The sequence below is a fragment of the Pinus tabuliformis genome, chromosome 1_2 (assembly GCF_031772625.1).
Source record: "Pinus tabuliformis cultivar Carrire ecotype Pingquan chromosome 1_2, CPIR1, whole genome shotgun sequence".
In the NCBI taxonomy this organism is placed as follows: Eukaryota; Viridiplantae; Streptophyta; class Pinopsida; order Pinales; family Pinaceae; genus Pinus; species Pinus tabuliformis.
The window spans coordinates 504,090,748-504,162,836 of NC_142298.1; the positions used below are offsets into that span (position 1 = coordinate 504,090,748).

At 36.0% G+C, this 72,089-nt stretch overlaps 1 protein-coding gene and 1 non-coding gene across 2 annotated transcripts; both read left to right on the forward strand.

The window, feature by feature from the left end:
- Window positions 1-31,696: 31,696 nt before the first annotated feature.
- On the forward strand, window positions 31,697-37,098 carry LOC149206549 (uncharacterized). Its single transcript, XM_089397724.1, has 2 exons — window positions 31,697-32,794; window positions 33,070-37,098. The coding sequence occupies exons 1-2, from the start codon at window positions 31,697-31,699 to the stop codon at window positions 37,096-37,098; spliced, it is 5,127 nt and encodes a 1,708-aa protein (XP_089253850.1).
- An 8,042-nt stretch (window positions 37,099-45,140) lies between these two features.
- On the forward strand, window positions 45,141-45,223 carry TRNAY-GUA (transfer RNA tyrosine (anticodon GUA)). Its single transcript has one exon. It is a non-coding gene; the product is annotated as a tRNA-Tyr (tRNA).
- The last annotated feature ends 26,866 nt before the right edge of the window (window positions 45,224-72,089 follow it).

The following is a 72,089-nucleotide window of genomic DNA, read 5'->3' on the forward strand; positions in this document are numbered from 1 at the left end:
CTCTGGGATTATGGTATAAGTCTTTTTACAAGCTCTTTGGCTCAACTCCTGTTGTTCTACACATAAACAGTGGGTTTAGACCCCATGTTATCCCCTTGGCTCTTGAAGCTCTGGCTCTTGGCTCTCTGGCTCTTGGTTCTGGCTCTTGGCTCTGACTCTAGCTCTTTGGCTCTTGGTTCTGGCTCTTAGCTCTGACTCTTTGGCTCTTGGCTCATCAACTCTGGCTTCTTTGGCCCTCTATCAGTTCACAACCATCTTTCCTTTTCACTTGGCTTCCAAGTGACCCCGTAGGCTGCTCTTTTGCTTCTGTGCTGCCTCCTTCGCCTTAGCTTCCTGCTTTGGCTTCCTTTCAGCAACAAGCAACAGCTCGGCCACCATCAATAACTCATCAACCCTCTGTCTTTGATATTCATGGATTTTAAGCCAAATCATGCTGCCTATTCATTTTCCCTCTCGGGCTCTTCATCTTCCTATTTTGTCTGCTCAAATCCCTTCTCTGAGTGTTAGTAATCATTTCTAAATGCCCTCAGGGATGAATGCCACCTATTCCACAATGGATGAGCACATCAAGATTTCGAAATCCTTGAAACAATCGTTTTCTATTAACACATGAAAACACTGCAAAAACACGGAAAATCCTCCAAAACACAGTTCATCCGAACATGAAACATTCATAACTGTGCCTTTTTTACCTATCGGGTTTCCCTGTGGGTCGCTCTCACAAGTCGCAAGTGCCCTGTCCCTTTGTATTTCGAAATACACGAAAATACATTAAAAATGCGATCGAACGGATTTCAAAATATATTAAATCTGGCTTATCTCCCCATCAGGTCCATCCACCGCATCACGTGTGTATATCTATCTATCTATATATATATATATATATATATTGCCCTGCTCCGTTGTATAGCTCCGAATGCGATCCGCCGATTTCGGCGATCACACCATCGCATCGCGCGTATATGTGTGTGTGTGTGTGTGTGTGTGTAAGCCCTTCTCCATTGTGTTCGCCAATTGTGATCCGCCGATATCGGTGATTGCGGTATCGCATCAGCCCATCACATGTTATGCTTCTGACTGCCCTTGACTATTGTGATTGCCGATCGGATCTGGACCGTTGATTGGCCAGATCCAACGGCCCCTGTGCATTCACTGTTAAAGCCTCCTATAGGCCTCATTTCAGCCATTTCTTCATATTTTTAAGGCCTGATAATGTAATACGAATTGTTAAGAGGTCCTCCTTTTGCGATGGTTTTTCCCTTTTGGGAGATTTGGAAGACTTAGAGGGTTTTTATGTCCCATTATCAAGGGATTTTTTCCTCTTTTTCCTTTGAGAAAGGGCAACTTCATTTTATGATAGCTTCTACATCTGAAGTCCGTTTTCACCCATTCAAGTTGCGTTGGATTCAAAATGAAGGGATCTCTGCAATTATACTATTTCTGAGACCAGCCAACAACTTTCATTTTCTTCTGATTTACAAAGGATTTGTGTCATTTGGCACCTTTTACCTTTTATATGAAGTCTTTTAGACTTAGAGGTTTATCCAGGATCCATTTTTGGATCACACCTTCCCACTAAATAACTTTTGGTCTCCAAAAGATTGATATACTAATCTGAATAGTAAATGAGAGTGACTTACCCTCTTCTTCCAGCCTCCCTACACTTGCCTTTGCATAGTGCCTCTGAACCAAGGTTTTTGACCACTTCCCTTCTTGGATGGGCTGGTCTTCCTAGGAAGAACTATCTTCCTCCTTGCTTTCTTGTAGAACTTCTGTTGAAATGGTTATAGAAGGTAGTTTTGAGCTTCTTTGCCTTGATCATCGATTTATGGTGGCTCAACAAATGTGAAGTACATCTGCTCCACAAACTTCATTTGTACCTGTTTGAAAGGTTGTCAACAACAACTATTAACAACAACAGAAACATAGCCAACAACTGGATGGCCTAAATTCCTACTTCAGCAAAAGAAATAGATTTCACAGCTTGTGAATACCTCCGTGTCTTACATCTGCATGCAAATGATGGAATAGAAAACAAGCCCACAAAACATGCCTTTAAACAAATGATGCTTCAATTCAAGCATGTAGAAAAAGACCATTAGGACTCTTTTTCCAAAAAGATGAAACTTTCATCATTATCTCCATTTGGAGACCAAGTTAACTTCTCCCAAGTCAATCATGGCATCACATGCATGTCAAAGCAATCAACCCTGCAATTTAATTACACATACATGTTAAAAAAAAATGAAATCATTAGCATCCCCATGTTCATGCATATCAAACTTATGCATTCATTTCATCCTTCAACTTTCGCTTAAGCACACTGTACTTTCGAAGCTGGAATGAAATATAATGTAGATGCATCAATAGACATGCTATCTCAATCGAATAAGAACTATAACTGTTCCTTACCAATCCCTTTCAAAGGTACTACCTTTGTCTGCACATTAGCATCATCATGTGAATCATTCTGAGACACATCAGTCACGAAATCTTCACTTCCATTTCTGCCATCTTCTCTTTCCACTTTCTTTCTCTTTCCACTTTTGTGGAAGCATTGCTGGATTCAATGTCCAACATTTTGCAGCAAGATGTCCTTGCTTATGGCAGTAAGTGGACTGCATGTGCATCCTCTTGATAGCATGATTTTCCTTGTCCAATGGACCTTCAGCTTCTTGCTTCTTTTCCTTCTTCTTCTTCGTATATGTGGCCATTCTCTTCCAACATCTAGAAACATCATGGTTATCCAAACCACAAAAGGAACATGCAATTCTTTTCCCATACTTATATGGAAATTTATCATGCTTTGCACAATCAAAAGGAAAATGTTTAGAACCAGATTTATACTTGCCTCTTTCACCTTTATTGCCTTCATAAGGAGGTGAAGCCAATGAAGAAGTGGCTCCCTTTGGAACACCATCAATCTCTTCAAGGCTATCAAAGTCTCCCCATCTCTTTGGTTCAAGTTTGTGCTTTTGAATACCTGCATCCTGCAATTGATGTTTCAAGCTATTGTATTCCTCCTGAATACAAGCTTCACACTTCTGAGGTAGAGGACATGAAATGAAACTCCTTCTTGTGACTGTTTCAATGGCCTTCATGGTAGCTTTGGAACTCTGTCTAAAAGACTGTCCATAGCTAAGACCTAAATACTTAGGCCTTTCCTCAACCATTATTGGTTCAACAATACCTTGTGCATGCTTTCCCAAGCCCTTTCCTTCATAGCCCATCTTGGACATTAGCCTTGAACCTATGCCTTTAGTATGTTTTTCAAAAGAACCAATATAAGCATTCTCATAAGAATTTGAAGACAAACTAGAATGGTTTACCTCTTCTTCAAGTTGATACTTGACTAAGGCTTCTTGGGCAACAAAGAGCTATGTTTCCAACTCATGCATCCTTTTCAGGTTCATATTTGCAATATGAAGTTGCCTCTCCATTTCCTGCAATTTGTCAGCAAGCAACTGCTTCTCTTCCTTCATGGAATTCAGCTACTTTCTAAGCATGCTGCTCTTCCTTCCATCCTCATACATTTCTTTCACCATATCCATCATGGTGGACAATTCTTGCTTCATGTCTTCATCAAGGAATCTTGTGAAGAACGTAGAATTTGAGGACCCACTTGTAGAAGTTGTCATTATGCCAATGAACAAAAAAACTTCAACAAGATAAATAAAGAGCTTATTTAAGCAAGCTCTTGTTACAAACCTCTTGTGCTTTGGATTGCCTTGAGGTCCTTGGGATAGAAGAATGCCTTCATCCCTTCTTCCTATTTGTCCTTCCTGGACTGAGCTATCAATAGATTTCCCTTTACATATGCAAACTTAGAAAATAGTTAGTTTGCAAAACAAGAATACAATTAGCCTATTGCTATTCAAACACCTTTCAGACAAGTAGTCTTTGATTTTTCAATCAAGAATTCTGATATAACCTTATTTGAAGGTGGGGTTCATCAAACCTCAGGCTCTGATACCACCTGATCTGAAAATGGGGCACTTAAGGCTTCTTGTTTAACTTACAAGAACCTCTCCCACTTCCAAAGCTTTAAATTTTCCCAAGTCTTATTGATTAACCAATGTGGAAATAAGAAATGCTTGAAAATATAGGTGTATGCTTGTATTTGTTTTAAACTGATTATGTGTTGTAAATTAATGTGTTGAAACTGATATATAAATGCTTATAACAGTAAATAAAGCAGCAGAGACAATGCAACAGTAATACAAACACATGAACAACAATATTAATTTGGAGTTCACCCACAACTCTTGGGCTACATCTCCGTGAGCTCTAGTCAATTCAACTAGGCTCTCTGGGATTATGGTATAAGTCTTTTTACAAGATCTTTGGCTCAACTCATGTTGTTCTACACATAAACAATGGGTTCAGACCCCATGTTATCACCTTGGCTCTTGAAGCTTTGGCTCTTGGCTCTCTGGCTCTTGGTTCTGGCTCTTGGCTTTGACTTTGTCTCTTTGGCTCTTGGTTCTGGCTCTTGGATCTTCAGCTCTGGCTTCTTTGGCCCTCTATCAGTTCACAACCCTCTTGGCTTTTCACTTGGCTTCCAAGTGACCCGTAGGCTGCTCTTTTGCTTCTGCGCTGCCTCCTTTGCCTTAGCTTCCTGCTTTGGCCTCCTTTCAGCAACAAACAACAACTCAGCCACCATCAATAACTCAGTAGCCCTATGTCTTTGATATTCATGGCTTTTAGGCCAAATCGCGTTGCCTGTTCATTTTCCCTCTCGACTCTTCGTATTCCTATTTTATCTACTCGAATCCCTTCTCTGAGCATTAGGAATAATTTCTAAATGTCCTCGAGGATGAATGCCACCTATTCCACAATGGATGAGCACATCGAGCTTTCGAAATCCTTGAAACAGTGGTTTTCTGTTAACACAGGAAAACCCTGCAAAAACACGGAAAATCCTCTAAAACATAGTTCATCCGGACTTGAAACATTCATAATTGTGCCTTATTTTCCTATCGGGTCTACCTGTGAGTCGTTGTCACAAGTCGTAATTGGCATGTCACTTTGTATTTCGAATACATGAAAATACGTTAAAAATGCCATCGAACAGATTTCAAATATATATTAAATCTAGCTTATCGCCCCATCGGATCTGGCCATCGCATTGCATGTGTGTGTGTGTGTGTGTGTGTGTGTGTGTGTGTATCGCCCCGCTCCATTGTATAGCTCCGAATGTGATCTGCCGATTTCAGCGATCGCACCATCGCATCGCACGTATATATATGTGTGTGTGTGTGTGTGTGTGTAAGCCCTTCTCCATTGTGTTCATCGATTGCAATCCACCAATATCAATGATCACAGTATCGCATTGGCCCATCGCATGTTATTCTTCCGACTGCCCTCGACTGCCACCGTCGTTTGCGATTGCCGATCGGATCTGGACCGTTGAACGGCCAGATCTGATGGCCCCTATGCATTCACTATTAAAGCCTCCGATAGGCCTCATTTCCACCATTTCTTCATATTTTTAAGGCCCGATAGTGTAATCTGAATTGTTAAGAGGTCCTCCTTTTGCAATGGTTTCTCCCTTTTGGGAGATTTGGAAGACTAAGAGGGTTTTTAGGACCCATTATCAAGGGATTTTTGCCTCTTTTTCCTTTGAAAAAGGGCAGCTTCATTTTATGATAGCTTCTACATTTGAAGTCCTTTTTGCCCATTCAAGTTGCGTTGGATTCAGAATGAAGGGATCTCTGCAATGAGACTATTTCTGAGAGTAGATAGCGACTTTCATTTTCTTCTGATTTACAAAGGATTTGTGTCATTTGGCACCTTTTACCTCTTATATGAAGTCTTTTAGACTTAGAGGTTTATCCAGGATCCATTTTTTGATCATGACTTGAAATGAATATCATGAAATCAATCACTAGCCTAATTTCATAATGCAAAAATTGCATTGAAAAGGAAACCTAGTCTATGGAATGGAAATAATAGTGCTTGAAATAGAAATCCTAGCTTAAGAATAAAGAAAGTAAAATAATCTAACATGCATGAAGGAAATAGAATGTAATCAATCACTTTATTCCATAGAAGTTATATCCTTTGATAGAGTTCATTAGATACTTCATGAGGCAATCAAGGAAATCATTATTGTGTTATCCAATTCATAAATATGTCCATTAACCGAAATCATTGAGATGTGTTGCAGGGGTAAAAAGGAAAGTCCTAAGTGGTCTTTGGTCTTCCTCAATAATGTATTTAGAGCCTAGGTGTCATCATTCAAGTTTAAGATACATAAACCAAAATTTTGAAAAGTTCTGGTTAATTTTATACATGTTACAGGAGTGCTACAGGACTACTACAGGAGTGTTACAAGACTGCTATAGGCGTGGCAGGATTTCTTTGGTAGTGAGATAACTTGTCGAATGCCCAAGTAAATCAAATGAAATGATATGGTATTTATTAATATTATTAATTAAGATGTCCCGGGACTCCGTTCCAAGTGGAATCGCTCCAAAATACCCCTGTTAACACTTGCTAAAAAAACAGAAAATTACTACTCTAAAAACCAAAAATTCAAGAACTAGTGAGCTAGTTAACCTACCAAATGTCTAACCTAATCAAGTGAAAATTATATGGGGTAAATTTTTTTATTAACTTGAGATTTTTTATGACCCAATACAAGTGGAATCAACTCAAATTAATCTCCTTAACACATTCTAAAAAATAACAGAAATTACTACTATTTTGTTCAAGGGACTTCCAGAAATTCTAGATTTGTGAACTAGTAAACCAATCAAATTAGCTCAATGATGCATATGAATTTTCAAATCTTTTATAAGGATGCATCATTCTCGTAACTCTGTAAATAACCTACAAAACTGGTCCAATAATTTAACCAATATGACCTACAACAAAAAAAGCATGAATAGCAAATGCAGAAATAAGAGATGCAAGTGAAAAAGACATTCAAAGAAAACAAAGAGATTGTATACAAGGCCTCTAAGGCTCATGGGATGGCCAAGCCCAAGGATATTCAGATTCCTATGAAGGAAACCAAGCTTTAGAAGCCAAAAATTGCACCAAACTTCATTATTTGAATCAATCTAAGTACATCCCTGCTAGAAATGAAAGTGGAGCTACTAAATAACAAGTTTTTTCCACAAGAAGAATAACAAATACCTGCCCCTAGAGGAAAATTCGAATTGGTACTTATAAAAAGTGACGGGAAAGAATTTTCCTCGAAAGGAGGCAAGTCTCTCCTCCAAATTCCCTCAAAAAATGGATCTAGTTCCCAACGCTAGGAATTTGCATTAAATGACAGAGAATACATTCCTAGATTTTCTCAACCAGTGGAGCTCTAGAATTTGTCAATAATTTCATGATACTTTGTTCATTTATTATCCAATCTTGATCATTTTGTATCAAGGAGAAATTCCCTAGATTATCTCATCCTCCAAGTCTTCATAATATTCCCTATATTCTCACAATATTCTACAAAAATAAATAATATTAGGCATAAATATGCAATTATTTATAAACCTTCTTAATGAACACATTAAAGTTTAAAATATGTCATATAATGCAAAAATATAGATTTAATGTGTTGAATGATGGTCGTATGGGCCTTAATTTATGTCTAAATTGGAGGTCCATCAGGTTCCCAACAAGAGGAATCTTCATTTAATGACAGGGAACACATTCCTAGATTTTCTCAATTAGTGGAGCTCCAGAATATGTCAATAATTTCATGATAACCAATTTATTTATTATCCAATCTTGGTCCATCATGTAGTAGGGAGTAAGTCCCTATATTATCTCATTCATAATTTACTCAATATTCTGCAGAAATAAATAATATTAAGCACATAATATGCAATTATCTCTAAACCTTCCTAAGAACATATTAAAGCTAAAAAAACAGTGTTACATGTAGAAGGAGAGATTTAATACAACCTTTATGTGCATAAGAAAGGTTAGACAGACCTTAATTTGTGTCTAATTTGGAGGCCCCTCAGTTATTATCTTGTTACATGTTTTATTTTTTTTAAATATATGTTTTTAACTCATTTATTGGTTATTACGTAGAAAAAAAAGATCATTTATTAATCATATAATAATTAGCAATAATAATTTAAAGTAAAGCTATAATTTAATTAATTTTTATGTTTTTAGATGTTGACAATGTGAGATGTGTCATAAAATCAATGTTTTAATCCTTACGATGGATCGATGTATATCTACATTTACCAACCATTTACTTTATATGGCTATGCAATTTATCCAAATTTGAACATTAATTTATTCAACAAGGATTTCCATAAAAGTTAGTAGATTAATGACATATAAAACATAATATGATCTTATCAACATTAAATTGAATTAAATTTAAAATGGGTTTATTGAGAAATTAAATTTTGTTATAAAACAATCATAAACCTTGGAAATATTTTTTACATTAATTAGCAACGAACAACTTGAATACATAGTTTAAATTTTACAAGCCAACACTTAGATGTAAGTAAAATTATACATTATAAGTAAATATGTTCTTATAAGTTTTCATAAAATGTTAATTAAAAATATTTATAATCTTGCAATTTTTTATTTTATTTTTTATTTTATTTTTTTATTTTTTATTTATTTTTATTTTTTTATATTAATCAACAATAACCAATTTAAATTTTTAGTTTTAATTTACAAACTAACATATAGATGTCAATATAACTAGCACAATCACATTAAAAATGTGGTTGATATATTCAACGTCATTTTCCATTTGTTATTACTATGATGTCATTTGTTATTTGATAATTTGCATGGTAATTTCATATTTGTATTAAGTAAATGTGAAAAGGTAAACATGGATGTAAATATGCAAAGTAGTTAATAATTGAAATTATTTATATTGATGTAAGGAGAATAGGCCAACACCTTTCATTTATAACCATAAGATAAATATCTAGATTAAAAGAAAGATTAATCTAACAATGTTTAATAAGAAGGATGACTTCATGTAATTATAAAGTAAAGTAAATATGTCCTTATATTGCATTTTATATTTTCTCATAGTTTTAATTAAAAATATTTATAATTGCACAAAAATTAGAAATATGTGACACTTGAATGCACCATATTTATTCAAAAATATTATAACATTAACTATATGAAGTGTATATCAGTTGGTTTATGTGAGGTCTAGTTTCCGCTAGTTGTTAGGTTTAAATTTCATGGGGATACGTTGAGGGTAGAAGTTAACTCTAGGGAATAAAACCTGCCTCGAAAAATTTTCAAACTCAATCGAGTCTCACACAATCCTAATGATATCATCCCATAATTGAATAAATTATCTTCAAAAAATTTACTATACACATTTTTAATAAATAAAAAAATAAGTAAGAATACTAATAACAATAATTATAATTGAAAGTTAACAGGAATATAGCTCTTTTAAATTTACCAAAATTTATATTTTCTAATTTGTCAACATCTAAAGATGCATAGATCCACCCAAGTATTGGTTCCACTTGAACTTGACCCATGTATCTTTTCCCACAACCCACCACAAAATTTAGCGTGAAACAAATTCCAAGTATTGTAAGGTAATTTAAGAAATCCAAATTAACATTCAACCCAAAAACTAATCTCACATTAAAAGACCCTAGGATTAGTACATAACACTTCAAGAAATAAAATTATAATAATCAACACACATTAGAAATATCAATGTATGAATTGGATTGGATGTGTGAGTCTAAGTACTAGTAGAGCCTAACTAAAGCTTTTTCCTTATCCAATAGTTAAGTAACTTATAATCAATTTTGTAGAGAGAATTAGGAACTCTAAGGATCTAATGACACAAGGTTGGATATATGGTGTTTTGTATTATTGAATTATCTTAATGATAGTATCTCGTAGTTGAGTAAATTTTTTTCACAAAGCTTGCCACAAGCATATTGTTACATATAGAAGGTTAAACAAAAGTTCCAATAATAATATTTACATGATGTGGCTTTTTAATTTACAAAAATTTATATGTTCTACTTTGTGAGCAATCAAAGGATGCATAGATCCATTCTACTTGAACTCAACCCATGTTGGGTATTTTTTTCAACAACTAAGCACAAAATTCTATGTGAAACAAATTCCAAGTATCATGGGGTACTTTATACAATTCAAATTAACAACCAATCCAAAAACTAATCTCACAAATATCACATAAAAAACCATAGAATTGTATATAGAACCTCAACAAATAAACTCACAATAAACAACACATGTTAGAAATCTCAATAGATGAATTGAATTGGATGTGTGAGTCTAAGTACTAGTGGAGCCTAAATCATTAATTTTTTCCAAAAATCCCTTGATCAAATAAATAATTAACACAATTTAGGAAAATCTTCTTCTTTATCCAATAGTTAAGTAACTTATAATTAGTTTTGTAGAGAGAAGTAGGAGCTCCAAGGATCTAATGGTAGAAGGTTGGATATCTAGTGTCTTGTATTATCAAATTCATTGAAGACCTAGTTGGTTTTGATAGGAAACATCCCATGTCATAATATTATTGGGAAGCCTCTAATGGTTAACCTGTTGCCTAAAATATCCATAGGAAATTATGATGGTTCCACCAAAAGGCACTTCCAAAAAAAATTCCAAAATCTTACAATTGGGTAATTTTGATTTGACCCCGCTTTTAGTGTTGAATTTATCATTGAAAAATGTGATCCAACCTGTAATTTATACAATGTTGGAAACTTAATCCATTAGTATTATCGTATTTTGTATTATTCACTTGAAAAATAATATGAAAGTCAAAAGTGAATGGGATCAGTAATCAAGAATCCAATAGACCTTTTGAAATATGAATACAAATGTCATAGACCATGTATTTATATGTGCATCATATTAATTGAATGCATATCATGCTTATCTCCATTTTGGTGTGCTCTAGCAATGGTATTAGAGCCATGGTTTTGTGGTCGCGATACCCCAAATTTGTGGTCTTACTCAACCTTGACACTTCTACTAAGCCTGCAAAATCGACTTGTATCTAGTGCAAGCTCTCTCTTGTCAACTCTATCGTTGGATGCAACCCTATGCAAAGACTCAAATATTGCACTAGCTAACAAAGTAGATAATTTGTATAAACCAAAGTTAACACATTACAATTGCTATTGGGTGGATAACACTCTATGGTTTCTTTCCATTTTGGTTAGTGGCTCCATTGCTCTAATCTATTATATGTTTTATTACTTGCAAATCTCTGGAGCATTTCAATATAAATGAATCATACAATACTTGAGGCTACATTGATGGTCATTTTAAGAGTTTCTTAGGATGGTAGTGCCTAGTACAAGGAAATCCAAGTGATCATAGGAACTATCCTTGTTGGCAACAAGTAGGGAGTAGTAATTGAGGTTACATATAGAGTTTAGAGACAACCCATATATATTCCCAAAACAAATAATCTCATCACACTTGAAATATTTCATGCAAAACAAACTATTTTAACTTAGGATAACACCACAAGTAAGCCATTAAACATATTCAAGATAAGAGGATGATTGGCTTTGGTTGGCAGAATGATGGTAGAAGAATTTGATTTCATTTCCAAGGGGATTGCATTTGCAAACTCAATCCTAAGGGAGAAAAACAAGCTATTTCTATTGGAGTAATAAGAGACAAATATGCATCCTACACTAACTAGAAGGACTCAAATGAATCAAATCTTTAATGGCACACATGATCCTAAACATCAATTCAACTCTAGCATCAAGGATAATTGTTACTTACAAATGATATTTTTGTAACTCTACTTGCACTTTTTAGAAATTAAGTTGAATTGTGTTGCAAATGGGTGCATTTTCAGTGGAATCTAACACCCTTCATTTGTTGAGTTTGAAGTTATAGTTCAAGATAAAATTCCAAAATGTGAACATTGTCATCAAGTTGGCCACATTGAGGATCAATGTTTTGATATTCATCCTTATGAGGATTGTGGAAAGCATAATCATGCTTTAAACAAATGTTACAAATGTAAGAAACCTACAAGTGTAAAAATTCACTATGGGTCAATCACTTCTTGGAAATAGTCATCAACAACAAAGAATATACAAAAACCATATTGAAAAATTCATTCTTGATATTGACATATTTTTGTTTTCTCATATTTTGCTGACAATGGGGGATAATATTAGTGATTATCAGTCAAACTTGAAGTTTCAAAGTCTTATAAATCAAATAGGAACACATGAGCTAGATCTACAATTGCAACTTGAGCCTTGAGATAGAGTCAAATCTATAACCAAAGCTAGATTCAAAGCCAATAATTCTTGAGTGTGATTTGGTTAGGGCCTTCCTTAAAGTCATCATTTAGTAGAAGGCTTACAAATTTTACTAGAAATAACTTTGTGGTAATATTTAAACCACCATTTGAAGGAACTTCAATTTGGTATAAGATATAACTTCTAGCTAAACTATGAAATGTTTTAAGAACTCAGCTTTAGAGCCAAATTCTAGAGGGTGTGGTAATCTTAAATCACTATTTTCTAGAGGAAAGTTGTGAGCCTTAGAGGCATGTTCCATAGTTTGTGGTCACCCTTAAACCACCATTTGGTAGAATACATTAACTTCTACTAGCCATTTGGTTTGTGGTTGTCTCAAAACCACTAGATTTAGAGAGCACATTTAGCCATTGGTAGTTGGCCACTTCCATATTTTAGCCCTTTGCTTCAACACACATACACCCATTATAATTTTGGGTTGTGGGGGATTTTGTAAACCCAATTGATTAGGGTTGTAGTAATTTGTGTTATTGACTTGGGAAGGAATATGAAAAGTCACAAGTGAATACGAAAAATCATCGAGAATCGAAGAAACATCTTGGAAGATGAACCCAAAGGTCATAGATTATGTATTTATATGTGTATCATATTAATGAAATATATATCATGCTTATCTCCATTTGGGTTTGATTTAACATAAATAGTAAATCCCTTCCAAGTTATTTTATGGGGAAAGTGGTTCCTAAATCCATTACTTATATCTAGGTTAGGGATTCCTATGAGGCACATGGTTAGCATTTTCTACAGATACATGATTTTACTAAAGGATTGTTCTATTCCCAATTTACTAATAAGGCCCATATTGTGGAAATTTTATGATAAGTGTCTTGGATATGTAAAAATGCCCTTGTTGTACTCTTAACATGGTCTAATGTTTTCTTTCCAATCAAACCACCAAAGTATCTTACCTAACTTGGGTAGAATTCCTTGGCCCATTCATGGAAATATTATCATTCCTAGAATACTTATTAACCCTATTAGGGGCAATCATTTTCCATGATCTAGATAGTTCTTTAACATTTAGTCTGAATGTAGGTTTGAATCAAAGTCGACTTGTCAAAATATTTGAAGGAATATGCCCTCATTAAGGTGGGTGATGGAATCCATGACCAGGAAAAGTGGTATATCAAACTTCTAGCATGTGTTTTCATTGTTAAAATCTAAATCATAGGATCCATGATTGTCCCATGATGAATTAAATTTATGTCTAAGAGAACCTATCCAAGCCAAACACATAGAACCTTGTTAGTAGCTAGACTCAAGATACATATGCGGATGGAAGTATATTTGCAAAAGAATAAAAGAATTGAGCATCTGATTACCCAAGTGAAAAAGGTGGCCATGCTAGTCAAACCATCTTGATACTTAATTACAGTGGTGAAAAAGGTCACACATTGGTCCTTAGTCCACTTTAGTTGAGAGGGGTTTGCAAGCTTCATTCCCTTCCATCATTGAGTAAATCACAAATATGGGAAGAGTTCAAGAACTTGATGAAAAATACTCAACATATTACCATCCTTGATTCCTTGCATGATTCCCTACAATTTAAGACTAGCCCAAAATTTTGTAAACTCTTCTTGGTCTTGAAGGTACTGAGGTGGAGATGCATGAAATTGGAAGTTTGAAATGAAAGATATTTCATGAAATACCTGGGGTCTAAGTAACTTGTTGATGGTGTTGGATACTGCCAACATGCAAGGGTGTCTCCTCGACGAAAACTCCCAATTATACTTCGCACCGTTTGGTGTGGGAGCCCTTTTAGAAATAAGGGTCGACTGCCATATGTTCTTAGAGATTTTCCTTGGATACAGTGGTCAGCACGAGAGAGTAATGTACATGTAATTTCCTATGAACAAGTGAGTATGTCTTGTGGAATGTTTAGTTGCAAAATGCATCAGGGTTCTTCTACGAAAAGGGAGATAAAAATGAGCCTTTAAAATAAAAGTAATAGTATTGATCTAGTAAAGACACGTGAGCATATACATATGAAGGAATCATTTATTAACTGGCCAAATAGTTCACATAGAAGCAATGATTGTTAAAACACATATAACACATCTTCAACAAGATAAGTACCAAATCCATCGAATAGTTTAACTTCCTTAGTGCATATGAAAACAACATACATCACAAACATTCAAATAATAGTCTTAAATATTTATGACATACACATGAAATTGTTTTGGCTCAATGAACTTCGAAATTAGTAAAAGTTCCAAAATACATCAGTACAATGAACACCACTAGCGCCAATAGTGGAGTGTTAGAGAAACCACTTTCTCCTAAAAAAGAACTATCTTCCTCTATAATGCTTGGTAGGAGGAGCCAAGGTCAAAAGTCCTTTGCATGAGATATGAGGGTGTATATATAACAAATGGGCGACCATTCACCTTCCTTGTGACCCCTGCACTACCCTCATGATTGTTTGACTTCTCTATGACCTTCTGACTCCTTCATGACTTTTCACATTCTATACATGGCCCTTGGACTTCCAATTTACATTACATTTCTTATATATTGAAATTACATATTCCACAAATGATGTGGCCAATGATGACATGAAACTTTGACAAGACATGACAAGCCACTGATGACATGGAATGCATGATGATATGGAAATTTCAAGTCATTCTTCCTGTTGTTATATTTGTGTCCTCTTGAAATATGGTACATGTTCTTCTTCTTCCTACTCCATAAGGCTTGAAGGTAGGGATTCTTCAATATGATCTTGATCTCCAACTACTGTTGCACTCTGGTGTCCCTTTGTCTTTTCTTCATTGATTAACTTATCTTTGCAACTACAAATGTGTCTTCTAATAGGGTCTCCTTCATCATATCCTTCATCATCATCATGTCATAACATGATATAATACTTGCAACTGAAATCCTCTCATGAAAAGAAGGCATTAGTATGATAAACCCCTAGTATAACATGCTTCATGATAACCATTAACTGATCTAGAATTAGGTGCTAGGCTAAGATAATATCTCAAGGATTGTGTAGTTTCATAGTTGATGAGGTCAAGGGCTAGGACTAAGCCTTGAGACTGCACATTGCATAGTTCAGGAAGTCCAGGGTAATCCAACTGTGTAGTTGAAGGGATTAAGGAGGCAAGCTTGAGGCTTGAGGCTTGAGGTTGCCCACTACATGGTTCTAGAGAGACAGAGGCCTAGGTCCTGCATAGTTGGAGAGTTCAAGGATTCAGGCTAGAGGCTTGATGCTTGAGGTTGCACATTACACATATATGGAGGGATAGAGGCCTAGGGATTGCATATTTCAAGGAGTCAGGCTGGACGCTTGATGCTTGAGGCTGTACAATGTGCAGAAGAAGGTGACTGGAAGGTAGGGGTTGTGCAATTCTAGAGCTCAAGGTTCAAGGTTGAGCACTAAGACTACACAGTGTGCAGTTCTTGAAGGAAATAACTAAACATTGCATAGTTCCAAGAGGCAAGGTTTGAGATTGACAGCTAAGACTATGCAGTGCGCAGTTCAGGAAGGTTGAGTGAAGCCAAGTTGCTTGGGAAGGAACTTTTTCGGATTTGGCTAAGTGTGGGATCAGTAAAGCCAAAGTGAACAAGGAAAAAACCTAAGCATGATCACACACTTAGAATATTTGATGACACAATGTTGATCAATCAAAACATATGAACAACATAATTCCCCCAATGCAACGACAATGCGATAACTTCCCCCAAGTTTGACACTAAAGGTACACTTTGTGACAATAGTGAGGACACCTTTGCAACAATGCTTGAAACTTTGGGAATGAGTGTAATACATGTCTTCATGATAAGTTTGACTCATTAGCACTGATATTACCCCTTGAAACAAACCAAAACTACATTTTTTTGCAATATGCGATGCTTACCATGCTAAAAGATGAAACTTTGGTTTTCTTCCAAATAGGACTGGGACACTTAGAAATAACACATGTAATGAATCATAAGGATAGAAACAACAATAATAAAAGTGAAATTAGGCTCCAAGATTTTGGATGGTCTTGTAGCAACGACAACACTTGGCAACAAATTGGTTGAATTCCAACTTCTCTGCCTTGGTCAATTTTTTTGTGCAGGGTTTAGTTCTTCAAGAAGTATTGATTCATTGTGTAAATTAATTTGGCTTCCCACTTACCCCATGTATAAGCATATTCCCCTTCATCCTTTCTTGGTTGAACATAATCATAAGGCCAACCATGTCACAATGTTTGGATTTAGGAGAAGGGTAATGTAATTTGCGAGCTTAAGACATTCAGAGTATGAGTTTTCATCTCTAGTGTTTCCCCACTGCAAACAGGCCTGGACAGTACCTCGGAAGAGTGACTTCATGAACACAAGCATTCCTTCACTGCTAGCGAGCTTGGACAATACTCCGATGAAGTTACTTGTTTCACCTATCTACACAAGAAGCCTTTTTCATCTTTCACGCTTTATTTATTTATTTTAATAGAACTGTGATTTAGAACTTATTTATTTTATGGGTGGAAGAGGGATCCCAACTTATTGAGAGAAAAAGAGGCTTTTGCTTCATAGAATCATATATAAAACCTTTGATATTAGTATTCTTGTCAATATTTTACCCTTGTCCTTCTCTAATTAATTGGATCAACATGGAAAGCACTGAAACATAAAGAACCGAGTGTAGGCATGAGGTTTCTAGAATAGACACAGATATCATGGTTTGACACAAATATTTCCTTACACAAGGATCATATTTTCCATTAGAACATCATTGACCAAAAGGCATAAACCAAAACAAAGAACAAGGACTACAGGTTATCCAAATGCTACAATGTCACAAAGCCCTTTTTAATTTTTCCACATATATTAGATCCAAAAACACACTTACACACTACGCTTATTCACATGAACAAAAAGACAAACTAAAAATATTGAACATGAAAAACAAACAAAAACAAAAAACTATGTACATAGGATAGGGCACATCCCTATATTTTCATTGAAAATATCATTTCAAATCTTGGCCATTTATAAGAAGCGATTCATTCTTTTCATCCAAAGATTGGAGACGATAAGTGTGATGGCCAAGCTCCTCACAAACAAAAAATAGCCTAGTTCGTAGGGACTGGAACTTAGTGTGTTTCCCCTTCTCTTCACGAGCTTTGTCCCACTTCAATACCAAGTCACCTGCATTGAACTCCTTTTTTCCTGCAGACTTCCTAACAAACCATCTTTTGATACAGTTTTGGTGAAGATTAATTTTTTCTTTTGGTTTCTTTATTTCTTATTGTAACTTAAGGAGAGTGTTTATCCTACTCTGAACCAAGAGATAGGGCTTACCTTGAGATTCATGTGAGAGTTGAAGGGAAGGAAGGTAAATTTTCAGAGGTAGGATGGCTTCTTTTCCATACACTAGGAAGTAAGGAGAAGTATTCATAAAAGGTTTAGGCGTGACATGGTCAACCCATAGAGCATTCAAAGTATTGTGCGAGTTCCGTTATTAAGAGAAGACAATATTTTTAATGATGTGGATTAGGTTCTTATTAGTTTAATTAGCAAGGTTGTTTCCCTGTGGGTAGTAGTTAGATAAATGTTTCAATACGATGGCATTTTCCAATGCAAAATCATAAAGTTTAAGCTTTTATAAATACATTGCATTATCAAAAACAGGGGAATTCGAAATGTTGAACCTAGTGAAAATATTTTGCTTGAGGAAGTTGATGACTTTTTGATCATTCACTTTCTTGAGAGCAATCACTTCCATCCACTATGTAAAATAATTTGTAGCAGTGATAACATAGCGGTGCTACTTCGATGAGTGTGGAAAGGTATTACCGATAACATCTAAGCCCCATTTTTGGCATGGTTCTTCTACAAAGATGGGTTGCAATGGGGAAAATAATTTCTTATCTTGACCAGTGATTTTCTAACAAGCTAGACACTTGTGGGCATAAGCATGAGCATCTTTGAAAAGTGTGGGCTAATAGAAAATGGACTACATAACTTGGTGTGTCCTAATGTCACCCATGAAATTTCCTTCGGCTAGTCCATCATGGAGGTCATGCAATACCCATTCTAAATCTGTTGCTTCCAAGCATCTAATCAGGACCCCATTATGGTGCTTCCTGAAAATAACTTTGTGTACCAACTGACATTAAAAAGCTTTCAACCTAGTTTCCCTCTTCTATTGCACGGATAAATGAGAGGGAAGGGTATCATGCTCAAGAAACTATCGCACATATGCGTACAAGATGTCGGTACATCAGTGGGGGTAGCATTTTTCGATATTATACATTTCAATTTCCTGCTCCCATCCAGAAGAGTCATATGCTTGTGAATTTGTCACTTTTTCTGTTAGCTAGCATAGACCATGGCCCTTTATTGTATGAACTGGTTTAAACTCAAGATCGTACTCCTACAAGTTGGTCATCTAGTTCGATCTTCATTCACCCATTTCTTGTTGAACAAACAATGATCTGGCAACTGGGTGTGGCACAAAGATAATAACATGATTCTTCATAAGATAAGGCCTAAAGTGTTTTACAAGCTTGTAGATTGTGTAAGCCTATTTATCGATGGTGGGATAATTAAGTTTAGGTCCTTTCAAGCTAGCACTCACGAATGATATGGGTTGCTCGTTATCTCAATCATCCTTCTGTGTAAGAATGACAATGATATAAGTATGAGAAGCGAAGGCATAAAGAATGAAATATTTACTGAAATTTAGACCATATAGCATTGGTGCTTCTACGATTACTTGCTTTATATAGGTGAATGCATCCTTTTCCCTTTTATCCCACTTGTAAATTGCATTCTTCTTTATCATCTCTTGCAGTAGTTTCACTATCTGTGTGTAGTCAGAGATAAATTTATGGGGGAAATTGATTTTCGCCAAGAAGGACTTCATGGCTTTCTTGTTCATTGGGAAGGTGTCGAGCGATAAAAAGGTGTCTTTTCAACTCCTAATTACCTTCACATTAATTATCAACCCAGGGACGACTTTTTATTTCAAGAGTGTACTCAGTCTGAGGCGGCTATTTACTCAAGAGTAATGTTTTGCAGTATAGTGGTTAAAATCCAAAAGTAAATGAAAGCTGGAAACAAAATCTAATTGGAACAACAAGAAACTGAAATGTTCTAAACTAAATCATTCACTCAAACAACCATCAATTGAGGATACAGTAGTAATAACTCATTCCTCTAGATATTGATGCAATTGAAATCAAACCGGAACCAGACAATCAATCTGGGAATGAGGAAGCAATAACCAATGTTCTCTACAGTTGACAGTCCTGCTTTAAAGCAATTAAAAGGAAATCGAAATTGAACTAAAGCTGCCATTGACAGTAAACTAGGAAAACTCTTTTAAAAGCAAACTATTACAATTAATCAACAGAAATGAGCAACAAAGTAAATGGGTAGCAAACTGTAATTAAAGGAATCTGAACAACAAACTCTAATTAATGAAAATCAACAAAATACCTTGAAGCCTAAATCATTCATTCGGAAAAATAAGCAATGTATCAGTCAAGGGTCCAGTAACAATAACTCATCCCTTTGGAAACTGATGTAACCAAAAGTAATCAAGAAACAGATCATCAGCCTGGGGACTACACAACAAATGCCAATGCCCACTACAGTTTCGGACCGTTCTTCACACCAAAGCAAAGATAATGCGAATAATAGGAAATGGAACAGCGGATTAAATATGAATGTACAACAATCCAAATCAAGCACGCAAAACACTTATCATTAAAAGGGATAGTAATCCGAGCTTCGATACAATATGCATGAATCACAGTTATAAAGTAACAACAATTGTAACGGAACAGCAATCCCGAATAAACAACAGTCACAATTTAAGAATACATCATACAGTTGTACCGATTTAGGAACATACAGCGCGGTTAATCTTTAATCAAATGACAATATGTAAGTAACAGCAATGTTATATCAATTATCAAAAGGAACAACAATGCGATACAAAGTTAAAATGATAACATAACATTCCTGTTGCAGATAACGATAGTATCCAATCAAGTATATCTAATAGCGCTGATATGTAAAATAGTAAAGTGCGTTAGATTACTGAACAAAGTAAAAGAAAGAGATCAAACCACACATGAAGCATAAAGATATAATACAGCAGCAGCGTACTCCACTAGAGGCTGGGCCCTTAGCCGCCAGCGGATGCTGCTGGGTTACTTCAAGATCAAAGATGGAATGGCAACTAGATTTATATTAAAATATCAAAGCAGAGTTACAGTGGATTACAACAAGAAGTCTCTCAATCTCTCATCCATTATCCATTCTCTTTGCCATCCTCAATTCTGAATCTCTAATTCATCCTCAATTCCATCATTTGAATCCCTCCCCCTCTCTGATCTCTGTTTTCATTTAAATAGAGAGAGATCAGAGAGAAGTTTCAACAGAGATAATTACAACATGATTTCTATTACAAAATTAGATTGTTTCCAACCAATTGATCAACAAGAAGATATATTTCCATCTTTCAACAAGAGCAAGGCGAATTTGGCTTTTGCAGCTGAGATTTGGAAAACGGCCACACAACGAATCTGAGAAAATCGTGCTCAAATAACCCTGCGTTTCTCTCAGTACAAGCTGAATTTGGGTAAACCATTCTTTAATAAAGTTAATTCGATCCGTTCTAGACAAAACCCATGTTCCAGATTTTCCAGATTCGTCTTCATTTGCCCAGAATCCCAACCGCAAAACTGTTGCTTCTTATTCCAACGAATTGCTGAGTTGGCACTTTTAATGATCAAATCTTCAATCTCGAAATTATCTTGGAGGCTAAAAATGGTGAATAATGTTACAACCAATTTATTAAAACTATCATTGATAAAATCATGCATAATCATCACTTTATTATAAATAAAGGAGAATAAATAATATTTGTTCATAAGAGCATAAATCATCATAAAATGGATTTATATAATAAATTATGACAAATGACGTGATGAAGAATGGTAGAAATGGGTGGAATAAGTGTTCACAAGTGATAATAATAATGGCATATTAACGACCCAACATACCCCCACACTCAATATGTTGCATGTCCTCATGCAACGAAAACTGAATATATTGCATGTCCTCATGCAACCCAAAGACAAAAACCCATGTGTTAACCAAGCAATAAAAAATATGTTCATCTCAGCTCATGAAATGGATAGAACAAATGAATTCTTCCTTAATTAATGAATATTCACTTTTAGTAATCTTGATGAAGGCATAACAATTTTTACATTGACATTCAACTATATGTATATATGAAGTTGCAACAAAATATGATATAAGTAACAGCAAACTTCATTAACCATTTTCTCAAAAACTACAAACCAGCTTTTGTTGAAATTTGGCAAGTAAATTTATAATATATGAATGCCTTTATGATCCAAAAATCAGACTGTTTTGATGCACGGATCATGAGATATAAACAAAATGGTTGTAGGTGAGAGTGCATGATTTCCGAAATTTTATGAACCAATTTATCTTGAAATTGTCTGGGTTTGTATTAATGATACGTCTGTGTTTTCCAAAAATCACAAGAATTGAGTTCATAGCTTTAAAAATATTATGGAAATCAATTTCTACACTGAAATTGTATGCCTTAAATGAGAAAGAAAATAGAAAACATCCATCATGCGTAGCAATTCCTCCCCCTCTCTGAAAAATTAGCATGCCCTCATGCGATGCTAGAAAACAAATAGAGGTGGTTGCTACTATCTGTTGAAGTCTATGCTTGGTGTAAAACAACATGGAATAAGGGAGGTGTTGAGAATGAATAAGAATAACAATGGATGATAAAGAATATGAATGACATGGTCATAAGAAAGAAATGAATGAAAGCAACACTCCCCCAAACTGAAAGATGATACGCCGCTGAGAAAGGGGAAGTGGTAAAGATGTGGAATGAAGGATGATAAATAATGCTCAAAATGGATTTCATTAAATTCTCCTAAATTCGTAATAAATCAGAAAATTATGCTATTTTACCTCAAGTTTTACCTCCAAAAAGAAAAATGTGGAATGACATATATGTACTGACATTTGTTGAAACTGATGTAGGCAGAGTTGGCACTGAAAGTGATGCAAAAGGTGGAATCCAGGTAAGCACATCATATCTGAAGAATTGTTCATGTTCACGAGTTGCTCGAGCCTCTTCTGTTAGTTCCAATAGTGTGGTCATGCTGTGAATAGAATTCTGCCCATACTTATTGTTCTCCTGTAAACAAAGCACTATTTTTCATACAATGTTCTTGAATCCATAGTGTTAGCTTTGAATAGAAATAGATAAGATGCATGAAAAACTTTCAATCAGAATTTTTTTTGTCAAATCAACAAGTTATGGCAGGGTGTAGTAATCATAGCACATGCAATCCCATAATGCATACATTCCCCTCTCCAATTGAAAACGGGATTTCATGACCATAAAGCCTATGAAAGGTGTTATGTTGATGGCAAGGCAAGGGAATGAACAATACAGCAGTAGAGTACACATATCAATGATAGGACGGTGAGAGTTATGGTTATAATGAGAGCAGAGTGTGTAAAGATAGTTATGAATAAGAGATAGGACGTTTTGAATTGATGATAAGTGATGAAAAAGAGAAAAAGAACAACAATATGCCAAAAAGATGCTTTACTGATAGTATGCTAGCTGAAAATGATGCGATTGATCATAAAACAATTTCTCATGCATAAAGGTTCAAAACAGGGAAAAAGTTAAGGAAATAACTTCTCTGATAAAAAGAAAAAATAAGAAAAGGGTATTATAATAATAATTGACGATAAGATATAACTTCAATACCATAAGCAGAGCCGCTGCTACTAGCAGGCGTCCATAGCCTCGGCATGGTTGCTTTTTAACCCATATGAGCCAGGATCCTCAATTTATAAATGGAGAGTTACAGTGCTGTTCTACAGAAGAGATCAGTGCGCTAGCGTGGTAACCAGATAACCACACTGCCATTCACTGGGATGTAGAAAAAGTGACCAGGCCGGCTCGTGATGAGGCCTCCTGTTCCAAGGATAATTTGGCTATCCAATGGATCATAACCCTAGTGTGGTGGACATAATGGGAATGTCACTTTCTTACAACCTTATGAACATGGTAGGCTGGCTCGTAATGAGACCCCCTATCCTCCATCTGCGAACAAAATTTTGTTGTTATTACACATTTTTATGATAAAAAGAGGGAGGCTCAGTACTCCTTAAGAGCAGGGATGGTGGAAGAAGTTGAACATGTCAATAGAAAAAAAATATACCCATAATCTCATTTATTACAAGCAGAGAAGATTATAACCAAGGAGGATGGAACCAACATGGTATTAAGATGATCAATCAGTATCATGTACAGCAGAAAACAATGCAGTAAAGTAATATATAAATAATTGTGTCCCTTTTGAAAAGAATCTATCATCAAGGAGCTGTCCTGTTAAAGATCATAACGTGAATGATATTAACTCGCTTCAAAAGAATCCATAATTCTTGTCCTCATAAAAGTAGTGTACTTCATGCCATAAAATGGAATCAGTAAAATGTGGTTGAGATGAATTAGGAATAATCCCACAAGAGGAAGGAAGGGTTGCTCTCGAAAATAATCCCAAAGTGTTGCTCTTTTGAATGAACAGCAAAAACACTCAAAAAGTGGTGTTCCTTGTAGGGAACAACAAAGGAAATGCACACAAAAAAGCAAAAATACACACAAAAAAAAGTGTGAAAATGCAAATGTCGTTCCTTTGGAAAAATGAACAGCAAAAACTAAAAGTGTCGTTCCTTTAGAAAAGGGACAACAAAAATAAAAAGTGTCGTTCCTTTGGAAAAGGAACAGCAAAAACGCAAGTGCCGTTCCTTTGGAAAAGGAACAACAAAAATGAAAAGTGTCGTTCCTTTGGAAAAGGAACAACAAAAATGAAAAGCGTCGTTCTTTTGGAAAAGGAACAACAAAAATGAAAAGTGTCGTTCCTTTGGAAAAGGAACAGCAAAAACGCAAGTGTCGTTCCTTTGGAAAAGGAACAGCAAAAACACAAGTGCCGTTCCTTTGGAAAAGGAACAACAAAAATGAAAAGTGCAGAAGTGCTGTTCCATTCGGAAAGGAACAACAAATCGTGAAAGTGCAGAAGTGTTGTTCCATTTGGAAAGGAACAACAAAACGTAAAAGTGCAAAAGTGTTGTTCCATTCGAAAAGGAACAACAAAAAGTGAAAGTGCAGAAGTGTTGTTCCATTTGGAAAGGAACAGCAAAACGTAAAAGTGCAAAAGTGTGAAAGTGCAGAAGTGTTGTTCCATTTGGAAAGGAACAGCAAAACGTGAAAAAGGAACAACAAAATGAACCGTGGAAAAGGAACGGCAAAATGAACCGTGGAAAAGGAACAACAAAATGAACCGTGAAAAAGGAACAACAAAATAAACTGCTGCCCCAAAAGGTGTTGTTCCTTTGGAAAAGGAACAGCAAAACGTAAATGTTGTCCTTTTGGAAAAGGAACAGCAGAAACAAAAGTGCACACAAATGTTGTCTCTTCAAAAAAAGGAATAGCAAAAATGCACAAGCATAAAATGCAAGCACGCAAAGAATGAATTCGCTGTTCACTGTATTGATGCTGAGGATGAGTTACACTTTGAATGAAGCAACACCTGAAACACAAAATATAAGAGAAATTAGAAAAGAAACAACATTTTATTTAAAAACAATATGTAAATAAATTAAGTTACAACAGCTATGATATTATGTAAAAAAAATGATCTTTTTGAAAAATGTTTTGGCAGCAAAGACATGACATGAATCTTCAAATGGAAATCAATTCTTCATTTCTTCTATTATGAATCCGTTGGGTAATGAGTTGGATGAAATTCCTTTGTTTCATTTAAAATTTCTTTGAAGAATCACTCGTCCATAAATTGACATTCTTTTTCTCCTAGGACCTGCAAAAAAACGAGTGTCTACCTGCAATAAAACATTAAGTCATGGAGAAAGAGAGGTGCACGGCTCTCCTAATCCAAGAATTATGTAAAAAAACTAACAAGTAGTTACTCTGTAGAACAAATCCATGGAGAAAATAACAAAGTAAAATTTATTTGTCACCTGCGGGAGAGCAGTGGTCGACCATACTGACCTGCAGTGTTTTAATCACAACTTCTTTGTTTTTTGTCCAAATTGAGTGATTCCAAAGCTAAATGAGAGCTAATTCAAAGGCGTATCTCCAATAGAAACGGGTTTTAAAAATTCAATGATATTATATGTCAATTTTACTTAGAACAACCTGCATAACGGAGTCATTTTCGCTTACCCCACTTAGAACAACAGTGAATGTTTTAAGCATAGATTCTTCGTTTGATGTCGGATTCGAATGATTCAAATAGGAAATGAAAGTAGATTCATTTATTTATCTCCAATATAAACAGGTTTTGAACACAAGAAGAATTTATAGGTCAAATACTGCAAGGAACAGCCGGAAAGACAGAGTTTTAAGAGTGCTGATTTACGATAGACAGTCAGTATTTTGATCATAACTTTCCCATACGATATCAAAAATGAGTGATTCCAATTTAATTATAAACTAGATTCATAGGGGAATCTACCATAGAAACAGGTTTTAAAAATTCATTCATTTAGGCCTCCAAAAACTGACTTTCCCAACTCTGTTCCTAAGCTGCCTGCTAGACACCCTGTCAATGTTTTGGTTCGAAGTTTTTCGTTTCAAATCCAAATTGAGTGATTCAAATTGGGTTGGAAAGTAGATATTAGGGGCTACTTAGGATAGAAACAGGTTTTAAAAATATTGCATTTTGGTCCCTCAAAACATGACTGTCCCGACTGTTTTTTCAGAAATTTCATCAAGCCCGCAAGCCAAAAAAAATGTGATTTTCAAGCATTTTTTCAAATTGGTGATAAAAGTGAATATGAGTGTTTGTAGAACTATTATTTCCATTATAAGTCATCTACATACACAAATGAATTAAAAAATTATCACCGATGTTGATTTCCATAGCATGTTGCAACAAAAAACAACTAGCTTTACAAAAATAAAAATAAAAAAGATGTGTTTGTTTTATTTGTTTATTTATTTTATTTTCTCCACTATCCTACTCTTCTTTGAGAATCGAATATGTTTATGTATAATAGTATTTCCAGTGGAACCATTTTAGAATTAAGGCTTTACGTATGCACATACCCAAATTTGAAAAATGCATGTTGATAAAAATTAGGGTATGAGAAGTCAACTTCCCTTGAAAAGATGGTATCAAAAATTGTTGAAGTATGGAGTGATGATGCAAACACGTGATGGAGTGAAACCAATCTTCAATATATTCATTACTTTCTTGATTTCCCATCGTACCATGAAGTTCTTGAGCTTTTAAAATGGTTTGTTGGTGCAACCTAAAAGAAACCTCATTTTCTTCCATAGCTTCTACAATTTTTGAATTTGAAACATTCTGAATCTCATTGTAAGTTTTCTCTAATGGCACATGTGAGATAGAATGGGTGGGAAGGTTGGGTAAATTTGGCAGTCCAACACTGTAAGCATGTTGTACTGGTTTATTGTGGTGAGGGTGTGGAATTAGTTGAGCAGGAAATTCAAAAGTAGAAATGTTGGGCAGTTTCTTACCATAACAGAAGATGTTCTTCATGTGTTCCTTCGAAGCTCCTTCTTCCAATGTTCCTGTCAATTAGTTAGTGAAATGGGTGGTGCTTACATCACCACTTGAGTGAAATCATGTGATTCATTTTTCAAAATTTCTATTTTTTCCCTAGTCATTCACACAAAAATTCAAACATCTATTTCTACCCAACAAAAATTAACAAATCTGCCGGAAAGCGAGCGGGGGAGCAGGGCTGTTACATGCTCCGTACACAGGTTCTTACCTTCCGTTTTTAATACCCAATTCTCTCCTAACAAACACTCATCATATTCACACTACTCTTTAGAAATGGCTACACTCTCCCCGGTAACGACGCCAAAATGTCGAGTGATAAAAAGGTGTCTTTTCAACTCCTAATTACCTTCACATTAATTATCAACCCAGGGGCGACTTTTTATTTCAAGAGTGTACTCAGTCTGAGGCGGCTATTTACTCAAGAGTAATGTTTTGCAGTATAGTGCTTAAAATCCAAAAGTAAATGAAAGCTGGAAACAAAATCTAATTGGAACAGCAAGAAACTGAAATGTTCTAAACTAAATCATTCACTCAAACAACCATCAATCTAGGATACAGTAGCAATAACTCATTCCTCTAGATATTGATGCAATTGAAATCAAACCGGAACCAGACAATCAATCTGGGAACGAGGAAGCAATAACCAATGTTCTCTACAGTTGACAGTCCTGATTTAAAGCAATTAAAAGGAAATCGAAATTGAACTAAGCCTGCCATTGAAAGTAAACTATGAAAACTCTTTTAAAAGCAAACTATTGCAATTAATCAACAGAAATGAACAACAAAGTAAATGGGTAGCAAACTGTAATTAAAGGAATCTGAACAACAAACTCTAATTAATGGAAATCAACAACAAAATACCTTGAAGCCTAAATCATTCATTCGGAAAAATAAGCAATGTATCAGTCAAGGGTCCAGTAACAATAACTCATCCCTTTGGAAACTGATGTAACCAAAAGTAATCAAGGAACAGATCATCAGCCTGGGGACTAGACAACAAATGCCAATGCCCACTATAGTTTTGGACTGTTCTTCACACCAAAGCAAAGATAATGCGAATAACAGGAAATGGAACAACAGATTAAATATGAATGTACAACAATCTAAATCAAGCACGCAAAATACTTATCATTAAAAGGGACAGTAATGCGAGCTTCAATACAATATGCATGAATCACAGTTATAAAGTAACAGCAATTGTAACGGAACAACAATCCCGAATAAACAACAGTCACATTTAAGAATACATCATACAGTTGTACTGATTTAGGAACATACAGTGCGGTTAATCTGTAATCGAATGACAATCTGTAAGCGACATCAATGTTATATCAATTATCAAAAGGAACAACAATGCGATACACAGTTAAAATGATAACATAGCATTCCTGTTGCAGATAACGATAGTATCCAATCAAGTATATCTAATAGCGCTGATATGTAAAACAGTAAAATGCGTCAGATTACTGAACAAAGTAAAAGAAAGAGATCAAACCACACATGAAGCATAAAGATATAATACAGCAGCAGCGTACTCCACCAGAGGCTGGGCCCTTAGCCGCCAGCGGATGCTGCTGGGTTACTTCAGGATCAAAGATGGAATGGCAACTAGATTTATATTAAAATATCAAAGCAGAGTTACAGTGGATTACAACAAGAAGTCTCTCAATCTCTCATCCATTATCCATTCTCTCTGCCATCCTCAATTCTGAATCTCTAATTCATCCTCAATTCCATCATTCGAATCCCTCCCCCTCTCTGATCTCTGTTTTCATTTAAATAGAGAGAGATCAGAGAGAAGTTTCAACAGAGATAATTACAACATGATTTCTATTACAAAATTAGATTGTTTCCAACCAATTGATCAACAAGAAGATATATTTCCATCTTTCAACAAGAGCAAGGCGAATTTGGCTTTTGCAGCTGAGATTTGGAAAATGGCCACACAACGAATCTGAGAAAATCGTGCTCAAAGAACCCTGTGTTTCTCTTAGTACAAGCTGAATTTGGGCAAACCATTCTTTACAAAAGTTAATTCGATCCGTTCTGGACAAAACCCATGTTCCAGATTTTCCAGATTCTTCTTCATTTGCCCAAAATCCCAACCACAAAACTGCCGCTTCTTATTGCAGCGAATTGCTGAGTTGGCACTTTTAATGATCAAATCTTCAATCTAGAAATTATCTTGGAGGCTAAAAATGGTGAATAATGTTACAACCAATTTATTAAAACTATCATTGATAAAATCATGCATAATCATCACTTTATTATAAATAAAGGAGAATAAATAATATTTGTTCATAAGAGCATAAATCATCATAAAATGGATTTATATAATAAATTATGACAAATGGCGTGATGAAGAATGGTAGAAATGGGTGGAATAAGTGTTCACAAGTGATAATAATAATGTCATATTAACGACCCAACAGAAGGGAATTCAAATAATAGTTTTGACCTGTTCAAGATCCAACTTAATCCCACTCTTTGTGATGATATGGCCCAAGATATTTCCCGTTGACACTGTGAAAATTATCTTCCTCAGATTAAGAGATATTTCGTATTTGTGACATTTCTCGAAAATTTTCTTTAGATGGAATAAGTGGTTAGGTCTTGTTTTAAAAAGCATCGTCATGTCATATAGATAGACCACCACACTTTGTCCAATGAAATTGCGAAATGTGATGTCCATAGCATGCTAAATAGTTGCACCGAAATTAATAAGTACAAAAGGAATTCTTTTAAAAGAAAACATACCCCACTTGGTTCAAAATGTTTTCTTGTTCCTATTGGATTCTGACACCAAAACCTAGTTGTAGCCTAAAAATCCGTCCAACAATAAAAACATTTCAGACCCCAATATTGTTCGTAAAATCTGTTCCATCGATGACACTAGATAATTGTCTTTATCCGAGTCATGATTCAGATTATGAAAATCCACGCACGAGAATATTTTCCTGGACTTCTTCCTTACTAGAACGAAATTTGAGACCCATGTTGAATGACGAACTCCAAAAATGATCTGAGCATCCAACAACTTTCTCAATTGTTTTTGAATTAGGGGCTCAAGCGTCAGATGAAATTTTCATAGTTGCTGCCAAAAAGGCTTGGACCCTTCCTTAATTGGAATCATGTGTATGATTATTCATGTTTTGTAAGAATTGAGATCATCCTATGTCCATGAGAAAACGTTTTGGTACTGTTTGAAAAGGCGAATGAAATCTTGTTGTTATTGAGGTGTGCAACAAGTACCAATATTAGCAAACTTCAAATCTTCTTCTGTATCAATATTTATATATTCATGTGACAAGGTTGAGCTATGGGTCTTTACATTAACCAATCCCTTAAAGCGACTCTGCAAGTCATACATATTTTCCAGCGACACCAGGACTTTGGGAATGTGGTTTTCTTTGCTTGCTTGAGCTACATCCTGCAACACTTTATCATGCTCGTCTTCATTGATGGATGCATCTTTGAACACATCAACATTCACCATAAAATATAGTATCTGTTGGTCGTCATTGAAAATGAAAAAATTAGTAATGTTATCTGGAATGGGTGGCCTATAAATAATTTCAACGGAAAAGCCATCTATTAGCAGTGACTCCTATTAACAAAATTTTCAATGTACCGACAACAACATTATGGATTCTAGGAAGGAAAAAACAACGTGAGGAGGACAGGTGGGAGACCCGCCAGCTGGATCTTGCAAACGGAGTTAGGGACTGTCTCGAAACGGGGTTTTGAAGTACTCCGTAAAAGGTAGGGTTGAAATGGTGAAATCCCTTTGTCTTTGTAATTTTCATCTGTATTCCCGAAGACTTCGAAGAACTGGCTCATCGCGCTGTGCATACCCGATAACGGTTGGAAGGAGTTTTAAGTTTAACGGAGCCGGTTTTTACTATGGTAAACCCTAGAGATTCGGTTGATTTGGACCCTGCCCCGGAGGATATCCTTTCCGTCTGGGGAAAGGAGACCACAACGGAAAACATTGAGCATTTCTTCGGACAGTCGGTCAGTCAGGCGAATGCTCTGCACACGGGAGGCGGCTTTTGGCATGCAAACGCGACAAGTGGGCTGTTGGAGGAGAGCCTGGAGCTCTTAGGCGGAATCGGAGTTGGAGGTAGGGGCTCAGCAGGAACAAACAATGCCGGAGGAAGGGTTTTGGAAGGGACTCTCTCAGATGCATGGCCAGGTCTGTCCAAAGGCAAATCTGATGGCTTGCCAAGATTCAAGCCTATATCACCATCAAAAATCTTCCCTTCGTCGGGAGGACTGGAAGACATCATAAACTTCCCAAGCTTAAAAGGAGTGTGGAGGACTGTAGGAGGGGTTCAGAGGTCGGGGAAAGATTTGGGAGAAGGAAGCAATCAGCTGGCTTTCCACAAAACCCTGTTTCAATATGAACCAGTGCATAGCCTCTCGAAGGAGGCAGAAGATTTAGCGGGTGTCGGGAATTTCAACCCCGCGAGGGTTTCTGTCAACTCTCCTGAAACAGAGAAGGCATCCGTTGGAGGACATCCGGTTTCGAACGAAGCAGGGAGCCCGGTGGAAGGGTTAGTTGAAACCATAATTGATCAACAGGAATAGAGAGTGGAGAAAGATGGAAGCGGTCATACTGGGGAAACGGGTAACCCAAACCCAAGCACATAAGAAAGAGATCCAGATAGAGGGGTAGCGAAGGTAGGAGATAAAAGGAAGAAGGCGAAAGCGTGGAAATCAAAGAAGGTCTCCAACTTGGTACTCAGAATGGACGTTCAGGCGGAGGAGGCGTTGGAGGTGGCGGAAAGTACCCTTGTGGGCAGAGTAAGAGGAAGATTTGTCTCGGGCAATTTCCTAAGGCAGTGGGCCAAGAGTCAGTGGTCGCAGACGCCGGCGAACAACTTCACGACCGCCACGCTGTTGAACGGGTGGTTCATGGTGAAATTCGATTGTAAGAAGGCAATGGAATGGGTAGAGGAACGTATATGGGCATTTGGGAACAGACCCGTTCTCTTCAAACGGTGGACGCCTCTGTTTGATGCATCTAAGGAAAGGGTAGACGAACTACTAGTTTGGGTCAGAGCTCCAAATTTACCCCCTTATCTTTGGCTGGATTCTGTGTTTAAGTCTATTGGGAATCATCTGGGCACATTTCTGGACGCAAACAGATCCTTCCTGCACACGTATGAACGAGCGGTAGCAAGGATTCTTGTAAGGCTAAACCCGTTGGAGGGCCTTGCAAAATCAGTTACTCTGAACTACAAGGAATATGAGTATGAGCAGAAACTGGATTACGAATTATTCCCTTTCAGGTGTTACCACTGCCACGAATACGGTCACCTGGCTAGGGAATGCCCGAAGGGGAAACGAAGACGGAAGATGAAGAACAGAGAAGAGGATAAGGAGGGACATATGAAGAAAAATGAGGAGCTGGAGGAGGATTCTAATCCGGAAGCAGAGCACCAAAGAATGAATATTGAGGTCCAAACAGAAGCGGACATCCATCGTGAGGAAGCGACCCTTATGTGCAACGATGTAGACCTCTCCCTCAAAGGCAAAACAGTGGATGCTCCAGCCGACTCCCCTGCGGATGATCCTCCTGGTATGCAGAATTCCCCTCTAAATTTCACATCATTTTCAGCTTCTTTGAAAGATGTATTGCCTCTGGATTGTAATACGATTAATATCAGAGAAGACCCCATTCATAATATTGAAACTCTTTCGGAAGCTATCCCCTCCTTAAATCTGAACTGTGAGGACCATTCTAATCCGAGCCAGATCACAACCGGTGCATCCCCTGCCCGTCACTATAATCTCAGATCCCACTGTAAAAGGCCGGCAATCCAACAATCAGTGCCGGATCCTGTAGGTGGCCTTTGTCCCGAGTCGTCGAAGAGCCACCAAAAAAAGAGCAGAGGGAGGAAATCCCTTTTCTCCAAAGCTCAAGTCAAGGCAAAATTTGATGTAGAGGATGGAAAACAGATGTCGATCCCTGGGGCGCTTAGAGCAGCAAAACCCCCTGAGACGGTTATCAAATGATCTGTCTCTCCTGGAATTGTAGGGGGTTGGCTAGTAAACCCAAAAAACTAGCTCTAAAAGACCTTATTTCTCGACACAGCCCGGATATGGTCTTTCTTCAGGAAACTTTGGGTTCCAGTTCTGAAGTGGAATCCTCCCTATGCTCCCTTCTCCCGGGATGGGTTTTCATGGCCCTGGATGCCTCCAGTCATTCAGGCAGACTAGCTATTGGTTTCAAAAAAGGAAGGTTAAGAGTATTAAATTCCTGGGGGTTATCAAATGCACTTGGTTTGGAGATTCAGTCCACCGAATTTGATCAGACCTTCCTAGCCATAAATGTGTATGGCCCCTGTCAGGGTCGGGTCTCCTTCTGGAATGATCTTCTCTCCAAAGATCTGATTCAAAACCAAAAGCTCTTAATAGGGGGGGACTTAAACTTTTCTTTGGGGATAGCGGAAGCCTGGGGACCAAATGCAAGGGAGGACCCTCTGGCCGATTTCTTCTTAACAACTCTTCAGACACATAATCTGCTCGATGTCAACATTATCAAGGCAAAACCAACATGGAGAAATAGAAGAATAGGGGAGGAGAGAATTGCAAAAAGACTGGACCGGTTTCTTATTAACGAGGCGCTAGCCTCTCATATTCCTCTCTTCAGGCAGTGGGTGGGGGAAGGAGGAAATTCGGATCATTTTCCTATCTTCCTAGAACTCTCTAAGATCCCTCCCAAACCGGCTTCCCCTTTTAAGTTCAATGCTTCTTGGCTTCAGGAGGAATCTTTTATTCAGATGTTCAGAAACACTTGGAGGCATCCGGGCAGGACCCCTCCGGAAAACAAAGGAGCCCACCTCATGGAGAATCTAAAAAGGTTGAAGAAGGCTACCATAGAATGGGCTGCGGACAGAAGGAAGAAGACAGGTGAGGAATTGGTCAGCATTGATGAAGCCCTAAATGCTTTAGAAGATCCTGACTCTGATGCATATATCACACAGGAGTCAAAGGATAGAATTTTGGGGTTAGAAAAAAGAAGAGCTAAGATACTCCTAGATAAGGAAGATGAATGGAGATTAAAAAGTAGGGCAATATGGTTGAAAGCAGGGGATGAGAACACAAAATTCTTCCATAATTATGCAAAGGGGCGAAAAAATGCCAATACAATTTGGAAGATACAGGATGCAGAAGGCAGGGAACACTCCACCTTTGAAGCTGTTTCTAATTTGGGGAAGAGACACTTTCAATCACTCTTTGCTGACCCAGGGGAAATTTCTCTAGCTGAAATCATTAGAACTGCTCAAGCTTTCCCTCGTTTTGTGGAGGAGGAGGAAGCAGGAAATTTGTTTAGAGAGGTGACAAAAGAGGAGGTGGAAAATGTCATAAAATCAATGCCTAAAGACAAAAGTCCAAGTCCGGATGGCTGGACCATAGAGCTGTTTAACCATTTTTTTGAGCAGATTGGCGAAGAGTTGACAGATGTGGTGGAGGAGTCAAGGAGGAAAGGAGAAGTCTATGGGCCTTTCAATGCAACTTTTATAGCACTCATCCCGAAAAAGGAGGACCCGGTTTCCTTTGAAGATTTCAGACCTATATCCCTATGCAATGCCATTTACAAGATTATAGCAAAAATCATTGCGGTTCATTTGAAGCCCATTTTGTCTGCATGTATTTCAAGTGAACAATTTGGTTTTCTGGACGGTCGTCAAATACATGAAGCTATAGGGGTGGCCCAGGAGACCATTCATAGCCTTAGACAAGCAAGGAAGAAAGGGGCAGTGCTGAAAATTGATCTGTCCAAAGCATATGACAGGATTAGCTGGTCTTACCTCAGACTGTTACTGACACACCTCGGCTTCAAAGTGGAATTTATAAATTGGATAATGGGGTGTATTTCAAATGTAAGCTTTGCTGTTTTAATAAATGGGGCTGCATCTCAATTTTTCAAAAGTCAAAGAGGCCTGAGACAAGGTTGCCCTCTCTCTCCCCTTCTTTTTCTCCTGGCTGCTGAAGGCCTCAGCAGACTGATATCCAAAGCTAAGAGTGAAGGTTTGATAACAGGTTTGGAAGTAGCTGTAAATCTTTTCATTACACACCTGCTTTTTGTTGATGATATTCTATTATTTACAAATGGAAATTCTAATGAAATACAAGAGCTCAAAGCCATTCTTGATATATTTCTGAAAGCTACAGGGCTCCAAATAAATCCCAGGAAGTCTCACTTTATAATGGAAGCTTTCTCCAGGCAAGAGGAGATCCAGATCACATCATACTTGCCCTTTGAAATCTGCAGCATGGATCAGCCCTTTAAGTACCTGGGGTTTTGGCTAAAACCTACAGCATACAGAAAGCAGGATTGGAACTGGCTGGTGGCAAAAATTGAGCAAAGGATTTCCCACTGGAGCTTCAAATGGTTATCAAGGGCAGGCAGATTAACTTTGATTAACTCGGTCCTCCAGGCCATTCCGGTTTTTTGGGCTGCCTTGACTTGGATCCCAAAAGGTGTTCTTCACAAAATTAGGCAAATATGTAGCAGATTCTTGTGGTCAGGAGCAAAGGAAGACTCTGTTCTTCCATGGGTAGCATGGGACAAGATAGCTAGACCAAAGGATTGGGGAGGATGGGGCATCAAGCACCTTGTAGATTTCAGTCAGTCCCTGGCAGCAAAATCCGGTTGGAGAATTATTAAAGCAGAAAATCTTTGGACCAAAGTGGTCAAAAGGAAGTATATCGATCCAGTTCCTCTTGAGGAATGGATTAGGAGTCCAAACAAAAAAGGTAGGAACTGCTCGGTAGTCTGGAAGGCTACTACAGAAGCATTCATCATTATAGAACAAGGACTCGCCTGGCGGGTGGGGAATGGAGAAAACATTCGAATAGGTAGGGATCCGTGGGTAGGGTGCAGCGAGCAATTTGCACTATCCCCGGGTCTACTAGCACATTTAGATGAAAGGGGAATTCACAGCTTAAGCCAGGTTGCTAACATGGAGCTATATTCCATCTGGGGTCAGGAATGGAAATCTGTAGAGGATCTTGGTATTGAAAACATCTGGAGAAATGAATGGCAAACCTTCATCCACGAGCTTAAGCGAACAAGCATCAGAATAAAGGATCGTTCAGACTCCCTAGTGTGGGCTCATGCTGAGACAGGTCTATACTCCCCAAAGGCTGGATATAACTTTCTGATGAAGAGAAAAGGTTGGGATCCTCCTGATTGGTGGGCCAAATCTCTGTTCAAGTTAAAATGCCCCAAAAAAGCCAGAATTTTCCTATGGTGTGCTCTCAAAAGGAAGATACCTACCTGGGATGACCTACATGCTCGCTTCAAGGAGGGCCCGAGCAGATGTCCTTTATGCAAGGGAGATTCAGAATCCATAAACCACTTATTTGTGAAATGTTCTTTCACAAGGAAAGTGTGGGACGAATCGATAAAGATTCTGAACATAAATGCCAGATGGGAAGGGGAAGATCTTAATATAGCCTGGGATGGTTGGTGGACCAATCACCCTGAGAAGAACCTGAGGAACCTCCCTCCTATTATCTGCTGGGGCATTTGGATAGCCAGGAATCGTAGTATTTTCAATGACAAATCAGTTCCGGTGGAAGCAATAGCAATCCAATGTACAGCCATCCTATCCAGCATCCCCGAACCTGAGACCCCCATATCCTCAAATCGGCAGACAGAACTTCAGATCAAAGAAGGCATCCCTTGGGCTTTCTTCGACGGGGCAGCACAAAACAACTCTACAGGGGCAGGAATTATAATTCATCTTAGTCCTTCACATTCTCTAAAAGCCTCAGTGGGTCTTGGAACGGGCACAAATAATTTCGCCGAATTATCTGCTCTAAAACTCCTTCTTTGTTGGCTCATTCATAGACAAGTCCTCACAGTTCAGATTTTCGGAGATTCATCAAATGTGGTAAATTGGGTCAATGGGAAATTTAGATGCAGGAATTATTTGTTGATGCCTTTGTTAGAAGAAATACAGAATCTAAAATCATCTTTCACTGTTTTCTCTCTTGCACACATATACAGGGACAAAAATATTGAAGCAGACGAATATTCTAAAACAGGTTTACAACAGGCTGTGGGTACGTGGAGGATAAAGGAACAGGTTCAGGACCAGATCCGTGAGTCGGATTTGGCCCCATATTCATAACAGCTTTTTGGATTTCAAGTAGGGAAGGCGCCAGAAACAAAGCTCAAAACTACTGTTTTTGGCTGTTTATACATATCAAAACCTTTACTTTACTCTTCAGCTCCATTTCTTTGGAGTGTTTTCCGGAAAACTCTGTATTAGACTGATTCGACTCGGGTCGTTTTCCACTAATGGAGGCCCAGTTTCACCAGACAGCCTCTGATATTTTTTTTGTTGCGGCTGTAACAGGCCGAGTTCGTTTTAGAACTTGGTTTTCATTTGCTTATTTTGACAGTCTCCCCTGATGACAACATGGAGATGGATGGTTTACCTCTATGGTTCGGGCAGTTTTTCTTACTGCTGGATGTTAACTCATCTGCTTGTAGCTCTTTTATTTTCACTAATAGAAAAGCTCGGTTTTTTTTCCTTAGAAAAAAACATTATGGATTCTAGGAACATAAACAATATTAAAACTTGGAATTGTGAAATTAAATGGCACACCTCTTGTTGGCAACTTTTGAGATTAGGTGCACAGTGTATAGTATTATGTGCCTAGGATACAACGATTTCAGAGTCCCCTATTGCTTTGAGTACCTCAACTTTGAGATCGATTGATTTCCTCAAACCCAACATGAGTGCTTCGTATTCAACAACATTTTTGGTGCACTCAAACTCCAAGATGAAAGAGATCAAATGTTTTCTCTATTGCAGGTCTATTAAAATACAACCATTTCCAGAGCTCTCCTGCATTTTTGAACTGTTAAAATATAAAATCCAATTATTAGAAATACTAAAGCCACTTCCTATACTAGCACTATATACATCTACTTTACAAAATTCATTAGAACTAATTGGATTTCTAGGAAGTATTTCCAACTATGTATCAAGTGGGACAGGTGAAGGTTGTGCCAGATAACATCTGTGATCTAATTCCAGCAAACAATTCACAAAAATAAACTTTTTAAATCCCATTAGTTCATTTTTTACCTCAAGTTGTGTCACTATATGCTTCATGTAGGGCTCACTTTCAACTTGAATCTAGTTATTTCTCCCCTTGTATGGAAGCCATAAATGAGAAGAATCTGTCGCAAACTATCGTTGGAGTTTGTTGGACCAATCTCTGCTTAACAGTAAACTGTATGCTTCGGGAATGGAGTGGCAAACTCCGTGATTATATGACAAATGGATAATAACATTACTGAGTTCACCAATGACATGGACAAGTGATATTTCCAATTGTATATGATATGTGCATTAGTTTGATCCAATTTTGCATTTATTTTCTTGGAAATTGACAATGGCATAACATTTGCAGATGCATCGGAATCAACCAAATAGTTGTGAACATTATAATTAAAAATTTCAGAAGTTAACATAAACAGAGAGAAGATAGTATTAGAAATTAAATTTAAAGCATTTACAACAGATTTGATGATGTCACGAGAGTTATCAAACATTACCCAATAATCAAAAACTTATTTACCTACCGAAGTATGGGATGAGAGTGCCTGGAGAATCATTTCTTGTTGGCTTGTTATCTTTACAAGATCGAAGAGTGAAATTTTAGTTCAAGCTCTTTTCATATCTTCCACAATGTTATAATCAATGCTTTCTATCTTAACGGTTTGTGCTAATGAGTTAGGTGGTGTGACTTTATCTGTTTTAGCAAGAGTGATGGACTTGTTCTTGTTACTGTTGGAAGTGTTCTTGGAAGAAGGAGAACCTCCAAACTTTTTCTGTGAATTATGAGTTGGATTGGAAGGTGGTAGAATCCTTCGCAACAATTGCTTCTTAAATTCTTGCTCAGAAACAAGTCCCTTACTCCTCAAATTATAATGGTTAGTTGATTATTTGTGAGGAGCTTCACTCGCTAGTTTTTGACCAACATTCTATTTATTAGCATTGTATATGACACTAAACATATTCACTAAATATCCAAAACCCGAAATTTCTTCAGTCACAGCAAGTTCATTGGTTTCTTCATTTTTCTCAGCTTGTTTGTTAGGCCCCTATACTACTAGTGTAACCCCTTATTATTATTAGTACAACCCACTTATTATATTGATGTACCCATGTAGTGCCCATATTGTTACTCTTGTGCCCCATAGAAGCCCACTATTGTTATTATTGTGCCCTTACATTATTATTGTTATGTCGGCTCTGATTATGTTATAACCCCTTAGACTCCTATATATAGAAAGGAGGTATTTTCATTTGTATCATCCAAGAATTGTTCATTTATGTAATGTAAAGGAGGTTTCCCCCTCGAAGAGGCTGAATTCTAAGGCGTGGATCTCTCTTTTCTATCTTTTTGTGAGCTGGTTTCATAACATTTGGTATCAGAGCTTTGGATTCTAGGGTTTCGCTGCTCCAAATAGGTCATTGTGGCATTTTCGTTATAACTTTTTTTCTATGACGTTTCAGAAGTCGCAACAAAAACCCATTTGAGAAGAAATCGCGCTGAACCTTGGGTCCAAATTTCAGAGCTTTTCGCGCGATATTTGCGGAGATATGATCTGAGGAAGTTGGTCTTTTTGCAGACTCCTGAATTACATTCCAAACAGGTGACCTGGGGAAAATCGTCATAACTTTCTCTCTGAGCATTGGATTGAAATTTCATAAAAAAATACAGAAAGAGGACAGACTGTAGTTTCTTTTATACCTTTTCAGAGCCAAAGGTCGAAAAATTGACACGTGGCACTTCATACAAGTTCGCTCTTCTGGAAAGGTCTATAATCAGGTCATCTTGGGAGATTGTGCATAACTATTTCTTGGAGAATCCGATTTGGATCAGATTGGTGGCATTGGAAAGAGGACATAGAGGGCTACTACAGGTATCAGTTTCAGAACTTAAATATCCGAAAGTACAGAGTTATAGTCATTTGAAGATCGAGGTATTTTTACTGCTACATCTAAAGCAAGCTATTTATGAGAAGGAAATGTTGGGAATACTACATGCACTTAAAAAATGGCAACCTTTTCGAATGGGAAGACTCTTCAAGGATGAGGATGTGGAAGCATTGTTTTGTGCTATTTCTATTATCCAACCAGATTGGATAAACAAAGCAAGGGATGAATGGAAGAAGGACAAAGAAGTATGGCCACTTATTCAAAAGTTGCAAAAGATCCCAATTCAAACAATATTGCCAGAAATTGAAGAGGAAGGAAAAATCATATTGGAACCTGGAGCAGTCACAGAAACAAGAACCCAACAGCTACGAAATCGATCAATTTCAGTGTATCTCATCAAGTGGAAGAACTTACCTGCTGAAGATTCCACATGGGAGGACAAGAATTTTATACAGAAGCATCAAGAACTACTCAAGCATTGAGGACAACGCTTTTTGAAGGAGAGGGGCATGTTAGGCCCCTATACTACTAGTGTAACCCCTTATTGTTATTAGTACAACTCACTTATTATATTGATGTACCCATGTAGTGCCCATATTGTTACTCTTGTGCCCATAGAAGCCCACTATTGTTATTATTGTGCCCTTACATTATTATTGTTATGTCGGCTCTGATTATGTTATAACCCCTTAGACTCCTATATATAGAAAGGAGGTATTTTCATTTGTATCATCCAAGAATTGTTCATTTATGTAATGTAAAGGAGGTTTCCCCCTCGAAGAGGCTGAATTCTAAGGCGTGGATCTCTCTTTTTTATCTTTTTGTGAGCTGGTTTCATAACATTGTTCCTCCACTAATAGAGTATCAACAAGATTAGACATCATAGTGTTCATATCATGGTTCCATTATGAGCATGCCATTTCTAAATATTTTTCTTGATGAAAGGTGCCAAAATTATCAATGCCCAATATTTTGATATTGAGCACTACGATAAAAATATGAGCATATTTGGTCGGTTGTGAAGTAGTGTTATTTTTAAAGAACGACGACCTGAAATACTTGGTGATGGTAGTGGATGCCTCACTCAATTGTCTCTTTAACTATGATACTTTGTTCGTAAGCAGCTTCAGATATTTGGTCAAGATTTCCAAATTGACAAAATCTTTGTCTTTAGATATACTGGAAGAGACTTGGTTTTTCTTACTAGCTTCCTTGAAATCTTTGGGATCATTAGTGTCTTTGATGACTCCAATAGATTGCAAATATTTTTCAACAATAACTGCTTCTGCAAAGTTTAAGGCCAAATTTTTCTTCCCAACTCTTCTAAAAAATACAAAAATGTTAGTTGGCAAGGAAGATGTGTAATAATCCTTAGTGACAACATCATGACTTTGCACATCAGTGGGGGAATTTGTTCAACAAATAGTAAATATCTTATTAAAATCTTTAAGTATTTCTTTGTCCCCCACTTTCAAATTCCCAAGTTCTTTCAACAACATGGCAGGATTCTTATCATGAACAATTTTTTCAAGAAATATCTTCTTAAACTCCCTTCATCTATGGATTGAATTGGTTGGAAGATTGTGATACCATACAAACACTCTACCTTCTAAAGTGTATAGAAAGAGCTACTGAAAAGTTTAAGGCAAAAGTTTCCTTCGCAACTCTTTTAATAAATACAAAAATGCTGGTTGGCAAGGAGGATGTGTAATAATCCTTAGGGATATCATCACGACGTTGCACATCGGTGGGGAACTTGTTCAACAAATGAGTAAATATATGATTAAAATCCTTTATTATTTCTTTGTCCCCCACTTTCAAATTCCCAAGTTCTTTCAACAACATGGCATGATTCTTATCATCAACAATTTTTTCAAGAAATAGCTTCTTAAACTCCCTACAACTATGGATTGAATTGGTTGGAAGATTGTGATACCATACAAACACTCTACCTTATAAAGTGCACGGAAAGAGTATGTAATCAACATCTTCAAAACGTACCTCAAGAATTCGTAAATGCATGTAGAACTCATCTAGATGGTCTTCATCTTTGGTCTTCTTGTCCGGGTCAAACTTTGAGAACAACTTTTCCAAATTCTTAGGCATATTATGAAGATTGTATGGAAGAGAAAGTGGCCCTTGGGCCATCCAATCCAAGTCTACATCAACCATGTTTTTATTTTTTTTCTCCTCCTCTTCCCCTAAATCTGAAGAAGCTTTTCCTTCACCATTCAGATCTGCGTTGTAATCAAGGTGCTCCTCATCATAAACTAAAAATCTCCCCCTTCACTGTATGGATTCTCCTCAATAGGTGGGAGTTCCCATTTATTTTCTGTAGGTTTTAACCCCGTATATAAATTACCCGCATACGAATTCTAAAACACAGAAAATAAATAATGCGAGATCATAACACATAAAACACATATACATAGAGATTTTCCTCTGGATCCCAAAACCGGGACTACCAGCTTGATTTTTCATTATGTTCCTTTCAATGTTACAATACATATTTATACATGCCGAAGCATCCAATACCATGGACTGAAAACCATCACGTCCAATACCATGGACCGAAAACCATCACGTCCAATACCATGGACCGAAAACCATCGCGTCCAAAAAACATGTGCAAAAATCATGCACAAAACCACAGGTGGGTCCGCCCAACCTAACATAGGGTCCAAAACCAAAGTTTTCCAGGGCGCTACCCTGGACCCCATAAAGTGGGTTACGGGTGCCCTTCAAACCCCTTGTTAACTATGTGGAAAGAATATAACACAACCCAACATTTTCTGTAGGCTCAACCAACTATTCAAGGGTTACGATAACTAAATCTTCCACCGACAAAGCCAATATGCCACTAGGAGTTGTTTCTTTCTTTACATGCTTATGAGGTAGAATCGCAGCAACAGGGAGCAAAACAAGAGCTCCCACAAACTTATGAGTGATAGGTCAAATAGTAAGGAGTTGGTCCTAGATAACTTCAAAGGCTTGTCCCAGGATAGTCTGAACAGTTTCTTCATTTTCAGAAGTATGAGTAGGATTGGAAATGGGATGATACTGCCTTGCGTGGAAGTCTATTTGTTAGGATGTGGTGATTTTTCAGCCATAAAAATATGGTTTCCCTCCTTCTAGCACTGTAATGTTGACGGTGCTAGATACCACTAACATGCAAGAGGGTCTCCCCGATGAAAATTACTAATTAGACTTCGCATTGTTTGATGTAGGATCCCTTTTGGAAATAAGGCTCGACTTCCATATGTTCTTTGATATTTTGCTTGGATATGGTGGTTAGCATGAGAGAGTAATGTACATGCACTTTTGGATGAACAAGTGAGTATGTCTTGTTGAATGTTCAACTGCAAAATTTGTCAGGGTTCTTCTACCAAAAGAGAGAGAAAAGTGATCCTTTAAAAGAAAAGTAATAGTACTGAAATATTAAAGACACACGAGAAAATACATATGAATGAATTGTTAAACAACTAGAGAAATAGTTCACATAGAAGCAACGATTGTTAAAACACATACAACACACCTTCAACAAGATAAGTACCAAAGCCACGAAATAGTTCAATTTCATTAGTACAAATGAAAAAAACATATATTGCAAACATTCAAATAATAGTTTTACAATATTTACAACATATGCATGAAAGTGGTCGGCTCAATGAGCTTCAAAATTAAGCAAAATTTCCAAGATACATCAGTGCACTAAAAACCACTAGCTCCAATAGTGGAGTGTTAGAGAAACCAATTGCTCCTCCAAAAGGACTATCTTTCTCTCTAATTCCTGGTAGGAGGAGGAAACGTGAAAATTATTTTGTGTGAGATACTTGGGTGTGAGCTGTCTCTGAACAATGCTATTCTATAGTAATATAGGATCCTGCGCATAACAGTTTTGACTGTAGTCCCCCAGGCCCCGATTCAAGGAAAAGAAAAGAAGTGTATTTTCGCTCCCGGGACAGGTAGGATAAGATACCCTGGTAGTCCATGATGGAGTCTTCGATCCTTATCTACCGACATTCGAACGCATTCCAGTATGTGGGAGGTATGCGCTAACAAGGTAGGCTCCTTTCAGGTTTTCGTCTCATGGATGTTGGTTCGCGCTTTATGGCATTTTCACTATAGAAGAAATCCAATCCCGCAAAGGATTGTTCATGGAACTATTATAGAGATTATTCGGACCATATCTCCTAGTATTATTCCTATGTTCATCGCTATACCATCATTTGCCCCGTTATACTCGATGGACGAGGTAGTGGTCAATCCAGTCATTACTATTAAAGCTATCAGCGCCTCTGTGGATGATATCCTCCTCTGTAGTATTATTCCCATTTATTCCCATTGGATCACTGTAGGAGTATCGCCATGATTTATTCCCATTGGATTAGGGTATTAGCCTAGCGTATTATAGCGGATTAGAGCTTCCATGGATTCTTCCACTCCCTGTGGATTAGGCCCATTGAGTAGACCCATTGAATAGCCCCTGTGATTAGGCCCCAGTGTATTAGCGGAGCCCAGTCGAGTAGCCCGGCCCATTGTCTAATAATCCCCATCGGCTTAGAGGCAAGTGAATCACAACCATTCATCAAAATGCATAAGTCGTACTGGGGGAATGCTGGGAACGCTTTTCTTCTAAGATGGACCAGTTTTTCATTTTGCATTATATACGCTATTATACACCAGTTGTCTCGGCAACATCCCGAAACAGGGACCCTTTAGGGGGCTCGAATGATAAGGATGCGTAATCAGGCTCGACTGATAAGGAGAGGACCCTTTAGGGGGCTCGACTGTTAAGGAGAGGAGAGAAGAGGAGAGGAGAGGACCTTTAGGTGCTCGACCATAGGACCTTTAGGTACTCGACTGTTAAGGATGCGTAAGCAGGCTCGACCATAGGGAGAGGACCTTTAGGTGCTCGACCATAAGCCTTGGCACTGATCGAAACAGCCCACCCTGCTATCAAAAGACCATAATGACATATATAATATATCCATTGTCGAAGGATTGACCCGAAGGTGCCGTAAGGCCTAAAGACCATAAGGGAGAGGTACGTTAAGTGACTCGACTAACAGGAGAGGAACGAAGTCGCTCGACCAAAGAAATCTAATATGAACTGTTGCAATTCCCAAGTTAATAACAATTAGTTGCTTAAATTCAATATTATAAAACCTTATTGATTCTTCTTCAGGAACAGATTTAGGGGGGGCGGGAAGGGGAGAGTGGCCGAGTGGTTTAAAGCGACAGACTGTAAATCTGTTGGAGGTTTTCTACGTAGGTTCGAATCCTGCCTCTCCCAATACCAACCAATTTTTGGTAGCTCGAAAGAGACTGGCATTGGAAGCCATTCTTTGGTCATGCTTCCTATTCAGGGTCCGCTTCAACGGAAGAGCGCGAAAGGGGTGGGGCATTGTTTGCTCGAGGCGTTTTCTATCCGTTTCATCTCGTTCTTCTTATTTTAGAAATGATTTGATCAAATCATTGATGAAAGAATCAATTCCATAACCGATCGGGATGAGGACCAGAAATAGGGGGGTCAAGGAGGTTTACCCGCTTGTCCGCATCGGGCAAGGACCGGTAGGGGCTTGCTTGACGCTAGGAAAGCAAGGACCCGGAGGGGCTTGCTTGACAACCGGTAGGATTCTCATTTTCTTAGTTCGTTAGCTAAGTGAAGTAGTAAGAGATAGAGATGTTCCTTTGGATCGATCGCTAAGGTTCACTCAACAATACCACTAAACCCGGACCCGGCCCTACCCTATGGGATACCCAATAACCCACGGATTCTCCGTCTCCAGACACCTTATCCGGACCGGACGAGGTGCAGTCGGTCTTATGCGCCTTGAGTGCTAGGACAGACAGAGCTCCATTTCATCGGGCAGGCAGGGGACATATGGTTCCGGAAAGAAAGGCTGTTTGGCTAGCTTTGTCTGACTGTATGTCTAGCTTTCTTTCTGGCTGACTGGCTGGTTGGCAATAAAGAACTCGTACTTTCACTGGCCGGGGAACTATATAACCCCAGCCAGGTACCCGAATTTCCACCTCGATCAATATTCACCGGATAGCGTTTATACCTACTGCGACTTGGCAGGTTCCTTAAACATACTGGGTGTACTTGGTATACGTGGACTGGGTGGGTGGGGGGCCGAATCTAGTGTTATTACATATATAAATAATGACTGGAATAAAGAAAGAAACCAACGGGCTGGTCCAAGAAAGAAACACGGCGGGCGGAATAAAGGACCCGGAGGGCGCTTTCCTGTAATCAGGGAAGGGCTTACTCAAGTGATTGCTGCCTGCCCTCTCTCCATTGATGCTTTTCCGTCTCTATATTGCATCTTTCTCGATACCCGACCTACGAAGAGCGACCTTGGCAGAATGCTTCGCTCGACAAACTCGAGTACCTAACGGGCCATCCGAACCCATGGCCAGAACCCAATACCCTGCCTGGCAATAGGCTATTGCCAACTATGACGAACCCACGAACCTAGTGCTAGGATGTTATGAATATAAAACGAATCAATAATTGTAATCTCCATTATATTTGGAACCGATCTGTATTTTTTGGATCATTTCGATCCCCCAGATCACCCCGAATATGGTCCAATCATGACAGGTAATTTTCCTAATGATTTTTATATGGATCAATCATGTTTTTGATCGACCGTAATACTATAGAGATTTTGATAGATTCTGGTCATATAGAATAGATATATCTTCTGAGATATACCTTATTTTTTGATAAGGTATAGATATACCGATATACGATACTTCATCACCATTTCGACAAATGAAATTGATCGATACGAATTGATTATATGATACGATGTCAGTAGCTGATAAAATATCTGTTTCAGCGTCTACAATAGCTATAACAAAGATCGATAAGATGCCCCTGGCCGGCTATATTTTAAGATAATCCGAATATGCTACTGAATTTGAATCGTCTGTATGCAGTATTGGCGACACATAAGTGCTCTAACCATGTTTCGACTCGTAATACCAATAGATAATGAAGAAAGCACCTCGAACTCGAATAAGTGTATGCTCGAGCATAATAGATCAACCCCTTATACCTTTATCTTCTAAGATACAAAAGTTATATTTAGTTTTTTATTTTCCATTATCTAATGATCTTCTATTATAAGATCAGGAATAGAATTATACTTGTGAGGTTGTATATATAACAAATGGGTGACCATTCACCTTCCTTATGACCCTTGGACTACCCTCATGACAGTTTGACTTCTCTATGACCTTTTGACTCCTCTATGACTTTTCACATTCTATACATGGCTCTTGGACTTCCACTTTACATTACGTTTCTTATGCATTGAAATTACATAATCCACAAATGATGTGGCCAATGATGACATGAAACTTTTACAAGACATTAATGATATTCACTACATGATGATATTGTTGAAAATAGCAACAATAAATGCTAAATATAGAAGTGCTAAATTTAGTACTGCTATAAATAGCATTTCAAGATACCTTCCTATTTTAGTTAGTCCCTAAACTAAAATAGAGAAGTAAAAATTTGAATTTGATCTTAGCAGCTGTTTGTAAAATAATTAATTAATTCACCATGAGTTAATTAGTTGTAGAAAATCAAACATGAAGTCTATGTGGGGCATGCAACAGTTTCTCCATTGATTGAGGAATTTATCCATCAGTTAAAGAGATAAGGATGAGTTGTAATTAGTTGGCTCAATTAAATGAGTCAAGTCTAGTTAGATTAATTCAAACAGTTTGTTGAATTAATTGTGAGTTCAGTTAGTTAATGCATGCGTGTAACTGCTGCACTTCAGATAACTGAATATTCTCTCATAAAAAACTCATGCATGTCAGTTCAGATAGAGACCTAGTTGAGATCAGATGGAGGGACAGTGTACTATCAGTTGCTAGAATATTCTATTATGAATATCTCCTGCCTACACAAGGAATTCTTTCCTGGAGGATTGTGTAGTTACTTCTTTAGTTTTTGTGAGTGTGACGAGGCCAATTCACACATGTGGCATCACTGGACCCCAAGAAAAACTACGCAAGGAAATAGTAGGCCTAGAGGGCTAAGGAAAGGCACATCTTGTGTCTACTCAGTCTGTGAGATGTATTGTTTGATTGCAGAGAGAGCAGGATAGCTTGAGAGCTGATTCTTTTTGTAACTTGAACATATTTCCACTTGTATGATAATACAAAGATTGGGTTTTTAGGCTGAGGCTTTCCCTGAGTTATTTCTTCTGTGTTATGTGTGATTGATTTCTCATTCTCAGTTATATGTGTTCTCATTGATCTTGCTCATATTCGATTAAGCTTCCGCAAAGTTTGTTGTAGAAGTAGATCATGTATTTTTCTTTAGTATATTGCATAATCTATTGATCTACAGTGGAATTTCTACAGATATGGCAATGCCAAGCCATTCTTCCTTTTGTTATCATTGTTTCCTCTTGAAAGATGGTACATGTTCTTCCTCTTCCTGCTCCATAAGGCTTCAAGGTATGGATTCTTCAATATGATCTTAATATTCAACTGTTGTTGCACTCTAGTGTCCCTTTGTATTTTCTTCATTGATCAACTTGTTGTTGCAGCTACAAATGTGTCTTCTAGCAGGGTCTCCTTTATATCCTTCATCATCATCCTATCATAACATGATATAATACCTGCAACTAAAATCCACTCATGAAATATGATATTAGTCTCATAAAAGCCTGGTCTAGCATGCTTTATGAAAACCATTAACTAAGCTAGAACTGAGTGCTAGGCTCAAGGATTTCACAACTGCATAGTTTTGGAGGGACAAAGCCCTAGGTCTTGCATAGTTGCATAGTTAAAGGAGTTGGGCTAGAGGCTTGATGCTTGAGGTTGACCACTACGTAGTTTTGGAGGGGTAGAGGCATAGGGATTGTGCATTTGTGTAATTCAAGGAGTTAGGATGGAGGCTTGATGCTTGAGACTGCACAATGCACAGAAGAAGGTGACTGGAAGGTAGAGGCTACACATTTTTGGAGCTCAAGGGTCAAGGCTTAGCACTAAGATTGTGTAGTGCATAGTTCTGAAAGGTAGGAAATGTGCATTTCATAGTTCTAAGAGGCAAGGTCTAAGATTGAGGGTTGAGACTGCATAGTGTGCAGTTCAAGCAAATTGAGTGATACCAAGTTGCTTGGGAATGAACTTTTTTGAATTTGGCTAAGTGTAGGATTAGTAAGGCCAAAGTGAACAAGGAAAAAACCCGAGAATGATCACACAATTAGAACAATTTATGGCACAATGTTGATCACTCAAAACACATGAACAACATAATTCCCCCAATGCGACGAAAATGCAACAACTTCCCCCAAGTGCGACACTAAAGGTACACTTTGCGATGACAATGATGACACTTGTGCGACAATGATTGAAAATTTGGGAATGAGTGTAATACATGTATTCATGATAATTAGGACTCATTAACACCAATATTACCCCTTGAAACAAACAAAAACTACATTTGTGTGATATGCAACACTTTCCATGCTAAAATACGAGACTTTGGTTTTCTTCCAAACAAGACTAGGACACTTAGAGAAAACACGTGTAATGAATCTTAGTAGTAGAATGACAATAAGAAAAGTCAAAATAGGCTCCAAAATTTGGATGTAGGACAAAATATTGGAGTGTGTTGTAGCAACGAAAACATAACCCAAGTATAAAAAAGATTGTCTATGAAGTTCTATCTCCCTATTAATGAGGTGGAATTTTATGTTTATAAGTTAAACCTACTAGATTTATGTTATGCATGGCCTTAAATTTTATTTGGTTAGCACAAAAGTGTTTGCTTATGCAAATACAAAAAGGTAAGGGATGGATAGTCATACTTATGTTGTTGTAGCATGTTGTGGCAGTGGTGGATTGCAACACATACCCATATTAGAGATTTATTTGGGTTTTACTCAATTGGATGGGCACTTTCTAGGCCTTCCCTAATATTATGGATTAAGTGATTATGGTGAAAGGGAGTAGGTTGATTAGTGGCTAGTTGACGTGATTTTATATTCCCTTGGTTTTGTTATAGAAATTTTCATATGGTTGAGAACCTAGAGGATACGGAGGGTACCTTCTTGTCTAGAATCTCGTGTGGAGAGGAGGTATGGGTTATGTGATATAAATAGGTATCATTACAATGTCTCCAATCATTGATTCACTTGGAAAAAATTTGGAAGAGGGAAGGATCGCATTCTTTAATGACTTAATAGAGCCATAATCTTAGAGAAAAATTCCTAGATCACTTGACTAACTTTGGGGATCGTCCTCACATTGAGTTTCCATTAGCTAATGCTGAAGACCATTGGACCAAGGAAAATATTCAAGGAAAACTAGAGGTTATCAATCCTTAAGTTGTGATCCCCGTGTCTAACTAAACTTTTTAATTTTTGTTATAGTTCTAACATTCATTTAGTCAAGTTATTATATATTATTCCCGTAAACTAATTAATGGAAAATTAAATAATTTATGGCTCTATGTCATTGAATTTGTTTTTTCATTATCTTTCATGTTATAATTAAAACTTTACTTAAAAAAATGGGTCATAAAAATAAAATTATGTCCTACTTTATATATAATCACATTGTTAAAATATACCTTTGTACATCTATCTTAACTCTAGATCTATAATGAGTTTAGAGAGATCAAATCCCTTGATGTTTCAAATCTTTCCTCAAATATTTTTAATTAATATTTTTTTCACCTTTAATGTCTTATGGTTAAAACATTTAAGTGACGTGTTAAATCAAAATGCGGTAGTGTGTAATTCCTTTCCTGCTTAACAAGAAATTACTAGGACAATATGCCAATACAATATTTACTAAATGCAAGGAAACCACTAAAGTATATTGAATTAATATAGGTTTGCAATATATAATTTCATTATTCTTTGTTTTGACTAAGTAATTGCTGCTTATTTTGTAAGTTTATTTGATATTAAACATTTATAGTTGATTTATTTTGCAGGTCTATTAATTTTGTATTGGGATTTTTTTTTCCAAAATGAAAAACATAGCTAATAGAAGTATATGTGCAATATAAAAGCCGAAGAAATTTCCCGACCAACAGATTGAAAGGGAACCATGCTACATATGGTGTAATGGAAGGAATGAATTTCAGAAGGCACGGGGCTCACTGATACGCAAAACCACAAGAGGAGGGAGCAATGGTTCCCTTCCTCCACTAGATGTTATTATGAAGAAGTTCTCATGCGTTGTTAATCTTTTGAGGAGAAAAGGACAATTGATGATTTAAACATTGGTGGAACTACTGCAATTCGATTCCAAACACCAAAACTCCAGAGGCTGGAGTTGGTAATGGGACTTGTTTTCAATTGCTTGTATCCGACTACACTACAGGCATATGGGTGATGCCCCCAAAGATTTGAACATGGGTGGGACTACTACGAATAAATTCCAAACACCAAGCCTTCCTTTACACACTGCTCTGTTGTATTGAAGCCTTCTTTTAGTAATTATGTCTGCCTTAAGGATGTGTTTCATCTTAATGGAAAAATCCAGTCAACCCATTGGGTATACTTTAGCTCGAGAGGGGACAGGTGGATTGCATGCAATCCCATCATGCCTCCTCAAATGTTTATTCACTTTTTTTGTTTTTGTTTTTTCCAATTATTACTTATTTTGACATATATTTATTGTTTTATTTTTTGAACAAATAAAATACTTGGGGTCAGACTATAATTAAAGTGGATTTGGCCCTTCTTTGCTGGGCTACAGGGCGCTATTGCAGGAGCCTCTCTATCTACTGCTTGAATTTGTGATCTTTTACTTAATGGAAAGAAAAAACATTTGATTAATGATAATCATAATACTGTTTTTCTACATTTTATGTTTTATTGTTTTCCATCATATCTCTTCTTTAAAATTTTACATATTCAATGTAGTATTGTTTTTGTATGAATATCCATATCTTAACACATTCTGATTTGACAAAGTTAGACCAACACCCACAAACAATGGGAACCTTGATCATACACCATAAATTTTGTGACTTTTGTAAAATAAGTTAAATTTTTTGGAGTTGTGTACATGATATACAAAAACCTAATAGTTGATCAAATATATATAAGTTATTAGATATCAGAATATCAATTGGACATGTTCTAAAGAGTATAATAGGATCTTGAAAAGCATATCTCAAGAATAGGTGCATGGTCTACTCCAAGTAGATGAATTTAATCTAATATTAGGAATCCAACCTGATCCACTCATATTTCCAATGGAAAGTGAATCATATTTCCAATGGAAAGTCTACTAATCATAAGCCTAAAACATAAGTAAGAAAGGTATATCTGTTCATCTCAGTTTTTCTAGCCAAGCATCATTTGAACTCAATCTATAAACACTATTAATCTTCATAGCACAACTACGAGTGGATATAATTATATTCGTTAGAAAAAGTGATTTTAAATATGAGGTGAAATCATGAGTCATCTCAACTTGAAAATAATATAAAAATAAATTTCCAAATACTATCAAGCTTACTAAATATTAAAAAAAAAATATTTTCATAGAAGGAAAAAAAAAGAAGAAGAAATTCTAAAGAGAAAACTCCCATTCATACCATTTTCTTTCTCAAAGAGGGTACAAGCCCTTTCTTCTAGTGATTCATTCTTTCTCTTTCAATGGCCTTCAGTAAGGCAATGTAAATACCCTGCATATATATTTTTACAATTGATTTTTGTATTTATATTAATTTATAATTTTTCTTTAATATAGGATAATCACCCCCGGTTGTTAGCTACAATAGTGCATAAACATCATAAAATGAATAAACTATGTTTATGGATCTAACAACTTTAATTTTTATAAGGTTGTTCATTGAGATGTACTTCAATTGTGTACCCTCGAGTTTATTTTATTTAATGTGAGATTGATTTTCAACATTGGGGAGTTAGTGTACGTCAAATGAAAGAAACATCATGAATTGACCCCATCCTAAGGAGCATTGTGTCATTGGTCTCAACATATTTACTATTAGGACATCTTTCTTTCAACTTTTCTCACTTTTCATCCGAGTTAGTGCTCTCTTACATGTTAGCGTACTTGGAAGACCAAATGAAAGATACGTCATGAACTGACCCCATTCTAAGGAGCATTGTGTCAACATATTTACTATTATTAAAGATTAAATCTTATTTACTATTAATAAAGATTAAATGTTTTTCTAACATTTTTTTCAATTTTTCTTTTCATCCACTAATTATCTGAGGGTGATTTTGTCATGATAATGATTGATAGAAGAGAGTGTCTCTACAATCATACTATAACGTTGTAATCATGACATAATTAGATAATATAAAATTATTAATTATAATTGTATTTAGAGGTGTATTTAATTTAATAGGAGGGAAATGCGTAATTCTTTCCATACTCAATTTGAAATTAATTTGACTTTTTAAAATAAAAATAAAGTCTTAATTTAATAAAAAGCAAAAGTAAATATATATATTTGATTAGTTTTAATTAACAAAAAGTTAAAGCCTCAATAATTTCACTCTCAATAATTTGATTGTTGCACCTAGATGCATTTTATACTCTAATATGTGTAATTCTTTTCATGCTCGACCAAAATCAATACATGTTTCTTTAAAATAAGAATAAAATATTCTCCAAATAAAAAACAATATGGGATATAATAAAAAACAAAAAACAATACCAGGCATAATAAAAAACAAAAATGAGTATACATGTTTCATGTTTTGTTAGTTTTAATTAAAAAAATTATAAAACATCAATAATCTCAGTCCAATCAGATCACTTTTTAGTGTGAAGAAAATCTTATACTTTTTGAAGATATTTCAATACAATACTTAAAAAAACTATTTCATATCTATATTAACTAATTTATTTCTATATCAAGTATGTGTGTGTGTGTTGAACATAATAAAATATTTCAATCGGCCTGGAGTATGCCGTAAAACTGCTTCTGCTTGGCTAAGAGCTCGTCTTCCTCGGACGTAAGGAAACAGGTTAACGGCCCAAGACCCAGAGGCATCTGGCAGGAGTGAAAGCCTGCTCCCTTACGGACCACCAGCGGGTTATTACAGGTGGCGTGGTTTTCCTTGATAACGGTGATGAGTCAAATCGACATTCGCGGATAGCAGCCAGAGATGGTTGTCCTCACTGTTGGTTTGACACCTGAGTTTGATAGGTTTTGCCACCTTCGGGAAAAAAAAAAAAAATAAATAAAATATTTCAATGTCCAAAGAGAAGTGATTAAAAGTAAAATAATTCAATTACTTCTTAATACTAAGTAAGATGGAGATGTGTAATTCAATCAATTCTTAATACAAATTAATGTGGCATTTAAGAAATATTATTATTAATGAAAAATTCAATGTGATTTATATATATATAATATTTCAATGTGCAAGGTTAAGTAATATTTATGTATATTTAAAAATATATTAACAATTAAAAATATTTTAATATGTATAATGTGGTCCATAAATAAAATTTGCAATGCCTATGTTAAATAAAGTGTTTCAATGTTAATTATGTATATTATCTATATAGTTAAGCAAAATCACTATCTATATATTATATAAAGTAGTAAAAAAAAATCTTATGGCTAAAACATTTCGAGTGGTCTTACTATTTTACAATTTGACCCATTTTCAGGTATATTTTTTGGTCAATTTTGTATAAACCGTGCAATCTACACAATTCAATTGCCCAAGGAGATTTTCAAGTCATTGAATCCATTTATGCATTTAAAATACAATTTAAACAATGAAGAATTACACATGGTGCAGGTGTTTCTTAATCACAAATATGCAAATCTTTCAGAGAGATCAAACCTCTCTATGTACAAATATTTCTTCAAGTTTTGTACTGAAAAAGAGGTTTGCACCTTTAGACATTTGATCCCTATCGATGTTTTCTAGATCCGTGATTAAGATTGATCTATATTGATTGGTTAATTAAATGGTATAAATATGACTATATAAAATTATAAGTCCATTTGATTAAGAGGGGAGTGGGTAAAATAAAGTGTTGTTTTTTTTGTGGAAGTTTATTTTTGAAAAAATAAATATTTTAAAGGTTTAGTGTTATAATTAAATTATTATAATTACTATATTGATGGAATTAATGTATGTAATATGATATAAAATAATGTGTTTCTTTTTATTAAGCAATGATAATTTAACCTCTTGAATGGGGTGTTATCCATTGGGAAAGGGACTAGCTCCATGCTTCTTGAGGATATTTATTTGTGTTTTTCATGTGTGTGAAGAACATAGAAACGAGTTGGAGGAGGATGAGAACCATGAATGTAGAGATAACTTATCTGTCTTGTAGTTCGACTAGTATAATTTTTTATCCTTTCCCACCTCAAGTGGAATTATGGATGAAATAGGAACTTCAGTTCAAATGGCCTTCCTCGGTTGCAAAAGCAATTGGAAAGATAAAGATGTAAGGGTGACTAGTTTTCATGGTGGTGATGATTCTTCCTCTAAGTTTTTTTCCCCTACTTCAACTTTGAACTTCTTGGTTTGTTTCTTACCCATGGATACACTATTTTGTGCCTAAGCCCTCCATATATCTACAATTTATGATTCCCATTTTCATTTCACTAAGATTAGGATTGTATTTAGTAAAGGCTTATGTTTGGATTTCTAGATGTGGTGGGAGAATACTTCTTGGGCCTTCACCCTTTCCCCTCAATCATTGGGTCCTTTACTTACCCTTGACCATTTCTCCCCTTCTACCACCCCTAGGATGATTTCTCTTTTCTTGATAACTGCTTGTGATGTCTTTTTACTTTTCCTTATTTATTAGCTTCTTCACTTATTATTATGTTTGTATATCATCAAACAACTACCAAAATAAGAAGAACAATAGTACACAAGAACACAGAATGTAGGTTGCAAGCCAAATCCAAAACCTCTCCACTTGAGAGGAAAACCGAAAAATTTCTTCTCTTCTTATAGATTCATGAATTGGCGAATTCCAAGACCTCTAGACCAAGACCAATACCCTCGAATGTTAAGTCCAACCCTTTCGGATGATGTGCTTCCTTTTTCCAACTGAAACCCAGTCAAATCTCTTATAGTAACACACCTTTGACACCCCAACTTTAGAATTTCAACCTCTACTGTAGGTCTAAAATTTTCGACCCCTAGCAACTGTTGTTTCTTCCACACGTGTGAGTGAAATTAGCCTTCCAAGGCCTCCCAACAACTTTGCTTGAATTTATTCCTTGTATAGGGCTATAAGATGACCTATTGAGTCCTTCCAACAAATTTGATCCTCTTCCAGCATATAGAGAATTTTGACCTTGAAGCAACAAACCCTAGCTTTCTTTTTTGCACGTGTGAGAGAGAATAATCCCAAAAACAAATCGTCGTCATACTCTTCCTTATTCCTTACCTTCTTCATCTTCTTTCGTTGATTGAATGAATGAGTGATGAATGTGTTCCAAGGAGGTTAAGTTTCCTCCTTTATATAGGCTTCTTAAGGTGGGCATGGCTACTCAAAATAGGCCAACTTCCCAGTTGCCATGCCGAATTGGCCTTTAAGGGTATTTTGACACTTCTAATGACAAAAGTAATTTTCTTCACAACTTACAATGTGCCCGATGGGGTCTTCAACTTATGACAATGACTCTTTTGACTTATTGACCTAGGAAAAACCCTAGAAGCACTCAATGGGTGCTTGAACTCTAAAATAAAAGACCTTGAGCATGAAAACCATGCTCCAAAAATAATAATAATAATTTTCTTTCATTTTACAATATACAAGAATCAAAAGTACATTTCATATTTACGAAGGTCGAACCTAGTTACAAATTTTTCAACACTTCCTTTTAACTAGGCAGGTATTCATAACTGGTACATGGACATTCTCAATTTGGAGAGATATCATAAGAAGAGTCAGATTGGTAACCCATTTGTTTAACATCATAACAACTAGAATTGTCATATAGCAAGGCCTTGACTAACTGCTCTATCTCTCCACAAGATCAAAGCACAATGTTGGCGAGGCCAATGATTTGTAGACACCATCATCATTGTATCTCAAGGTACTGCCCAGGTGTTCATAGAGTATGTCATTCCTCAAACTATTCTTATCTTGGATATCTAGTCCTCAAATAATATCGATCCTCGACTACTCTTATCTTGGATGCCCTACCTGATCATCAAAGAGTATCAGATGTCAAATGCTTACCCGATACTCCATTTGTATTCCCAAGTGAAGACAAGAATGATGTGCCTATCTCTCCCTCTCAACCAAGGAGGATATATCAACCAAACCAAGCTTGTCTCTCAAATACACAAGCTCCTTATTAGGAATATATTTTGTCAATATGTCAGCTACCTGCTCATCGGTTGAGATATACTATAGATGTAGCTGACCATCTTGTACTAACTTTTGAATGTAGTGATACTTGTTGTTTATATGCTTTGTCTTTCCATGAAACACTAGGTCTTCAGACAATATTATATAGCCGGTGTTATCACAATTTATCACTATATGGTCCATTGGTCCTTCAAATAAGTCGGGCAACAACTTCCTCAACTAGACAACTTCTCTGTTCACTTCACAGGCTACAATATATTCAACCTTGACACTACTCAAAGCAAATGTATCTTTCTTTTTTCTCATCCACGATATCATGGAGGATCCCAAACTAAAACATCTACCTGTAGTGCTCCTTCCATCCTGCTCACTGCCTCCCCAATCAGAATCTATATATCCAATCAAGTGGACTCATTCCTCCTATTATATTTCGAGAAGTAGTGGATTTTTCCTTGTAGATATCGTATTATGTGCTTGGTTGTTATACAATTATCATTCTTTGGCTCCACTTGGAACTTACTGAGAGCATTCACTGTAAAACAAATGTTTGGTCGAGTATTCACCAAGTACATCAGTGAGCCAATCAATTGTCTATACATGGTTGGATCCATTGGGCTAGATTTAGAACTCCTTAGTCTTCTCAAGTTTTTTATCATTGGGGTTTTCATTGGTTTTCAATCCATCATGTCAAACCTCTTCAACATCTCAATCACATATTTCCCTTGACCTAAAGAGATCTCATAAAGTCCTTGCTAGATTTCTAGTCCCAAATAATAGTGCATCATCCCAAGACCCTTCATATCAAATTTTTTTGCTAGTTTCTTCTTGCATTCTTCAATTCAACCTTCCACACCTGTCAACAGAAGATCATCTACATATAAAATAATGATTACATGCTCACCCTTTACAACCTTGAAATAAAGGTTCAGATCAACATGACTTTTTTTGAAGCCCAATATTTGAAGGTATGCATCCATCCTTGCATACCATGCCCTTGGTACTTGCTTAACACCATATAATGCCTTCTTCAACCTGCAAACATATGCCTCTCTATCTTTGACTTCAAATTCCAAGGGTTTCTTTATATAAACTTCATCATCAATTATGTCATTCAAGAATGTAGTCTTAATATCCATTTGATGTATATTCCATCCCATCGATGCTGCCAAAGAGACCAATGTTCGAATAGTTGCATACCTTGTTGTTGGAGAAAATGTCTCTTATAATCGATACCTTCTTGTTGAGAGAAGTCCTTAGCCACAAATATTTACTTATACTTGTCAATACTTGCATGTTTAATTTTGTACAACCTCTTGGAAGTTACCACATACTTGTTTTCAAGTCTAGGTATGATCTCCCATACCCCATTCTTCATTTTCAATTGGTATTCTTCGTTCATAACATATTTCCATTCTTGATGATTGACAACTTCCTCAAAAGTGGATAGCTCTTCTTCTATTAACTTTGTCATATATGTTGCATACCCTAAATATCTCTTTGGCTTCTTTCTTTCTCTATGTGCCTTTAGCTGCTTCATGACCCTCTACATCTAATAGGGTGGATTTCAACCAATTAGGTCTCTTTCTAGCATCGAGGATTACCATAGGGGGTTATAGGTTCAATGGGACCTTCATATTCATAATTTGATTATGCTTCTTCCCTATTAACTTCCTCTTCAAATACCAAAATTTATTCATCATCAAAGTCCATAGGGAGATCTTTTGATTTCTTGAATGCAATACTTTCATTAAATATCGCATCTCGACTGAATTCTATTCAATTTCATTATTTTATGTATATTCTATAGGCCTCAGAGGAATTAATGTAGCCAACAAGTGTTCTCTTCATGCCTAATGGATCCAACTTCATTCTCTTTCCCTTCGGTATATGAATATAAATAGGACAACCAAAAATTCGGAGATGATATATGCTTGGTTTATTCCCATTGAATACTTCTTCACGAGTCAAGTTATCTAGTGACGTATGGGTACTTCATTTTTGTATGTATACAATTATCTTTGTTGCCTCACTCCACAAGAATTTCGGAAGAACTTGATCATGTAGCATTTCTTTTACATTTTCTTCAATGGACCGATTCTTTAGTTCCGCAACTCCATTTTGCTCGAGATTATATGGGACTATCAACTCCCTCTTAATCCTAGGCTGCTTACAAAGGATATAAGTTATTTTGAAGTATATTCTCCTCCATCATCAGATCTTAATATCTTGATTCTCCTTTCTATAAGGTTTTCTACTTCAACTTTGAATTCTTGAAATTTGATAAATACTTCATCCTTGGATTTCATTAAGTAAACCCAAGTTTTCTTGGAGTGGTCATCTATAAATGTGACACAATATAGATGACCTCCAAGGGACTTTGGAGTCATAGGACCACAAACATCAGAATGAATAAGATCCAATATTTTTTTTGACCTTGAAGCACTACTTCCAAATGGTCTCTTGGTGTTCTTACCAAATGGACATCCCTTTAAAACTCCTTCATGATCTTCTTTTAATTCAGGGATGCCATTTACTATGGTATTTAGGGTTGGTAAGATTTTGCAATGGAGATGACCAAATATTCTATACCAAATTTCACATGGGCTAACTTTAATATGACCCAAGGCTTGAGCAAGGGGAGTTATCAATCTATAGAGTCTTCCTTCACGAATTCCAATCATTTTTGCATATTCTATTCTTGAGCTTTTACCCCATACTACAACATTTCCATCAATGAAAGAAACTCGATCACCCTTGCCTTCTAATCATGAAATGGAAAGTTAATTTATGTGCAAACCCAAAACAAATAAGATATTGTTGAGATGGATGTTTCCTCTATTCTCTAGCTCAAGCGAAGTTGATCCAATTCCTCTTACAAGGTAGCTTTTATTATCACCAAGTTCTATGGAGTAAGGGGAATTCCCTTTTGATAATGTCTTCAATTGTTTGTGTTTTCCTATCATATTCCTTGATGATCCACTATCGATCACCAAAATATTCTCATCTTGGAAAGTGTTGGTAAGTGCTGAGAATAATCCTTTATTCTTTGTAGATGTCTTGGTCACTTCCTCTTTAGAAGAAAATAGGAGATCCCATACTTATTTGAGCGCTTCTTGAGATGGATTTCCACCTTTGTACACTTATTTAGGAACTTCTTTGATGTAGAGGAGATCTTGATTATTCCCTTATCCAACCTTAGCTATGATACCATGTTGATAAATATATAGGGTAATAGTTAGGATGATTTCTATTTTCTTGATAACTGCTTGTGATGGCTTTTTTACTTTTTCTTACTTACTAGCTTCTTCACTTATTATTATGTTTGTATATCATAAAAAACCTACCAAAACAAGAAGAACAATAGTACACAAGAACACAAAATGTAGGCTGCAAGACAGGGCCAAAACCTATCCACTTGAGAGAAAAACCCTCAAATTTCTTCTCTTCTTATGGATTCTTCAATTGATGAATTCCAAGACCACTAGACCAAGGTCAATACCCTCCAATACCAAGTCTAATCATTCTAGATGATTTGCTTCCTTTTTCCAAGTCAAACCCAGTAAAATATCTTCCAATAGCACAACTTCGACCACCCAACTTCAGAATTTCAGCGTCTACTACAGGTCTAAAATTTTCGACCCCCAGCAACTACTGATGCTTCCACATGTGTGAGTGAAATTAGCCTTCCAAGGCCTCCCAACAACTCTGTTTTCATTTCTTCCTTGTTTAAGGCTAGAATATGACCTATTGAGTCCTTCTTCCAGCAACTTTGATACTCCTCTAGCAGATGCAAAATTTCGACCTTGAAGCAGCAAACCCTAGCTTCCTTTTTTTGCACGTGTGACAGAGAATTAGCCTAGAAACAAATCTTCTTTGTCCTCTTCCTTATTTGATTCCTTCTTCATCTTCCTCCTTCGCTTGAATGAATGAGTGATGAATGTGTTCCAAGGAGATCAAGTTTCCTCCTTTATATCAGCTTCCTAAGGTGGATGTGGCTCCTCAAAATAGGGCGGCTTCCCACCTGCTAGGCTGACTTGGTCTTGAAGGGTATTTTGACACTTTTAATGGCAAAAATAATTTTCTTTACGAGTTACAATGTGCCCGATGGGGTCTTCAACTTATGACAATGACCCTTTTGACTTCTTGACCTAGGACAAATCCTAGAAGGACTCAATGGATGCTTGAAATCTAAAATAAAAGACCTTGAGCATGAAACCCATGCTCCAAAATAATTTTTCTTTGATTTTACAATATACAAGAATCAAAAGTACATTTCATATTTATGAAGACTGAACCTAGCTACACATTTTTCAACAGGAGATTTAGATTGATTCAAATAGTAGCTGGGAGATATTCGTGTACACACATATCCTTGCATATGAGGTGCAGTGTCCTCACTTGGTCACTTCAGATATTTCCAAAAAATATTTGATCACATTTCTAATACTTTCTAAAATTTCCTCCTCCCAAATTTCTTTTGTTCGAGAAAATAGGTGAACCCAAATTGGGACCGCTAGGAATTTTCCTTTTCCAGTTTGTATCTTTCTTGCCAAAATTTCATGAATAACCTTGCATTATTGAAAAAACATGGGTCATTCTTGAATACCATGTTTTTGTCTTCCATATTTGCAAAAATCACTATAAAAAAACCCTTTGCTCGTAACTTGAGATTGAGATCAATGTGTCCCTTTAATTTCAATTTTTGTTGGATCCATCAACCATTGCTCTCTTCATTGGACAAGTTCCAGTGAACTTACATTAAGGCGTGATACCTCCTATGTTGGATGTATCTCTCAATTGTTTTCTAATTTTACTTCGTATGTAAGATCCTTGATTGCCTTAGTAAGGCATCTCCCTTTCATACAATTTTGGAAATTCACCACAGTGGAAGATCATCTATGTTTTTGTCTACATGACTTGGGCTTGAAGTCAATCGATGGGGTGTGTGTATATGAAGGCTTGAGTTAGAACCTCCATCCCTTGTGACCACATTTGTCAAGTAGGGACTTGTGCTCCCTCCCGAAGCGCTTGCCACGGAAACTCTCATGCCACACCACATGGGTTAAGTGCTAGACGAATGTGGTAGTCGCACGAAGGAAATTACTTCTGCTTAATGACATATTTGGTTCCTGTAAAAAACTCTAACTCATTTATTTAAAAAAGCCTTCGAAATTTGAAGGGTGGGCTTTGATCCACTTATATGTGCACAAGTCACGAAACCATTTTTAATATAGTGTCTCAGGGTGCAGCCATAGTTCGACCATTAGCTCAATGTGCCCCCATGAATTCGCCCTCACGACACTTGAATAATGCCCAATGGTGAAAAACTCCTCACTTTCTACCATTAGATCCAACCCATGCTCCTTATACTTAAAAGCGAATATAATTTATTTTTTTGCTTTTAATTATTTTCTCTTTTTACACCATATATAAAATTATGTTATTTTACATGGACATTGAAATAATTTTTTATGGCTGAGTGATAGTAAAATATTTTTACCACATCTCCGTCATACTGGTCTGTAGTATTAGGAAATGAGTAATCAAAGTGAGAGTGTGATTATTGATATTTTACAAAAGAAATTACACATCTTCCTCATACTCGTTGTAGAATGCAACTCTAGGCACAATAACAAAAATATTTAAATATCAATAATAAATAAAATATTTCAATGTCAACTATATATTTAATCTAAAACAGAGTAATTGAAATTAGCAAATTTCTTATTACACTAGTAAGTGCTTTAAGCATCATAGTATAAGAAAGATGTATAATTCCTTCTATACTAAAGATAAAGTTAACACATGATGTCTAAATATATATATAAAACAATAGAGATTAACCTTAACTTTACATCTATAATATTCAAATTTCTTAAAATACAAACTTTTTTTTATAATGTAAAGTTTTAAGAAAAAAAATTGCATTTCAAAAAATTTAATCCATCTAACTCATTAGAGATATATAAATAAATTTGCAAGAGTACTATTACATGCCAAATCTTAAAATTAAATTAATAAAAGATAAACTAATAAACCATCAATTTAATTAAAAATTTTCACCGAACAATATTAATATTTTAAATATAATTTTAAAATAATTATAAATTACAAAATAAACATACACATTATCATTTTGTACATGCAATGTCAATGACCCATCATGTTTCACAAATTTATAATCTCAAACTAACCATCCGCGAATCTGTTGTCTTTTTTAAGTAATCGTTGGGATGTGGTATTCACCTTTTCGGTGCATCTACCTTTGGAAAGCCAAACGAATGACGTGCTATAAAATTGACCGAAAACTGACCGCATTGTAACACGTGGACAAAACATACCTAGTATTTTTAAGTAATGCCATAAATATAAAATAATGTCTATTTAAATAATCATTGGGATCTGGTATTGGCGTTGTCTATAGAGATGACAATTTTGTCGGGGAAATTTTACTGGAATTTGGTAAACAAATTTCAAGAAATCTAATGTTTTGAATGTTTGATAGTGGAAATGGATTCAGATCCATCAAAAACATTGGGTCTCCCAAAACCCTAAATTTAACAACTATAATCTAGATTTCCAAAAAAATCTGCCAAATTTTCTCAAAATCCTACCAGAAATTCCATTGTTTTGCGGGAAAAATTGTGGCCTCATTAAACTACGGCCTTGGTATTTACGATTTCAATGAATATGTAATTTTACTTGCAAATCAAAAAAAATGACTTGCATAATCCTCTCCAACCTAAAATGACAAAACTTAATAACATTGTAGCATGTGAATAAAACATAATTTGAACTTTACCCATGTATTTTGAGTGGGGTCCATTTTTCATTAATCATAATATGCCTAGTCTGAATATGCCACAATTTTGCCCAAAAAGCCATAGAAAATTTTGGAATGATTTTGAGAAAATACGACATAAATTTTTGAAAATCCGGGTTATAACCATCAAGCTTTAGGATTTTGGGTGCCCACGAGTTCTTGATGGTGTCGAATACATTTCTACAAAAAAAAGAATTTAAACACTTCCACAGTCACATTTTCTAAAGAGTTTTTCACCAGATTCCAATGTAAAATTCGTCGTATGGGAGAAATTGTGGCCTTGGTAGACAATGCCATCATAATATGTTGATTTTCTAATAATAATGATGGAGGGGAGACATTAGAGTTCATGATGCAAAAGTTGTATTAATGATATAATGTAAGTCATGTTTGATATGTGAATACTAGTAAGAATATTTTGGCATATTCTATGTACGGTAAATCTCTATCATCCACCTATAATTATTGATAATTAAATTAAAATTTTGAAAGGAATATAGACTTTTTTAAGACTCCATATCATCAACACATCAACTTACCAAACTTGAACATGGTAGGGAGAATAAGGACTATTCCACTCAACCACCAATTCTAAACTCAATTGATATGTGGTGTTTATCACTTTCAATTATAACTATGTTTCAATGCCCATGTTAGATAATATTATTTTATATCAACTTCATATAAAAAGATGAAGCACAATTATATTTTCACTTTCTCTTTTTTACCTTCATTTTTTTTTATTTTTTAAAATATTTTAATATGAGCCTCAAATAAAATATTTGAATATTCATGTTAACTTTTATATATATATATATATATATATATATATATATATATATATATATATAGTGTCGGAAAGAGAGGGAGAAATGATTTGTTAACATTCAATTTTTAATATGTAATTGATATGTGACATTTAAAAAATATTTAAATGTGGTCATAAATAAAATGTTTCAATATATCAAATGTATATATAGAGAGATACTTCCTTATATAAAGGAGACATGTATTTAAAATTATATTGATAACAAAATAATATTTTAATGTTGACAATGTTGATCATATATAAAATATTTTAATACTCATGTTAAGTAAAATAATATTTCAATGTTATATATATATATATATAATATTTTAATACTCATGTTAAGTAAAATAATATTTCAATGTTATATATATATATATATATATATATATATAAAAGTTGGTTACTTTATATTATATCAAATGAGGATTACATAGACAAAAAAAATTATGCTGCTAATACACCCGAAGGGAAACTAAACTAGTAACATAAGTCCAGAGTCTTGAGGTTGCCAAGCGTTCGTCTAACTAAAGCATCTTGTAAATATAAGCTTATAAAAATAAGTTGGTTTTGCTAGACCTTGACATACGTCGATGTGAGAAGACAAAAAAGATTGCTAGTGCTGCAAGCAAAAAACTAGTGAGTCATAACAACTATTGGGTAGAAGCTCCAAGCATCTGTGTTGCCTGGTCACTACTCTCATCCAAGGAGGAGATGTTGGTTGGTCTCCAAGCTAGAATCGCTAGCTTGTAGTCTATATTGTCAATTTTTTCCTCCAGTTCTGCCAATCTAATAGAATTCTCATTCTAAGTCCTCTTGTACCTCCATATGCAAGAATATTCAAATGGAGTTTAACCTTGAGTTGGCTTCGTATCAAGAGCGCATGCAATGTGCCAAGTATAGTGGGTGTCACAAACCCCTTTCGTGTGAGTTGGCATCATATCAAGGTGGGGAGGGGGGGGGATGCCTACTCTTGGGTACCCTCTTTGGGGGGTAAGGTCCTTCGTAGCCAGATCTTGACTATGAGTTTGTGTTACGAATAGAGTTCATACTACGCAGTAATCTTCACAACACTTGGTACATGAAGACATCCATTGAGGATAAGAAATATATATAGTGTATAAAAATATTTGATATTAAATAATGATGCGATTGTTACAAATGAGGGCCCGCTTGTATACCTAGGCATGTGCCCTTTCATGAATGGTTATGTCCTTAGGGACATGTATCTTCTATACTAATCACTAATTAATTAATCGTTATTATAATTATAATGATTATATATATATAACATTGGTTTCCTCTTCAGAAAGTTTTGTCCTAATCAAGGCTTATTGTTGACAAGGCATATCATTTGTTCTTTACCTTTGTAATCTATTCACATCTTTTCGAATTCTTCGATTTGTCATCTTTGTTGATACAAGATGATAAGATCCTTGGAGTGATAAATAAAATAGTCGAACTGAGAAAGGATCTCACAATCCTAAATTAATCTTTTGTGGAATCTATTAGATACCTTTTGTGAATTGTTATCACAAGATTGAATTGCACTCACATTCATAGTTTTCGAAACATAATTTTTTTGTTTATGTTCTGAGTGATATATACGCAGACTGATTGAGTTGTATGTTCTTGTGTTTTGGATGTTGATAAAGATTTCTCGTGGTCTGATTTTCCCTTATTTTGCGTGTGGCAATTTCTAGATTTACTTTAAATATTGATGTTGTTGAGTTGGTTACAAAATCTTCATTTGGATTTTTCATCGTCTAAACTGATTTATCATCTTCTTAAATTGTGATATTAACTGGATCAATATTTATTCCTTTTTCTTCAACTTGGACAGTTATGTCCGACGAAGATGAGTTCTTCTAATTTGTTTTTCAATAATTTCTTGTCATTTTTTATTTTATTAATTTGCGTCAATAATTTTTCTTTGTGGTCCTTGAGGTGAGCTGTTAGGAAAAATACCGAGAGGGGGAGGGGGGAGGTGAATCAATATTTTACACACTTCAATTTCAAGTTCTTATTCTGATTTTTATATGCGATTGTTGTAAAAGAAACTAGTGTATGTATGTGATTGTTACTACAGAAACCCGTGTATATCCAAATAACTTATTTGATCCCCTGTGAAGTATTAATAAGTGAATTATTATTCCATTATTCATTAATTAAATAATAATGATGAGAAGTTAAGAAGCAGATAGAACATTAACACACACAACCATATGAACACCACAAAATTTAGTTGGAAACCCAATGTGGGAAAAAAACACCGTTGTTGTCGTCTTTGTCTTCTTCTTTTATTAAAAATAATATTCTTACAATTGTGTACTGGTGCAAACTTTAACCAGATTGTAGGCTCCTACCTTCAGAAGGCTACAACCCTCTCTCATTTTCCAACTCCTACTGGAAGGGAGCTGTAATCCCCTTTCTAAATACTGTTATCCTCAACTCTTTGTGGATCACTTTTCAGAATGTTTCAAACTAGATCCACTCCCAACAATTTTGAAATCAACTACTCAAAGACTGGATCATCAAATCTTCTAATGTAACCAATGCAACTTGATCAAACTAGATCAGAACAAATCATACTAATGCATATCCACTCATCAATATACCAAGTCAAACATTGTTACCCATCATAGAAACCAACTGTTTCCACTGTATACCCTGATCAAGCATGCATCAAATTGTATACGCTATTGTTCTTAATCATACTTGCGTATGTATGCTCTTATCCTAAAGAATACTCATGTACAAATCTCAAAATATTGATAACTGAATCTGGATCATTGTGCCACTCAATCAATCACCCAAATAGACATTGAAGCCAACATAAATCACTAAACCAAATACAGATCATCACATAGTAGCATCATCACTTAGTCAACTTCTAATTCATAATCAATTCAGCCCAATCAGTATTTTCAAACACAGATTATTGTAAGAGAGACTTCATCAGCAGATGGCAACAAACAAAACAAAGAAAATCAACCATTATCATCAACTCATACTATAAAACCGTAGTAGATGTACGCGACTTGTCTAAATCACTTCCATGTATGTACGCACTTTTCATACTTGACACCTGTGTACAAATCTGTCCATACTAAAAAATATATACACGATTAGTTAGAAGAAGGTTCATGTATGTACGTGATCTCGCAGAGGCAAACTAGTGTATAGATCTGAAATCACTAAGGAAAGATTTCGTTGCAACCACAAAATATACTTCACAACCCTTACTGTCTCATATTCATGTCATAGTATCATTGACACCACATATATATCATGATTAGATATTTTCAATGAGCAAATCAAACAAGTACATATGAAACCATACTTTCAACTTTTTCAGATTTGTCTTTTCCTTGCTCAATGCACACCTATTTTAGATCAAATCATTCATAGAAAACATAAAAATTGCACACATAACACTTTGATCTCCATCTTCTTATATAGATTACTTCTTAGCCAATACTTTAGGCCAATCCCTTAGTAATGCCAAAGGTATTCTTTGACGAGATCAAAAATTCGTTGTCTTTCTCAATACCATGGGCCAATACCATGGAAAAGACCCATGGTATTGACAATACCATGGTACGGAAACTGTACGTGAATTTTCTTCACCACACTCGAGTATGTATGCGACCTTTATTCACAAAACCCACTTATACTTTCCAAATTTCACCTTTATCATTCCTCTGTCTCCGAACTGGTATTCCTTTGTCTATCTCACCTATATCATTTGCATAACCATCATGTTGACATCTTTAGCAAGTAGATTTCCATCAAGGACAACACATTAGTCATAATGCCAACAATCTCTTCCTTTGGACTTGATGGCAACCACTTTGGTGTTTTGTCACAACTACCTGTAGATACATGTTAACACATTTGTGGACATACCAAGCTTCTCTCCAAGCATTCTTTTCCAAACACCAAGCTACTCTCCCCCTTTGACATCAAGGGAAAAGGGGATGATCAATGTTGAATGAAGAATTATTTCTCCCTTTGTAGAGAGGATCATTGTAGATTTTATCTGCTGAATATGAACACTGACCATACCCCCCCTGAACATATGGTGAATCTTCTGGAAGATTTTCAGTGAATCACATGAATATATGGCTCAACCAAATATGACTAAGTATTACAATGATTTCATTATGGGTCTTTACATGACCTTTACATCAAGAGACAAATATGACATTTATGACCAAAATCAATGACCTCAATACTGAGGTAGAAAGACCGTAAAATTATTCAACAACCATCCTATACCATATAGGATCCTGCATCATCATCGTGTATTACCAACATATGGGAGAACCAAGGGCATCATCAAAGCATATGTAGCTCAAGCAAAATAGGCATCATGCAACTTAAGTAATCATAAAACAACATAACATAATCAACTTCTTAAGCAATATATAGTCATCAACCAAAATTTTTCATCAACAACATCACCAACCATAAGCAACATTAAGTAACAAGGAATTCTCAAGAAATCATAATGCCAAGAATGCACTTATAGAAATATAGAAAATGCTCCCCTTGAACCCGTGCCAACTATTCATTGTTAGGTCTGATCACATCTAATTCATCAATTAGTAAATTCAAAATAGCAACAATAACGCATAACCATCATAAGCCAATATCACTTCTAAGTAGCATCTGAATATCAACAAACTGTAACCAATCAAAACCAGAACCAGAGAGGAAAAGAATTTGTCTAAAATACACTAGAACCTATCCCTGAGACTGTCCCATTGTTTATTCATCATAGAGAACCATACACTACTGTCTAGTACCAAATTTGCGTATATACGTGACTATCCTTAATGAGATCTACATATAGAAAGTAAAATTTACTACTTTACAATCTGAGCTCCCCCTGAACATGAAAGATCTATCAGAATAATTAACAAAGTGATGAGACATAGACCACTCCTAGTTTCTGTATGAGATATTCAAAGGAATTATGTGGAAGTGGCTTTGTAAATATATCTGAAACTTGTTCCTTTGAGGGAACATATTCTAGTTTGACCTTTTGTTCAAGCACTCATTCTCTCATAAAGTTATATTTGATTGGAACATGCTTAGTTTTTTAGTCCATCATGACAGGAGTTTTAGAAATACTCATGGCACTAGTATTATCACACAAAATAGGTATAGGTTGAGGACAAGTGATTTGAATGTCTTGCAATGTTTGCATCATCTAGAATTTGAGTATACCAAGATGAAACAACAACATATTATGCCTCAGCAGTGGTTAAAGCAACAAAGCTTTGTTTTTTTTCTAAACCATGATACCAAGAGAGGTCCCAAATAAAATTCTCCTCCACTAGTACTCTTTTGATCATCAATTTACCTTCCCAATCTGCGTCTATGTAAGCACGAAGTGAAAAATATGCATCTTCGGGATAACATAGACCAAAATCTTCAATTACTTGTAAATACTTGAATATTCTCTTGATTGCATGGAGATGAGTTTCTTTAGGATTTGTTTGAAATCATCCAACAATCCCAACTACATGCATAATATTCGGTCTTATTCCTGTAAGGTAGAGTAAGCTTCCAATCGTGGACCTCTATTCTGGTTGATTAACTCAAGGAGAATAATCATTATTACTAAGATTACATCTTATTACCATTGGTAATCATACAGGCTTGCAATATTCCATTCCATATTTCTTCAAAATCTGCTTGAGATACTTGGTTTGTGAGAGAAATATACCATTCTTTGTTTGTTGAAGAATACCAGGAAAATATTTTAGTTCACCAAGTAGAGACATCTCAAATTCTTGTTGCATAACTAAAGCAAATTCTTGACCCATAGTTTCTACATTACTTCTAAATATGTTGTCATCTACATAAACAACAACTATTAAAATTTTGTCTATATCAAATTTTATATATAGGTTGTTGTCTGCAAACCCCTTTCTAAAACTTTGTTGTTGAAGATACTTGTCAAGACGAGAATACCATGCATGAGGAGCTTGTTTTAATCAATAAAAAGCCTTCTTAAGCTTGAAAACATTATTTTTATCATTGCCTAGAATAAATCCTTCAAGTTGTTCAATATAAACTTCTTCTTCTAGATCCCCATTTAAAAATGCAGACTTAACATCCATTTGAAATACTTTGAAGTTTTGAAAGCTTGAAAGTGCAAGAAACATTCTTATGGCTTCAAGTCTAGCTATAGGTGGAAATGTTTCTTCAAAGTCTATTCCTTCCTATTGAGCATAACATTTGAAAACAAGTCTTGCTTTGTTTCTAATTACTTCTCCATTTTCATTTAGTATGTTTTTGAACACCCATTTTGTCCTAATAATATTTTTATCTTGAGGTCTTGGTACTAACTCCCATGTATGATTGTTTTCTATTTGATGAAGTTCTTCATCCATTGACCCAGCATTCATCTTTACTTGCTTGATTTACATTTTGAGGTTCAATTATGGATAGTAAGGCTAGGTAACTGGAAGTTCCAACAATAGTTCTTCTAGTTTGTACTCTAGATTTATTTTCACCTAGAATTTGAGATTCTAGATGATTTTTCTAAATATATCTTGAAGGAGTCTTTTTTCATTTTGTGCTTTCAATTCCTTATTCTGGTGCTTCATTAATTCCTTCTCCTACAACCTTTTGGATTGTTGTAGGAACAAGTTCCTCATCTATTGGTGCTTCATTTTTGGTACCTATGGATTCTTCATAAAGTACAACGTTAATGCATTCAATAATATTTTGAAGATTTTTATTATAATATTAATATCCTTTTCTTTTAGAGGAGTATCCAAGAAGAATTCCTTCATCAACTCTAGAATCAAAATTTCCAAGCTTATCATCATTATTCTTTTTGTAACATTTGCTTCGAAAAACTCTAAAATGTTTAATAGTTGGAGGCTTACCAAACCATAGTTCATAATGGGTTTTATCATTGTTTACTCAAATATGTGTTTTGTTGAGGATATTCACATTTGTATGTGATGCTTCCCCCGAGAAAGTATGAGGTGCTCCGGATTCATCAAGAATGGAACGTGCCATTTGTTGGATTTTTCTTTTCATTCTTTGTGCCACTTCATTTTGTTGAGGAGTTCTAGCTATAGAAAACTGCCTCTTGATTCCATGTTGTTCACAAAAATCAAAAAACTCATCTAATATAAACTCTCCTCCTCTATCAGATCTAAG

Excerpts from the sequence above, each read along its gene's own strand:
- LOC149206549 (XM_089397724.1), top strand. The coding sequence starts at position 31,697 with ATGGACGTTCAGGCGGAGGAGGCGTTGGAGGTGGCGGAAAGTACCCTT. Across the intron at positions 32,795-33,069 it reads AACAATCAGTGCCGGATCCT|GAAACTTTGGGTTCCAGTTC; the intron begins GTAGGTGGCCTT and ends GTCTTTCTTCAG.